This window comes from Phyllobates terribilis, unplaced genomic scaffold, assembly GCF_046119375.1.
Source record: "Phyllobates terribilis strain yellow unplaced genomic scaffold, ASM4611937v1 Scaffold_4__5_contigs__length_816908805, whole genome shotgun sequence".
Classification (NCBI taxonomy): Eukaryota; Metazoa; Chordata; class Amphibia; order Anura; family Dendrobatidae; genus Phyllobates; species Phyllobates terribilis.
This window is the reverse complement of record NW_027362764.1, coordinates 336714071-336786159: the sequence shown is the minus strand read 5'-3', so window position 1 is coordinate 336786159 and position 72089 is coordinate 336714071.

The following is a 72089-nucleotide window of genomic DNA, read 5'->3' as shown; positions in this document are numbered from 1 at the left end:
ATTTTGAGATATAGAATCTGTATTACGTGTTCATCAAGAACAATACGTCATGATGCGCTGCAAAGATTGGCATTAAGAATAACATAGTGAAACCAATGGATTTCTTTTTGAACTTACCTAATAGTGATTCATTGGTCATTACCCTTCTTGACAACCTTTTGCACTTGCGATGTTCCAGTGGCTTACTTGGTTATTGCGCTTGTCTTATAAACAGGAGTTCATGAGTTCTAATTCACAGAGAGTTTTTTCATTTACTTACTAATAAGCTTCCTATAGAGCCAATGGAAATTTGCATTGATTTTGTGCTTGAGATAGTGCAATTGTGAGATATAGAATCTGTATTACGTGTTCATCAAGAACAATACGTCATGATGCGGTGCAAAGATTTGCATTAAGAATAACATAGTGAAACCAATGGATTTCTTTTTGAACTTACCAATAGTGATTCAATGTTCACTGCCCTTCTTGACATCACTTTGCACTTGTGATGTTCCAATGGTTTAGTGGGTTAATGCCCCTGTGTATTAAACAGGAGTTCATGAGTTCTAGTCCTCAGAGAACTCTTTTTCATTTACTTACCAATAAGTTTCCTATAGAGCCAATGGAAATTTCCATTGATTTTGGGATTGAGATAGTGCAATTGTGAGATATAGAATCTGTATTACGTGTTCATCAAGAACAATACGTCATGATGCGCTGCAAAGATTGGCATTAAGAATAACATAGTGAAACCAATGGATTTCTTTTTGAACTTACCAATAGTGATTCAATGTTCACTGCCCTTCTTGACATCACTTTGCACTAGTGTTGTTCCAATGGCTTAGTGGGTTAATGCCCCTGTCTATTAAACAGGAGTTCATGAGTTCTAGTCCTCAGAGAGTTCTTTATCATTTACTTACCAATAAGTTTCCTATAGAGCCAATGGAAATTTCCATTGATTTTGGGATTGAGATAGTGCAATTGTGAGATAGAATCTGTACTAAGTGTTCATAAAGAACAATATGTCATTACAAGCTGTTTAGATTGGCATTAAGAATAGCATAGTAAAACCAATGGATTTCTTTTTGAACTTACCTAATAGTGATTCATTGGTCACTGCCCTTCTTGACATAAATTTGCACCTGTGATGTTGCTGTGGCTTACTGGGTTAATGCACCTGTCTTGTAAAAAGGATTTCATGAGTTCTAATCCTTGGAGAGTCTTTTTCATTTACTTACTGATAAGCTTCCTATGGAGCCAATGTAAATTTGCATTGCTTTTGGGATTGAGATAGTGCAATTGTGAGATATAGAATCTGTATTACATGTTCATCAAGAACAATACGTCATGATGCGCTGCAAAGATTGGCATTAAGAATAACATAGTGAAACCAATGGATTTCTTTTTGAACTTATCTAATAGTGATTCAATGTTCGCTGCCTTCTTGACATCACTTTGCACTTGTGATGTTCCAATGGCTTAGTGGGTTAATCCCCCTGTCTTTTAAACAGGAGTTCATGAATTCTAGTCCTCAGAGAGCTCTTTTTCATTTACTTACCAATAAGTTTCCTATAGAGCCAATGGAAATTTGCATTGATTTTTGGATTGAGATATTGCAATTGTGAGATAGAATCTGTACTAAGTGTTCATAAAGAACAATATGTCATTACAAGCTGTTTAGATTGGCATTAAGAATAACATAGTAAAACCAATGGATTTCTATTTGAACTTACCTAATAGTGATTCATTGGTCACAGCCCTTCTTGACATAAATTTGCATCTGTGATGTTGCTGTGGCTTACTGGGTTAATGCTCCTGTCTTGTTAAAAGGATCTCATGAGTTCTAATCCTTGGAGAGTCTTTTTCATTTACTTACTAATAAGCTTCCTATGGAGCAATGGAAATTTGCATTGATTTTGAGATATAGAATCTGTATTACGTGTTCATCAAGAACAATACGTCATGATGCGCTGCAAAGATTGGCATTAAGAATAACATAGTGAAACCAATGGATTTGTTTTTGAACTTACCTAATAGTGATTCATTGGTCATTGCCCTTCTTGGCAACCTTTTGCACTTGTGATGTTCCAGTGGCTTATTTGGTTATTGCGCCTGTCTTATAAACAGGAGTTCATGAGTTCTAATTCTCAGAGAGTTTTTTCATTTACTTACTAATAAGCTTCCTATAGAGCCAATGGAAATTTGCATTGATTTTGGGCTTGAGATAGTGCAATTGTGAGATATAGAATCTGTATTACGTGTTCATCAAGAACAATACGTCATGATGCGGTGCAAAGATTTGCATTAAGAATAACATAGTGAAACCAATGGATTTCTTTTTGAACTTACCAATAGTGATTCAATGTTCACTGCCCTTCTTGACATCACTTTGCACTTGTGATGTTCCAATGGTTTAGTGGGTTAATGCCCCTGTCTATTAAACAGGAGTTCATGAGTTCTAGTCCTCAGAGAGCTCTTTTTCATTTACTTACCAATAAGTTTCCTATAGAGCCAATGGAAATTTCCATTGATTTTGGGATTGAGATAGTGCAATTGTGAGATAGAATCTGTACTAAGTGTTCATAAAGAACAATATGTCATTACAAGCTGTTTAGATTGGCATTAAGAATAGCATAGTAAAACCAATGGATTTCTTTTTGAACTTACCTAATAGTGATTCATTGGTCACTGCCCTTCTTGACATAAATTTGCACCTGTGATGTTGCTGTGGCTTACTGGGTTAATGCACCTGTCTTGTAAAAAGTATTTCATGAGTTCTAATCCTTGGAGAGTCTTTTTTATTTACTTACTGATAAGCTTCCTATGGAGCCAATGTAAATTTGCGTTGCTTTTGGGATTGAGATAGTGCAATTGTGAGATATAGAATCTGTATTACGTGTTCATCAATAACAATACGTCATGATGCGCTGCAAAGATTGGCATTAAGAATAACATAGTGAAACCAATGGATTTCTTTTTGAACTTATCTAATAGTGATTCAATGTTCGCTGCCTTCTTGACATCACTTTGCACTTGTGATGTTCCAATGGCTTAGTGGGTTAATCCCCTTGTCTTTTAAACAGGAGTTCATGAATTCTAGTCCTCAGAGAGCTCTTTTTCATTTACTTACCAATAAGTTTCCTATAGAGCCAATGGAAATTTGCATTGATTTTTGGATTGAGATATTGCAATTGTGAGATAGAATCTGTACTAAGTGTTCATAAAGAACAATATGTCATTACAAGCTGTTTAGATTGGCATTAAGAATAACATAGTAAAACCAATGGATTTCTATTTGAACTTACCTAATAGTGATTCATTGGTCACTGCCCTTCTTGACATAAATTTGCATCTGTGATGTTGCTGTGGCTTACTGGGTTAATGCTTCTGTCTTGTAAAAAGGATCTCATGAGTTCTAATCCTTGGAGAGTCTTTTTCATTTACTTACTAATAAGCTTCCTATGGAGCAATGGAAATTTGCATTGATTTTGAGATATAGAATCTGTATTACGTGTTCATCAAGAACAATACGTCATGATGCGCTGCAAAGATTGGCATTAAGAATAACATAGTGAAACCAATGGATTTCTTTTTGAACTTACCTAATAGTGATTCATTGGTCATTGCCCTTCTTGGCAACCTTTTGCACTTGTGATGTTCCAGTGGCTTATTTGGTTATTGCGCCTGTCTTATAAACAGGAGTTCATGAGTTCTAATTCTCAGAGAGTTTTTTCATTTACTTACTAATAAGCTTCCTATAGAGCCAATGGAAATTTGCATTGATTTTGGGCTTGAGATAGTGCAATTGTGAGATATAGAATCTGTATTACGTGTTCATCAAGAACAATACGTCATGATGCGGTGCAAAGATTTGCATTAAGAATAACATAGTGAAACCAATGGATTTCTTTTTGAACTTACCAATAGTGATTCAATGTTCACTGCCCTTCTTGACATCACTTTGCACTTGTGATGTTCCAATGGTTTAGTGGGTTAATGCCCCTGTCTATTAAACAGGAGTTTATGAGTTCTAGTCCTCAGAGAGCTCTTTTTCATTTACTTACCAATAAGTTTCCTATAGAGCCAATGGAAATTTCCATTGATTTTGGGATTGAGATAGTGCAATTGTGAGATAGAATCTGTACTAAGTGTTCATAAAGAACAATATGTCATTACAAGCTGTTTAGATTGGCATTAAGAATAGCATAGTAAAACCAATGGATTTCTTTTTGAACTTACCTAATAGTGATTCATTGGTCACTGCCCTTCTTGACATAAATTTGCACCTGTGATGTTGCTGTGGCTTACTGGGTTAATGCACCTGTCTTGTAAAAAGTATTTCATGAGTTCTAATCCTTGGAGAGTCTTTTTTATTTACTTACTGATAAGCTTCCTATGGAGCCAATGTAAATTTGCGTTGCTTTTGGGATTGAGATAGTGCAATTGTGAGATATAGAATCTGTATTACGTGTTCATCAAGAACAATACGTCATGATGCGCTGCAAAGATTGGCATTAAGAATAACATAGTGAAACCAATGGATTTCTTTTTGAACTTATCTAATAGTGATTCAATGTTCGCTGCCTTCTTGACATCACTTTGCACTTGTGATGTTCCAATGGCTTAGTGGGTTAATCCCCTTGTCTTTTAAACAGGAGTTCATGAATTCTAGTCCTCAGAGAGCTCTTTTTCATTTACTTACCAATAAGTTTCCTATAGAGCCAATGGAAATTTGCATTGATTTTTGGACTGAGATATTGCAATTGTGAGATAGAATCTGTACTAAGTGTTCATAAAGAACAATATGTCATTACAAGCTGTTTAGATTGGCATTAAGAATAACATAGTAAAACCAATGGATTTCTATTTGAACTTACCTAATAGTGATTCATTGGTCACTGCCCTTCTTGACATAAATTTGCATCTGTGATGTTGCTGTGGCTTACTGGGTTAATGCTTCTGTCTTGTAAAAAGGATCTCATGAGTTCTAATCCTTGGAGAGTCTTTTTCATTTACTTACTAATAAGCTTCCTATGGAGCAATGGAAATTTGCATTGATTTTGAGATATAGAATCTGTATTACGTGTTCATCAAGAACAATACGTCATGATGCGCTGCAAAGATTGGCATTAAGAATAACATAGTGAAACCAATGGATTTCTTTTTGAACTTACCTAATAGTGATTCATTGGTCATTGCCCTTCTTGGCAACCTTTTGCACTTGTGATGTTCCAGTGGTTTATTTGGTTATTGCGCCTGTCTTATAAACATGAGTTCTAATTCTCAGATAGTTTTTTCATTTACTTACTAATAAGCTTCCTATAGAGCCAATGGAAATTTGCATTGATTTTGGGCTTGAGATAGTGCAATTGTGAGATATAGAATCTGTATTACGTGTTCATCAAGAACAATACGTCATGATGCGGTGCAAAGATTTGCATTAAGAATAACATAGTGAAACCAATGGATTTCTTTTTGAACTTACCAATAGTGATTCAATGTTCACTGCCCTTCTTAACATCACTTTGCACTTGTGATGTTCCAATGGTTTAGTGGGTTAATGCCCATGTCTATTAAACAGGAGTTCATGAGTTCTAGTCCTCAGAGAACTCTTTTTCATTTACTTACCAATAAGTTTCCTATAGAGCCAATGGAAATTTCCATTGATTTTGGGATTGAGATAGTGCAATTGTGAGATATAGAATCTGTATTACGTGTTCATCAAGAACAATACGTCATGATGCGCTGCAAAGATTGGCATTAAGAATAACATAGTGAAACCAATGGATTTCTTTTTGAACTTACCAATAGTGATTCAATGTTCACTGCCCTTCTTGACATCACTTTGCACTTGTGTTGTTCCAATGGCTTAGTGGGTTAATGCCCCTGTCTATTAAACAGGAGTTCATGAGTTCTAGTCCTCAGAGAGTTCTTTTTCATTTGCTTACCAATAAGTTTCCTATAGAGCCAATGGAAATTTCCATTGATTTTGGGATTGAGATAGTGCAATTGTGAGATAGAATCTGTACTAAGTGTTCATAAAGAACAATATGTCATTACAAGCTGTTTAGATTGGCATTAAGAATAGCATAGTAAAACCAATGGATTTCTTTTTGAACTTACCTAATAGTGATTCATTGGTCACTGCCCTTCTTGACATAAATTTGCACCTGTGATGTTGCTGTGGCATACTCGGTTAATGCACCTGTCTTGTAAAAAGGATTTCATGAGTTCTAATCCTTGGAGAGTCTTTTTCATTTACTTACTGATAAGCTTCCTATGGAGCCAATGTAAATTTGCATTGCTTTTGGGATTGAGATAGTGCAATTGTGAGATATAGAATCTGTATTACGTGTTCATCAAGAACAATACGTCATGATGCGCTGCAAAGATTGGCATTAAGAATAACATAGTGAAACCAATGGATTTCTTTTTGAACTTATCTAATAGTGATTCAATGTTCGCTGCCTTCTTGACATCACTTTGCACTTGTGATGTTCCAATGGCTTAGTGGGTTAATCCCCCTGTCTTTTAAACAGGAGTTCATGAATTCTAGTCCTCAGAGAGCTCTTTTTCATTTACTTACCAATAAGTTTCCTATAGAGCCAATGGAAATTTGCATTGATTTTTGGATTGAGATATTGCAATTGTGAGATAGATTCTGTACTAAGTGTTCATAAAGAACAATATGTCAATACAAGCTGTTTAGATTGGCATTAAGAATAACATAGTAAAACCAATGGATTTCTATTTGAACTTACCTAATAGTGATTCATTGGTCACTGCCCTTCTTGACATAAATTTGCATCTGTGATGTTGCTGTGGCTTACTGGGTTAATGATCCTGTCTTGTTAAAAGGATCTCATGAGTTCTAATCCTTGGAGAGTCTTTTTCATTTACTTACTAATAAGCTTCCTATGGAGCAATGGAAATTTGCATTGATTTTGAGATATAGAATCTCTATTACGTGTTCATCAAGAACAATACGTCATGATGCGCTGCAAAGATTGGCATTAAGAATAACATAGTGAAACCAATGGATTTCTTTTTGAACTTACCTAATAGTGATTCATTGGTCATTGCCCTTCTTGGCAACCTTTTGCACTTGTGATGTTCCAGTGGCTTATTTGGTTATTGCGCCTGTCTTATAAACAGGAGTTCATGAGTTCTAATTCTCAGAGAGTTTTTTCATTTACTTACTAATAAGCTTCCTATAGAGCCAATGGAAATTTGCATTGATTTTGGGCTTGAGATAGTGCAATTGTGAGATATAGAATCTGTATTACGTGTTCATCAAGAACAATACGTCATGATGCGGTGCAAAGATTTGCATTAAGAATAACATAGTGAAACCAATGGATTTCTTTTTGAACTTACCAATAGTGATTCAATGTTCACTGCCCTTCTTGACATCACTTTGCACTTGTGATGTTCCAATGGCTTAGTGTGTTAATGCCCCTATCTTTTAAACAGGAGTTCAAGAGTTCTAGTCCTCAGAGAGCTCTTTTTCATTTACTTACCAATAAGTTTCCTATAGAGCCAATGTAAATTTCCATTGATTTTGGGATTGAGATAGTGCAATTGTGAGATAGAATCTGTACTAAGTGTTCATAAAGAACAATATGTCATTACAAGCTGTTTAGATTGGCATTAAGAATAGCATAGTAAAACCAATGGATTTCTTTTTGAACTTACCTAATAGTGATTCATTGGTCACTGCCCTTCTTGACATAAATTTGCACCTGTGATGTTGCTGTGGCTTACTGGGTTAATGCACCTGTCTTGTAAAAAGTATTTCATGAGTTCTAATCCTTGGAGAGTCTTTTTTATTTACTTACTGATAAGCTTCCTATGGAGCCAATGTAAATTTGCGTTGCTTTTGGGATTGAGATAGTGCAATTGTGAGATATAGAATCTGTATTACGTGTTCATCAAGAACAATACGTCATGATGCGCTGCAAAGATTGGCATTAAGAATAACATAGTGAAACCAATGGATTTCTTTTTGAACTTATCTAATAGTGATTCAATGTTCGCTGCCTTCTTGACATCACTTTGCACTTGTGATGTTCCAATGGCTTAGTGGGTTAATCCCCTTGTCTTTTAAACAGGAGTTCATGAATTCTAGTCCTCAGAGACCTCTTTTTCATTTACTTACCAATAAGTTTCCTATAGAGCCAATGTAAATTTCCATTGATTTTGGGATTGAGATAGTGCAATTGTGAGATAGAATCTGTACTAAGTGTTCATAAAGAACAATATGTCATTACAAGCTGTTTAGATTGGCATTAAGAATAGCATAGTAAAACCAATGGATTTCTTTTTGAACTTACCTAATAGTGATTCATTGGTCACTGCCCTTCTTGACATAAATTTGCACCTGTGATGTTGCTGTGGCTTACTGGGTTAATGCACCTGTCTTGTAAAAAGTATTTCATGAGTTCTAATCCTTGGAGAGTCTTTTTTATTTACTTACTGATAAGCTTCCTATGGAGCCAATGTAAATTTGCGTTGCTTTTGGGATTGAGATAGTGCAATTGTGAGATATAGAATCTGTATTACGTGTTCATCAAGAACAATACGTCATGATGCGCTGCAAAGATTGGCATTAAGAATAACATAGTGAAACCAATGGATTTCTTTTTGAACTTATCTAATAGTGATTCAATGTTCGCTGCCTTCTTGACATCACTTTGCACTTGTGTTGTTCCAATGGCTTAGTGGGTTAATGCCCCTGTCTATTAAACAGGAGTTCATGAGTTCTAGTCCTCAGAGAGTTCTTTTTCATTTACTTACCAATAAGTTTCCTATAGAGCCAATGGAAATTTCCATTGATTTTGGGATTGAGATAGTGCAATTGTGAGATAGAATCTGTACTAAGTGTTCATAAAGAACAATATGTCATTACAAGCTGTTTAGATTGGCATTAAGAATAGCATAGTAAAACCAATGGATTTCTTTTTGAACTTACCTAATAGTGATTCATTGGTCACTGCCCTTCTTGACATAAATTTGCACCTGTGATGTTGCTGTGGCATACTCGGTTAATGCACCTGTCTTGTAAAAAGGATTTCATGAGTTCTAATCCTTGGAGAGTCTTTTTCATTTACTTACTGATAAGCTTCCTATGGAGCCAATGTAAATTTGCATTGCTTTTGGGATTGAGATAGTGCAATTGTGAGATATAGAATCTGTATTACGTGTTCATCAAGAACAATACGTCATGATGCGCTGCAAAGATTGGCATTAAGAATAACATAGTGAAACCAATGGATTTCTTTTTGAACTTATCTAATAGTGATTCAATGTTCGCTGCCTTCTTGACATCACTTTGCACTTGTGATGTTCCAATGGCTTAGTGGGTTAATCCCCCTGTCTTTTAAACAGGAGTTCATGAATTCTAGTCCTCAGAGAGCTCTTTTTCATTTACTTACCAATAAGTTTCCTATAGAGCCAATGGAAATTTGCATTGATTTTTGGATTGAGATATTGCAATTGTGAGATAGATTCTGTACTAAGTGTTCATAAAGTACAATATGTCAATACAAGCTGTTTAGATTGGCATTAAGAATAACATAGTAAAACCAATGGATTTCTATTTGAACTTACCTAATAGTGATTCATTGGTCACTGCCCTTCTTGACATAAATTTGCATCTGTGATGTTGCTGTGGCTTACTGGGTTAATGATCCTGTCTTGTTAAAAGGATCTCATGAGTTCTAATCCTTGGAGAGTCTTTTTCATTTACTTACTAATAAGCTTCCTATGGAGCAATGGAAATTTGCATTGATTTTGAGATATAGAATCTCTATTACGTGTTCATCAAGAACAATACGTCATGATGCGCTGCAAAGATTGGCATTAAGAATAACATAGTGAAACCAATGGATTTCTTTTTGAACTTACCTAATAGTGATTCATTGGTCATTGCCCTTCTTGGCAACCTTTTGCACTTGTGATGTTCCAGTGGCTTATTTGGTTATTGCGCCTGTCTTATAAACAGGAGTTCATGAGTTCTAATTCTCAGAGAGTTTTTTCATTTACTTACTAATAAGCTTCCTATAGAGCCAATGGAAATTTGCATTGATTTTGGGCTTGAGATAGTGCAATTGTGAGATATAGAATCTGTATTACGTGTTCATCAAGAACAATACGTCATGATGCGGTGCAAAGATTTGCATTAAGAATAACATAGTGAAACCAATGGATTTCTTTTTGAACTTACCAATAGTGATTCAATGTTCACTGCCCTTCTTGACATCACTTTGCACTTGTGATGTTCCAATGGCTTAGTGTGTTAATGCCCCTATCTTTTAAACAGGAGTTCAAGAGTTCTAGTCCTCAGAGAGCTCTTTTTCATTTACTTACCAATAAGTTTCCTATAGAGCCAATGTAAATTTCCATTGATTTTGGGATTGAGATAGTGCAATTGTGAGATAGAATCTGTACTAAGTGTTCATAAAGAACAATATGTCATTACAAGCTGTTTAGATTGGCATTAAGAATAGCATAGTAAAACCAATGGATTTCTTTTTGAACTTACCTAATAGTGATTCATTGGTCACTGCCCTTCTTGACATAAATTTGCACCTGTGATGTTGCTGTGGCTTACTGGGTTAATGCACCTGTCTTGTAAAAAGTATTTCATGAGTTCTAATCCTTGGAGAGTCTTTTTTATTTACTTACTGATAAGCTTCCTATGGAGCCAATGTAAATTTGCGTTGCTTTTGGGATTGAGATAGTGCAATTGTGAGATATAGAATCTGTATTACGTGTTCATCAAGAACAATACGTCATGATGCGCTGCAAAGATTGGCATTAAGAATAACATAGTGAAACCAATGGATTTCTTTTTGAACTTATCTAATAGTGATTCAATGTTCGCTGCCTTCTTGACATCACTTTGCACTTGTGATGTTCCAATGGCTTAGTGGGTTAATCCCCTTGTCTTTTAAACAGGAGTTCATGAATTCTAGTCCTCAGAGACCTCTTTTTCATTTACTTACCAATAAGTTTCCTATAGAGCCAATGTAAATTTCCATTGATTTTGGGATTGAGATAGTGCAATTGTGAGATAGAATCTGTACTAAGTGTTCATAAAGAACAATATGTCATTACAAGCTGTTTAGATTGGCATTAAGAATAGCATAGTAAAACCAATGGATTTCTTTTTGAACTTACCTAATAGTGATTCATTGGTCACTGCCCTTCTTGACATAAATTTGCACCTGTGATGTTGCTGTGGCTTACTGGGTTAATGCACCTGTCTTGTAAAAAGTATTTCATGAGTTCTAATCCTTGGAGAGTCTTTTTTATTTACTTACTGATAAGCTTCCTATGGAGCCAATGTAAATTTGCGTTGCTTTTGGGATTGAGATAGTGCAATTGTGAGATATAGAATCTGTATTACGTGTTCATCAAGAACAATACGTCATGATGCGCTGCAAAGATTGGCATTAAGAATAACATAGTGAAACCAATGGATTTCTTTTTGAACTTATCTAATAGTGATTCAATGTTCGCTGCCTTCTTGACATCACTTTGCACTTGTGATGTTCCAATGGCTTAGTGGGTTAATCCCCTTGTCTTTTAAACAGGAGTTCATGAATTCTAGTCCTCAGAGACCTCTTTTTCATTTACTTACCAATAAGTTTCCTATAGAGCCAATGGAAATTTGCATTGATTTTTGGATTGAGATATTGCAATTGTGAGATAGAATCTGTACTAAGTGTTCATAAAGAACAATATGTCATTACAAGCTGTTTAGATTGGCATTAAGAATAACATAGTAAAACCAATGGATTTCTATTTGAACTTACCTAATAGTGATTCATTGGTCACTGCCCTTCTTGACATAAATTTGCATCTGTGATGTTGCTGTGGCTTACTGGGTTAATGCTTCTGTCTTGTAAAAAGGATCTCATGAGTTCTAATCCTTGGAGAGTCTTTTTCATTTACTTACTAATAAGCTTCCTATGGAGCAATGGAAATTTGCATTGATTTTGAGATATAGAATCTGTATTACGTGTTCATCAAGAACAATACGTCATGATGCGCTGCAAAGATTGGCATTAAGAATAACATAGTGAAACCAATGGATTTCTTTTTGAACTTACCTAATAGTGATTCATTGGTCATTGCCCTTCTTGACAATCTTTTGCACTTGTGATGTTCCAGTGGCTTACTTGGTTATTGCGCTTGTCTTATAAACAGGAGTTCATGAGTTCTAATTCACAGAAAGTTTTTTCATTTACTTACTAATAAGCTTCCTATAGAGCCAATGGAAATTTGCATTGATTTTGTGCTTGAGATAGTGCAATTGTGAGATATAGAATCTGTATTACGTGTTCATCAAGAACAATACGTCATGATGCGGTGCAAAGATTTGCATTAAGAATAACATAGTGAAACTAATGGATTTCTTTTTGAACTTACCAATAGTGATTCAAGGTTCACTGCCCTTCTTGACATCACTTTGCACTTGTGATGTTCCAATGGTTTAGTGGCTTAATGCCCTTGTGTATTAAACAGGAGTTCATGAGTTCTAGTCCTCAGAGAACTCTTTTTCATTTACTTACCAATAAGTTTCCTATAGAGCCAATGGAAATTTCCATTGATTTTGGGATTGAGATAGTGCAATTGTGAGATATAGAATCTGTATTACGTGTTCATCAAGAACAATACGTCATGATGCGCTGCAAAGATTGGCATTAAGAATAACATAGTGAAACCAATGGATTTCTTTTTGAACTTACCAATAGTGATTCAATGTTCACTGCCCTTCTTGACATCACTTTGCACTTGTGTTGTTCCAATGGCTTAGTGGGTTAATGCCCCTGTCTATTAAACAGGAGTTCATGAGTTCTAGTCCTCAGAGAGTTCTTTTTCATTTACTTACCAATAAGTTTCCTATAGAGCCAATGGAAATTTCCATTGATTTTGGGATTGAGATAGTGCAATTGTGAGATAGAATCTGTACTAAGTGTTCATAAAGAACAATATGTCATTACAAGCTGTTTAGATTGGCATTAAGAATAGCATAGTAAAACCAATGGATTTCTTTTTGAACTTACCTAATAGTGATTCATTGGTCACTGCCCTTCTTGACATAAATTTGCACCTGTGATGTTGCTGTGGCTTACTCGGTTAATGCACCTGTCTTGTAAAAAGGATTTCATGAGTTCTAATCCTTGGAGAGTCTTTTTCATTTACTTACTGATAAGCTTCCTATGGAGCCAATGTAAATTTGCATTGCTTTAGTGATTGAGATAGTGCAATTGTGAGATATAGAATCTGTATTACGTGTTCATCAAGAACAATACGTCATGATGCGCTGCAAAGATTGGCATTAAGAATAACATAGTGAAACCAATGGATTTCTTTTTGAACTTATCTAATAGTGATTCAATGTTCGCTGCCTTCTTGACATCACTTTGCACTTGTGATGTTCCAATGGCTTAGTGGGTTAATCCCCCTGTCTTTTAAACAGGAGTTCATGAATTCTAGTCCTCAAAGAGCTCTTTTTCATTTACTTACCAATAAGTTTCCTATAGAGCCAATGGAAATTTGCATTGATTTTTGGATTGAGATATTGCAATTGTGAGATAGAATCTGTACTAAGTGTTCATAAAGAACAATATGTCATTACAAGCTGTTTAGATTGGCATTAAGAATAACATAGTAAAACCAATGGATTTCAATTTGAACTTACCTAATAGTGATTCATTGGTCACTGCCCTTCTTGACATAAATTTGCATCTGTGATGTTGCTGTGGCTTACTGGGTTAATGATCCTGTCTTGTTAAAAGGATCTCATGAGTTCTAATCCTTGGAGAGTCTTTTTCATTTACTTACTAATAAGCTTCCTATGGAGCAATGGAAATTTGCATTGATTTTGAGATATAGAATCTGTATTACGTGTTCATCAAGAACAATACGTCATGATGCGCTGCAAAGATTGGCATTAAGAATAACATAGTGAAACCAATGGATTTCTTTTTGAACTTACCTAATAGTGATTCATTGGTCATTGCCCTTCTTGGCAACCTTTTGCACTTGTGATGTTCCAGTGGCTTATTTGGTTATTGCGCCTGTCTTATAAACAGGAGTTCATGAGTTCTAATTCTCAGAGAGTTTTTTCATTTACTTACTAATAAGCTTCCTATAGAGCCAATGGAAATTTGCATTGATTTTGGGCTTGAGATAGTGCAATTGTGAGATATAGAATCTGTATTACGTGTTCATCAAGAACAATACGTCATGATGCGCTGCAAAGATTGGCATTAAGAATAACATAGTGAAACCAATGGATTTCTTTTTGAACTTATCTAATAGTGATTCAATGTTCGCTGCCTTCTTGACATCACTTTGCACTTGTGATGTTCCAATGGCTTAGTGGGTTAATCCCCTTGTCTTTTAAACAGGAGTTCATGAATTCTAGTCCTCAGAGACCTCTTTTTCATTTACTTACCAATAAGTTTCCTATAGAGCCAATGGAAATTTGCATTGATTTTTGGATTGAGATATTGCAATTGTGAGATAGAATCTGTACTAAGTGTTCATAAAGAACAATATGTCATTACAAGCTGTTTAGATTGGCATTAAGAATAACATAGTAAAACCAATGGATTTCTATTTGAACTTACCTAATAGTGATTCATTGGTCACTGCCCTTCTTGACATAAATTTGCATCTGTGATGTTGCTGTGGCTTACTGGGTTAATGCTTCTGTCTTGTAAAAAGGATCTCATGAGTTCTAATCCTTGGAGAGTCTTTTTCATTTACTTACTAATAAGCTTCCTATGGAGCAATGGAAATTTGCATTGATTTTGAGATATAGAATCTGTATTACGTGTTCATCAAGAACAATACGTCATGATGCGCTGCAAAGATTGGCATTAAGAATAACATAGTGAAACCAATGGATTTCTTTTTGAACTTACCTAATAGTGATTCATTGGTCATTGCCCTTCTTGACAATCTTTTGCACTTGTGATGTTCCAGTGGCTTACTTGGTTATTGCGCTTGTCTTATAAACAGGAGTTCATGAGTTCTAATTCACAGAAAGTTTTTTCATTTACTTACTAATAAGCTTCCTATAGAGCCAATGGAAATTTGCATTGATTTTGTGCTTGAGATAGTGCAATTGTGAGATATAGAATCTGTATTACGTGTTCATCAAGAACAATACGTCATGATGCGGTGCAAAGATTTGCATTAAGAATAACATAGTGAAACTAATGGATTTCTTTTTGAACTTACCAATAGTGATTCAAGGTTCACTGCCCTTCTTGACATCACTTTGCACTTGTGATGTTCCAATGGTTTAGTGGCTTAATGCCCTTGTGTATTAAACAGGAGTTCATGAGTTCTAGTCCTCAGAGAACTCTTTTTCATTTACTTACCAATAAGTTTCCTATAGAGCCAATGGAAATTTCCATTGATTTTGGGATTGAGATAGTGCAATTGTGAGATATAGAATCTGTATTACGTGTTCATCAAGAACAATACGTCATGATGCGCTGCAAAGATTGGCATTAAGAATAACATAGTGAAACCAATGGATTTCTTTTTGAACTTACCAATAGTGATTCAATGTTCACTGCCCTTCTTGACATCACTTTGCACTTGTGTTGTTCCAATGGCTTAGTGGGTTAATGCCCCTGTCTATTAAACAGGAGTTCATGAGTTCTAGTCCTCAGAGAGTTCTTTTTCATTTACTTACCAATAAGTTTCCTATAGAGCCAATGGAAATTTCCATTGATTTTGGGATTGAGATAGTGCAATTGTGAGATAGAATCTGTACTAAGTGTTCATAAAGAACAATATGTCATTACAAGCTGTTTAGATTGGCATTAAGAATAGCATAGTAAAACCAATGGATTTCTTTTTGAACTTACCTAATAGTGATTCATTGGTCACTGCCCTTCTTGACATAAATTTGCACCTGTGATGTTGCTGTGGCTTACTCGGTTAATGCACCTGTCTTGTAAAAAGGATTTCATGAGTTCTAATCCTTGGAGAGTCTTTTTCATTTACTTACTGATAAGCTTCCTATGGAGCCAATGTAAATTTGCATTGCTTTAGTGATTGAGATAGTGCAATTGTGAGATATAGAATCTGTATTACGTGTTCATCAAGAACAATACGTCATGATGCGCTGCAAAGATTGGCATTAAGAATAACATAGTGAAACCAATGGATTTCTTTTTGAACTTATCTAATAGTGATTCAATGTTCGCTGCCTTCTTGACATCACTTTGCACTTGTGATGTTCCAATGGCTTAGTGGGTTAATCCCCCTGTCTTTTAAACAGGAGTTCATGAATTCTAGTCCTCAAAGAGCTCTTTTTCATTTACTTACCAATAAGTTTCCTATAGAGCCAATGGAAATTTGCATTGATTTTTGGATTGAGATATTGCAATTGTGAGATAGAATCTGTACTAAGTGTTCATAAAGAACAATATGTCATTACAAGCTGTTTAGATTGGCATTAAGAATAACATAGTAGAACCAATGGATTTCAATTTGAACTTACCTAATAGTGATTCATTGGTCACTGCCCTTCTTGACATAAATTTGCATCTGTGATGTTGCTGTGGCTTACTGGGTTAATGATCCTGTCTTGTTAAAAGGATCTCATGAGTTCTAATCCTTGGAGAGTCTTTTTCATTTACTTACTAATAAGCTTCCTATGGAGCAATGGAAATTTGCATTGATTTTGAGATATAGAATCTGTATTACGTGTTCATCAAGAACAATACGTCATGATGCGCTGCAAAGATTGGCATTAAGAATAACATAGTGAAACCAATGGATTTCTTTTTGAACTTACCTAATAGTGATTCATTGGTCATTGCCCTTCTTGGCAACCTTTTGCACTTGTGATGTTCCAGTGGCTTATTTGGTTATTGCGCCTGTCTTATAAACAGGAGTTCATGAGTTCTAATTCTCAGAGAGTTTTTTCATTTACTTACTAATAAGCTTCCTATAGAGCCAATGGAAATTTGCATTGATTTTGGGCTTGAGATAGTGCAATTGTGAGATATAGAATCTGTATTACGTGTTCATCAAGAACAATACGTCATGATGCGGTGCAAAGATTGGCATTAAGAATAACATAGTGAAACCAATGGATTTCTTTTTGAACTTATCTAATAGTGATTCAATGTTCGCTGCCTTCTTGACATCACTTTGCACTTGTGATGTTCCAATGGCTTAGTGGGTTAATCCCCCTGTCTTTTAAACAGGAGTTCATGAATTCTAGTCCTCAGAGAGCTCTTTTTCATTTACTTACCAATAAGTTTCCTATAGAGCCAATGGAAATTTGCATTGATTTTTGGATTGAGATATTGCAATTGTGAGATAGAATCTGTACTAAGTGTTCATAAAGAACAATATGTCATTACAAGCTGTTTAGATTGGCATTAAGAATAACATAGTAAAACCAATGGATTTCTATTTGAACTTACCTAATAGTGATTCATTGGTCACTGCCCTTCTTGACATAAATTTGCATCTGTGATGTTGCTGTGGCTTACTGGGTTAATGATCCTGTCTTGTTAAAAGGATCTCATGAGTTCTAATCCTTGGAGAGTCTTTTTCATTTACTTACTAATAAGCTTCCTATGGAGCAATGGAAATTTGCATTGATTTTGAGATATAGAATCTGTATTACGTGTTCATCAAGAACAATACGTCATGATGCGCTGCAAAGATTGGCATTAAGAATAACATAGTGAAACCAATGGATTTCTTTTTGAACTTACCTAATAGTGATTCATTGGTCATTGCCCTTCTTGGCAACCTTTTGCACTTGTGATGTTCCAGTGGCTTATTTGGTTATTGCGCCTGTCTTATAAACAGGAGTTCATGAGTTCTAATTCTCAGAGAGTTTTTTCATTTACTTACTAATAAGCTTCCTAAAGAGCCAATGGAAATTTGCATTGATTTTGGGCTTGAGATAGTGCAATTGTGAGATATAGAATCTGTATTACGTGTTCATCAAGAACAATACGTCATGATGCGGTGCAAAGATTTGCATTAAAAATAACATAGTGAAACCAATGGATTTCTTTTTGAACTTACCAATAGTGATTCAATGTTCACTGCCCTTCTTGACATCACTTTGCACTTGTGATGTTCCAATGGTTTAGTGGGTTAATGCCCCTGTCTATTAAACAGGAGTTCATGAGTTCTAGTCCTCAGAGAGCTCTTTTTCATTTACTTACCAATAAGTTTCCTATAGAGCCAATGGAAATTTCCATTGATTTTGGGATTGAGATAGTGCAATTGTGAGATAGAATCTGTACTAAGTGTTCATAAAGAACAATATGTCATTACAAGCTGTTTAGATTGGCATTAAGAATAGCATAGTAAAACCAATGGATTTCTTTTTGAACTTACCTAATAGTGATTCATTGGTCACTGCCCTTCTTGACATAAATTTGCACCTGTGATGTTGCTGTGGCTTACTGGGTTAATGCACCTGTCTTGTAAAAAGTATTTCATGAGTTCTAATCCTTGGAGAGTATTTTTTATTTACTTACTGATAAGCTTCCTATGGAGCCAATGTAAATTTGCGTTGCTTTTGGGATTGAGATAGTGCAATTGTGAGATATAGAATCTGTATTACGTGTTCATCAAGAACAATACGTCATGATGCGCTGCAAAGATTGGCATTAAGAATAACATAGTGAAACCAATGGATTTCTTTTTGAACTTATCTAATAGTGATTCAATGTTCGCTGCCTTCTTGACATCACTTTGCACTTGTGATGTTCCAATGGCTTAGTGGGTTAATCCCCTTGTCTTTTAAACAGGAGTTCATGAATTCTAGTCCTCAGAGAGCTCTTTTTCATTTACTTACCAATAAGTTTCCTATAGAGCCAATGGAAATTTGCATTGATTTTTGGATTGAGATATTGCAATTGTGAGATAGAATCTGTACTAAGTGTTCATAAAGAACAATATGTCATTACAAGCTGTTTAGATTGGCATTAAGAATAACATAGTAAAACCAATGGATTTCTATTTGAACTTACCTAATAGTGATTCATTGGTCACTGCCCTTCTTGACATAAATTTGCATCTGTGATGTTGCTGTGGCTTACTGGGTTAATGCTTCTGTCTTGTAAAAAGGATCTCATGAGTTCTAATCCTTGGAGAGTCTTTTTCATTTACTTACTAATAAGCTTCCTATGGAGCAATGGAAATTTGCATTGATTTTGAGATATAGAATCTGTATTACGTGTTCATCAAGAACAATACGTCATGATGCGCTGCAAAGATTGGCATTAAGAATAACATAGTGAAACCAATGGATTTCTTTTTGAACTTACCTAATAGTGATTCATTGGTCATTGCCCTTCTTGACAACCTTTTGCACTTGTGATGTTCCAGTGGCTTACTTGGTTATTGCGCTTGTCTTATAAACAGGATTTCATGAGTTCTAATCCTTGGAGAGTCTTTTTCATTTACTTACTGATAAGCTTCCTTTGGAGCCAATGTAAATTTGCATTACTTTTGGGATTGAGATAGTGCAATTGTGAGATATAGAATCTGTATTACGTGTTCATCAAGAACAATACGTCATGATGCGCTGCAAAGATTGGCATTAAGAATAACATAGTGAAACCAATGGATTTCTTTTTGAACTTATCTAATAGTGATTCAATGTTCGCTGCCTTCTTGACATCACTGTGCACTTGTGATGTTCCAATGGCTTAGTGGGTTAATCCCCCTGTCTTTTAAACAGGAGTTCATGAATTCTAGTCCTCAGAGAGCTCTTTTTCATTTACTTACCAATAAGTTTCCTATAGAGCCAATGGAAATTTGCATTGATTTTTGGATTGAGATATTGCAATTGTGAGATAGAATCTGTACTAAGTGTTCATAAAGAACAATATGTCATTACAAGCTGTTTAGATTGGCATTAAGAATAACATAGTAAAACCAATGGATTTCTATTTGAACTTACCTAATAGTGATTCATTGGTCACTGCCCTTCTTGACATAAATTTGCATCTGTGATGTTGCTGTGGCTTACTGGGTTAATGCTCCTGTCTTGTTAAAAGGATCTCATGAGTTCTAATCCTTGGAGAGTCTTTTTCGTTTACTTACTAATAAGCTTCCTATGGAGCAATGGAAATTTGCATTGATTTTGAGATATAGAATCTGTATTACGTGTTCATCAAGAACAATACGTCATGATGTGCTGCAAAGATTGGCATTAAGAATAACATAGTGAAACCAATGGATTTCTTTTTGAACTTACCTAATAGTGATTCATTGGTCATTGCCCTTCTTGGCAACCTTTTGCACTTGTGATGTTCCAGTGGCTTATTTGGTTATTGCGCCTGTCTTATAAACAGGAGTTCATGAATTCTAATTCTCAGAGAGTTTTTTCATTTACTTACTAATAAGCTTCCTATAGAGCCAATGGAAATTTGCATTGATTTTGGGCTTGAGATAGTGCAATTGTGAGATATAGAATCTGTATTACGTGTTCATCAAGAACAATACGTCATGATGCGGTGCAAAGATTTGCATTAAGAATAACATAGTGAAACCAATGGATTTCTTTTTGAACTTACCAATAGTGATTCAATGTTCACTGCCCTTCTTGACATCACTTTGCACTTGTGATGTTCCAATGGTTTAGTGGGTTAATGCCCCTGTCTATTAAACAGGAGTTCATGAGTTCTAGTCCTCAGAGAGCTCTTTTTCATTTACTTACCAATAAGTTTCCTATAGATCCAATGGAAATTTCCATTGATTTTGGGATTGAGATAGTGCAATTGTGAGATATAGAATCTGTATTACGTGTTCATCAAGAACAATACGTCATGATGCGCTGCAAAGATTGGCATTAAGAATAACATAGTGAAACCAATGGATTTCTTTTTGAACTTACCAATAGTGATTCAATGTTCACTGCCCTTCTTGACATCACTTTGCACTTGTGATGTTCCAATGGCTTAGTGTGTTAATGCCCCTATCTTTTAAACAGGAGTTCAAGAGTTCTAGTCCTCAGAGAGCTCTTTTTCATTTACTTACCAATAAGTTTCCTATAGAGCCAATGTAAATTTCCATTGATTTTGGGATTGAGATAGTGCAATTGTGAGATAGAATCTGTACTAAGTGTTCATAAAGAACAATATGTCATTACAAGCTGTTTAGATTGGCATTAAGAATAGCATAGTAAAACCAATGGATTTCTTTTTGAACTTACCTAATAGTGATTCATTGGTCACTGCCCTTCTTGACATAAATTTGCACCTGTGATGTTGCTGTGGCTTACTGGGTTAATGCACCTGTCTTGTAAAAAGTATTTCATGAGTTCTAATCCTTGGAGAGTCTTTTTTATTTACTTACTGATAAGCTTCCTATGGAGCCAATGTAAATTTGCGTTGCTTTTGGGATTGAGATAGTGCAATTGTGAGATATAGAATCTGTATTACGTGTTCATCAAGAACAATACGTCATGATGCGCTGCAAAGATTGGCATTAAGAATAACATAGTGAAACCAATGGATTTCTTTTTGAACTTATCTAATAGTGATTCAATGTTCGCTGCCTTCTTGACATCACTTTGCACTTGTGATGTTCCAATGGCTTAGTGGGTTAATCCCCTTGTCTTTTAAACAGAAGTTCATGAATTCTAGTCCTCAGAGAGCTCTTTTTCATTTACTTACCAATAAGTTTCCTATAGAGCCAATGGAAATTTGCATTGATTTTTGGATTGAGATATTGCAATTGTGAGATAGAATCTGTACTAAGTGTTCATAAAGAACATTATGTCATTACAAGCTGTTTAGATTGGCATTAAGAATAACATAGTAAAACCAATGGATTTCTATTTGAACTTACCTAATAGTGATTCATTGGTCACTGCCCTTCTTGACATAAATTTGCATCTGTGATGTTGCTGTGGCTTACTGGGTTAATGCTTCTGTCTTGTAAAAAGGATCTCATGAGTTCTAATCCTTGGAGAGTCTTTTTCATTTACTTACTAATAAGCTTCCTATGGAGCAATGGAAATTTGCATTGATTTTGAGATATAGAATCTGTATTACGTGTTCATCAAGAACAATACGTCATGATGCGCTGCAAAGATTGGCATTAAGAATAACATAGTGAAACCAATGGATTTCTTTTTGAACTTACCTAATAGTGATTCATTGGTCATTGCCCTTCTTGACAACCTTTTGCACTTGTGATGTTCCAGTGGCTTACTTGGTTATTGCGCTTGTCTTATAAACAGGAGTTCATGAGTTCTAATTCTCAGAGAGTTTTTTCATTTACTTACTAATAAGCTTCCTATAGAGCCAATGGAAATTTGCATTGATTTTGTGCTTGAGATAGTGCAATTGTGAGATATAGAATCTGTATTACGTGTTCATCAAGAACAATACGTCATGATGCGGTGCAATGATTTGCATTAAGAATAACATAGTGAAACCAATGGATTTCTTTTTGAACTTACCAATAGTGATTCAATGTTCACTGCCCTTCTTGACATCACTTTGCACTTGTGATGTTCCAATGGTTTAGTGGGTTAATGCCCCTGTGTATTAAACAGGAGTTCATGAGTTCTAGTCTTCAGAGAATTCTTTTTCATTTACTTACCAATAAGTTTTCTATAGAGCCAATGGAAATTTCCATTGATTTTGGGATTGAGATAGTGCAATTGTGAGATATAGAATCTGTATTACGTGTTCATCAAGAACAATACGTCATGATGCGCTGCAAAGATTGGCATTAAGAATAACATAGTGAAACCAATGGATTTCTTTTTGAACTTACCAATAGTGATTCAATGTTCACTGCCCTTCTTGACATCACCTTGCACTTGTGTTGTTCCAATGGCTTAGTGGGTTAATGCCCCTGTCTATTAAACAGGAGTTCATGAGTTCTATTCCTCAGAGAGTTCTTTTTCATTTACTTACCAATAAGTTTCCTATAGAGCCAATGGAAATTTCCATTGATTTTGGGATTGAGATAGTGCAATTGTGAGATAGAATCTGTACTAAGTGTTCATAAAGAACAATATGTCATTACAAGCTGTTTAGATTGGCATTAAGAATAGCATAGTAAAACCAATGGATTTCTTTTTGAACTTACCTAATAGTGATTCATTGGTCACTGCCCTTCTTGACATAAATTTGCACCTGTGATGTTGCTGTGGCTTACTGGGTTAATGCACCTGTCTTGTAAAAAGGATTTCATGAGTTCTAATCTTTGGAGAGTCTTTTTCATTTACTTACTGATAAGCTTCCTATGGAGCCAATGTAAATTTGCATTGCTTTTGGGATTGAGATAGTGCAATTGTGAGATATAGAATCTGTATTACGTTTTCATCAAGAACAATACGTCATGATGCGCTGCAAAGATTGGCATTAAGAATAACATAGTGAAACCAATGGATTTCTTTTTGAACTTATCTAATAGTGATTCAATGTTCGCTGCCTTCTTGACATCACTTTGCACTTGTGATGTTCCAATGGCTTAGTGGGTTAATCCCCCTGTCTTTTAAACAGGAGTTCATGAATTCTAGTCCTCAGAGAGCTCTTTTTCATTTACTTATCAATAAGTTTCCTATAGAGCCAATGGAAATTTGCATTGATTTTTGGATTGAGATATTGCAATTGTGAGATAGAATCTGTACTAAGTGTTCATAAAGAACAATATGTCATTACAAGCTGTTTAGATTGGCATTAAGAATAACATAGTAAAACCAATGGATTTCTATTTGAACTTACCTAATAGTGATTCATTGGTCACTGCCCTTCTTGACATAAATTTGCATCTGTGATGTTGCTGTGGCTTACTGGGTTAATGCTCCTGTCTTGTTAAAAGTATCTCATGAGTTCTAATCCTTGGAGAGTCTTTTTCATTTACTTACTAATAAGCTTCCTATGGAGCAATGGAAATTTGCATTGATTTTGAGATATAGAATCTGTATTACGTGTTCATCAAGAACAATACGTCATGATGCGCTGCAAAGATTGGCATTAAGAATAACATAGTGAAACCAATGGATTTCTTTTTGAACTTACCTAATAGTGATTCATTGGTCATTGCCCTTCTTGGCAACCTTTTGCACTAGTGATGTTCCAGTGGCCTATTTGGTTATTGCGCCTGTCTTATAAACAGGAGTTCATGAGTTCTAATTCTCAGAGAGTTTTTTCATTTACTTACTAATAAGCTTCCTATAGAGCCAATGGAAATTTGCATTGATTTTGGGCTTGAGATAGTGCAATTGTGAGATATAGAATCTGTATTACGTGTTCATCAAGAACAATACGTCATGATGCGGTGCAAAGATTTGCATTAAGAATAACATAGTGAAACCAATGGATTTCTTTTTGAACTTACCAATAGTGACTCAATGTTCACTGCCCTTCTTGACATCACTTTGCACTTGTGATGTTCCAATGGTTTAGTGGGTTAATGCCCCTGTCTATTAAACAGGAGTTCATGAGTTCTAGTCCTCAGAGAGCTCTTTTTCATTTACTTACCAATAAGTTTCCTATAGAGCCAATGGAAATTTCCATTGATTTTGGGATTGAGATAGTGCAATTGTGAGATATAGAATCTGTATTACGTGTTCATCAAGAACAATACGTCATGATGCGCTGCAAAGATTGGCATTAAGAATAACATAGTGAAACCAATGGATTTCTTTTTGAACTTACCAATAGTGATTCAATGTTCACTGCCCTTCTTGACATCACTTTGCACTTGTTTTGTTCCAATGGCTTAGTGGGTTAATGCCACTGTCTATTAAATAGGAGTTCATGAGTTCTAGTCCTCAGAGAGCTCTTTTTCATTTACTTACCAATAAGTTTCCTATAGAGCCAATGGAAATTTCCATTGATTTTGGGATTGAGATAGTGCAATTGTGAGATAGAATCTGTACTAAGTGTTCATAAAGAACAATATGTCATTACAAGCTGTTTAGATTGGCATTAAGAATAGCATAGTAAAACCAATGGATTTCTTTTTGCACTTACCTAATAGTGATTCATTGGTCACTGCACTTCTTGACATAAATTTGCACCTGTGATGTTGCTGTGGCTTACTGGGTTAATGCAACTGTCTTGTAAAAAGGATTTCATGAGTTCTAATCCTTGGAGAGTCTTTTTCATTTACTTACTAATAAGCTTCCTATGGAGCCAATGTAAATTTGCATTGATTTTGGGATTGAGATAGTGCAATTGTGAGATATAGAATCTGTATTACGTGTTCATCAAGAACAATACGTCATGATGCGCTGCAAAGATTGGCATTAAGAATAACATAGTGAAACCATTGGATTTCTTTTTGAACTTACCAATAGTGATTCAATGTTCACTGCCCTTCTTGACATCACTTTGCACTTGTGATGCTCCAATGGCTTAGTGGGTTAATGCCCCTGTCTTTTAAACAGGAGTTCATGAATTCTAGTCCTCAGAGAGCTCTTTTTCATTTACTTACCAATAAGTTTCCTATAGAGCCAATGGAAATTTGCATTGATTTTTGGATTGAGATATTGCGATTGTGAGATAGAATCTGTACTAAGTGTTCATAAAGAACAATATGTCATTACAAGCTGTTTAGATTGGCATTAAGAATAACATAGTAAAACCAATGGATTTCTATTTGAACTTACCTAATAGTGATTCATTGGTCACTGCCCTTCTTGACATAAATTTGCACCTGTGATGTTGCTGTGGCTTACTGGGTTAATTCTCCTGTCTTGTAAAAAGGATTTCATGAGTTCTAATCCTTGGAGAGTCTTTTTCATTTACTTACTAATAAGCTTCCTATGGAGCAATGGAAATTTGCATTGATTTTGAGATATAGAATCTGTATTACGTATTCATCAAGAACAATACGTCATGATGCGCTGCAAAGATTGGCATTAAGAATAACATAGTGAAACCAATAGATATCTTTTTGAACTTACCTAATAGTGATTCATTGGTCATTGCCCTTCTTGACAACCTTTTGCTCTTGTGATGTTCCAGTGGCTTACTTGGTTATTGCGCCTGTCTTATAAACAGGAGTTCATGAGTTCTAATTCTCAGAGAGTTTTTTCATTTACTTACTAATAAGCTTCCTATAGAGCCAATGGAAATTTGCATTGATTTTGGGCTTGAGATAGTGCAATTGTGAGATATAGAATCTGTATTACGTGTTCATCAAGAACAATACGTCATGATGCGGTGCAAGGATTTGCATTAAGAATAACATAGTGAAACCAATGGATTTCTTTTTGAACTTACCAATAGTGATTCAATGTTCACTGCCCTTCTTGACATCACTTTGCACTTGTTTTGTTCCAATGGCTTAGTGGGTTAATGCCACTGTCTATTAAATAGGAGTTCATGAGTTCTAGTCCTCAGAGAGCTCTTTTTCATTTACTTACCAATAAGTTTCCTATAGAGCCAATGGAAATTTCCATTGATTTTGGGATTGAGATAGTGCAATTGTGAGATAGAATCTGTACTAAGTGTTCATAAAGAACAGTATGTCATTACAAGCTGTTTAGATTGGCATTAAGAATAGCATAGTAAAACCAATGGATTTCTTTTTGCACTTACCTAATAGTGATTCATTGGTCACTGCCCTTCTTGACATAAATTTGCACCTGTGATGTTGCTGTGGCTTACTGGGTTAATGCACCTGTCTTGTAAAAAGGATTTCATGAGTTCTAATCCTTAGAGAGTCTTTTTCATTTACTTACTAATAAGCTTCCTATGGAGCCAATGTAAATTTGCATTGATTTTGGGATTGAGATAGTGCAATTGTGAGATATAGAATCTGTATTACGTGTTCATCAAGAACAATACGTCATGATGCGCTGCAAAGATTGGCATTAAGAATAACATAGTGAAACCATTGGATTTCTTTTTGAACTTACCAATAGTGATTCAATGTTCACTGCCCTTCTTGACATCACTTTGCACTTGTGATGCTGCAATGGCTTAGTGGGTTAATGCCCCTGTCTTTTAAACAGGAGTTCATGAATTCTAGTCCTCAGAGAGCTCTTTTTCATTTACTTACCAATAAGTTTCCTATAGAGCCAATGGAAATTTGCATTGATTTTTGGATTGAGATATTGCGATTGTGAGATAGAATCTGTACTAAGTGTTCATAAAGAACAATATGTCATTACAAGCTGTTTAGATTGGCATTAAGAATAACATAGTAAAACCAATGGATTTCTATTTGAACTTACCTAATAGTGATTCATTGGTCACTGGCCTTCTTGACATAAACTTGCACCTGTGTTGTTGCTGTGGCTTACTGGGTTAATTCTCCTGTCTTGTAAAAAGGATTTCATGAGTTCTAATCCTTGGAGAGTCTTTTTCATTTACTTACTAATAAGCTTCCTATGGAGCAATGGAAATTTGCATTGATTTTGAGATATAGAATCTGTATTACGTATTCATCAAGAACAATACGTCATGATGCGCTGCAAAGATTGGCATTAAGAATAACATAGTGAAACCAATAGATTTCTTTTTGAACTTACCTAATAGTGATTCATTGGTCATTGCCCTTCTTGACAACCTTTTGCTCTTGTGATGTTCCAGTGGCTTACTTGGTTATTGCGCCTGTCTTATAAACAGGAGTTCATGAGTTCTAATTCTCAGAGAGTTTTTTCATTTACTTACTAATAAGCTTTCTATAGAGCCAATGGAAATTTGCATTGATTTTGGGCTTGAGATAGTGCAATTGTGAGATATAGAATCTGTATTACGTATTCATCAAGAACAATACGTCATGATGCGCTGCAAAGATTGGCATTAAGAATAACATAGTGAAACCAATGGATTTCTTTTTGAACTTACCAATAGTGATTCAATGTTCACTGCCCTTCTTGACATCACTTTGCACTTTGATGTTCCAATGGCTTAGTGGGTTAATGCCCCTGTCTATTAAACAGGAGTTCATGAGTTCTAGTCCTCAGAGAGCTCTTTTTCATTTACTTACCAATAAGTTTCCTATAGAGCCAATGGAAATTTCCATTGATTTTGGGATTGAGATAGTGCAATTGTGAGATATAGAATCTGTATTACGTGTTCATCAAGAACAATACGTCATGATGCACTGCAAAGATTGGCATTAAGAATAACATAGTGAAACCAATGGATTTCTTTTTGAACTTATCTAATAGTGATTCAATGTTCGCTGCCCTTCTTGACATCGCTTTGCATTTGTGATGTTCCAATGGCTTAGTGGGTTAATGCCCCTGTCTTTTAAACAGGAGTTCATGAATTCTAGTCCTCAGAGAGCTCTTTTTCATTTACTTACCAATAAGTTTCCTATAGAGCCAATGGAAATTTGCATTGATTTTGGGATTGAGATAGTGCAATTGTGAGATAGAATCTGTACTAAGTGTTCATAAAGAACAATATGTCATTACAAGCTGTTTAGATTGGCATTAAGAATAGCATAGCAAAACCAATGGATTTCTTTTTGCACTTACCTAATAGTGATTCATTGGTCACTGCCCTTCTTGACATAAATTTGCACCTGTGATGTTGCTGTGGCTTACTGGGTTAATGCACCTGTCTTGTAAAAAGGATTTCATGAGTTCTAATCCTTGGAGAGTCTTTTTCATTTACTTACTAATAAGCTTCCTATGGAGCCAATGTAAATTTGCATTGATTTTGGGATTGAGATAGTGCAATTGTGAGATATAGAATCTGTATTACGTGTTCATCAAGAACAATACGTCATGATGCGCTGCAAAGATTGGCATTAAGAATAACATAGTGAAACCAATGGATTTCTTTTTGAACTTACCAATAGTGATTCAATGTTCACTGCCCTTCTTGACATCACTTTGCACTTGTGATGCTCCAATGGCTTAGTGGGTTAATGCCCCTGTCTTTTAAACAGGAGTTCATGAATTCTAGTCCTCAGAGAGCTCTTTTTCATTTACTTATCAATAAGTTTCCTATAGAGCCAATGGAAATTTGCATTGATTTTTGGATTGAGATATTGCAATTGTGAGATAGAATCTGTACTAAGTGTTCATAAAGAACAATATGTCATTACAAGCTGTTTAGATTGGCATTAAGAATAACATAGTAAAACCAATGGATTTCTATTCGAACTTACCTAATAGTGATTCATTGGTCACTGCCCTTCTTGACATAAATTTGCATCTGTGATGTTGCTGTGGCTTACTGGGTTAATGCTCCTGTCTTGTTAAAAGTATCTCATGAGTTCTAATCCTTGGAGAGTCTTTTTCATTTACTTACTAATAAGCTTCCTATGGAGCAATGGAAATTTGCATTGATTTTGAGATATAGAATCTGTATTACGTGTTCATCAAGAACAATACGTCATGATGCGCTGCAAAGATTGGCATTAAGAATAACATAGTGAAACCAATGGATTTCTTTTTGAACTTACCTAATAGTGATTCATTGGTCATTGCCCTTCTTGGCAACCTTTTGCACTAGTGATGTTCCAGTGGCCTATTTGGTTATTGCGCCTGTCTTATAAACAGGAGTTCATGAGTTCTAATTCTCAGAGAGTTTTTTCATTTACTTACTAATAAGCTTCCTATAGAGCCAATGGAAATTTGCATTGATTTTGGGCTTGAGATAGTGCAATTGTGAGATATAGAATCTGTATTACGTGTTCATCAAGAACAATACGTCATGATGCGGTGCAAAGATTTGCATTAAGAATAACATAGTGAAACCAATGGATTTCTTTTTGAACTTACCAATAGTGACTCAATGTTCACTGCCCTTCTTGACATCACTTTGCACTTGTGATGTTCCAATGTTTTAGTGGGTTAATGCCCCTGTCTATTAAACAGGAGTTCATGAGTTCTAGTCCTCAGAGAGCTCTTTTTCATTTACTTACCAATAAGTTTCCTATAGAGCCAATGGAAATTTCCATTGATTTTGGGATTGAGATAGTGCAATTGTGAGATATAGAATCTGTATTACGTGTTCATCAAGAACAATACGTCATGATGCGCTGCAAAGATTGGCATTAAGAATAACATAGTGAAACCAATGGATTTCTTTTTGAACTTACCAATAGTGATTCAATGTTCACTGCCCTTCTTGACATCACTTTGCACTTGTTTTGTTCCAATGGCTTAGTGGGTTAATGCCACTGTCTATTAAATAGGAGTTCATGAGTTCTAGTCCTCAGAGAGCTCTTTTTCATTTACTTACCAATAAGTTTCCTATAGAGCCAATGGAAATTTCCATTGATTTTGGGATTGAGATAGTGCAATTGTGAGATAGAATCTGTACTAAGTGTTCATAAAGAACAATATGTCATTACAAGCTGTTTAGATTGGCATTAAGAATAGCATAGTAAAACCAATGGATTTCTTTTTGCACTTACCTAATAGTGATTCATTGGTCACTGCACTTCTTGACATAAATTTGCACCTGTGATGTTGCTGTGGCTTACTGGGTTAATGCACCTGTCTTGTAAAAAGGATTTCATGAGTTCTAATCCTTGGAGAGTCTTTTTCATTTACTTACTAATAAGCTTCCTATGGAGCCAATGTAAATTTGCATTGATTTTGGGATTGAGATAGTGCAATTGTGAGATATAGAATCTGTATTACGTGTTCATCAAGAACAATACGTCATGATGCGCTGCAAAGATTGGCATTAAGAATAACATAGTGAAACCATTGGATTTCTTTTTGAACTTACCAATAGTGATTCAATGTTCACTGCCCTTCTTGACATCACTTTGCACTTGTGATGCTCCAATGGCTTAGTGGGTTAATGCCCCTGTCTTTTAAACAGGAGTTCATGAACTCTAGTCCTCAGAGAGCTCTTTTTCATTTACTTACCAATAAGTTTCCTATAGAGCCAATGGAAATTTGCATTGATTTTTGGATTGAGATATTGCGATTGTGAGATAGAATCTGTACTAAGTGTTCATAAAGAACAATATGTCATTACAAGCTGTTTAGATTGGCATTAAGAATAACATAGTAAAACCAATGGATTTCTATTTGAACTTACCTAATAGTGATTCATTGGTCACTGCCCTTCTTGACATAAATTTGCACCTGTGATGTTGCTGTGGCTTACTGGGTTAATTCTCCTGTCTTGTAAAAAGGATTTCATGAGTTCTAATCCTTGGAGAGTCTTTTTCATTTACTTACTAATAAGCTTCCTATGGAGCAATGGAAATTTGCATTGATTTTGAGATATAGAATCTGTATTACGTATTCATCAAGAACAATACGTCATGATGCGCTGCAAAGATTGGCATTAAGAATAACATAGTGAAACCAATAGATATCTTTTTGAACTTACCTAATAGTGATTCATTGGTCATTGCCCTTCTTGACAACCTTTTGCTCTTGTGATGTTCCAGTGGCTTACTTGGTTATTGCGCCTGTCTTATAAACAGGAGTTCATGAGTTCTAATTCTCAGAGAGTTTTTTCATTTACTTACTAATAAGCTTCCTATAGAGCCAATGGAAATTTGCATTGATTTTGGGCTTGAGATAGTGCAATTGTGAGATATAGAATCTGTATTACGTGTTCATCAAGAACAATACGTCATGATGCGGTGCAAGGATTTGCATTAAGAATAACATAGTGAAACCAATGGATTTCTTTTTGAACTTACCAATAGTGATTCAATGTTCACTGCCCTTCTTGACATCACTTTGCACTTGTGATGTTCCAATGGTTTAGTGGGTTAATGCCCCTGTCTATTAAACAGGAGTTCATGAGTTCTAGTCCTCAGAGAGCTCTTTTTCATTTACTTACCAATAAGTTTCCTATAGAGCCAATGGAAATTTCCATTGATTTTGGGATTGAGATAGTGCAATTGTGAGATATAGAATCTGTATTACGTGTTCATCAAGAACAATACGTCATGATGCGCTGCAAAGATTGGCATTAAGAATAACATAGTGAAACCAATGGATTTCTTTATGAACTTACCAATAGTGATTCAATGTTCACTGCCCTTCTTGACATCACTTTGCACTTGTTTTGTTCCAATGGCTTAGTGGGTTAATGCCACTGTCTATTAAATAGGAGTTCATGAGTTCTAGTCCTCAGAGAGCTCTTTTTCATTTACTTACCAATAAGTTTCCTATAGAGCCAATGGAAATTTCCATTGATTTTGGGATTGAGATAGTGCAATTGTGAGATAGAATCTGTACTAAGTGTTCATAAAGAACAATATGTCATTACAAGCTGTTTAGATTGGCATTAAGAATAGCATAGTAAAACCAATGGATTTCTTTTTGCACTTACCTAATAGTGATTCATTGGTCACTGCCCTTCTTGACATAAATTTGCACCTGTGATGTTGCTGTGGCTTACTGGGTTAATGCACCTGTCTTGTAAAAAGGATTTCATGAGTTCTAATCCTTGGAGAGTCTTTTTCATTTACTTACTAATAAGCTTCCTATGGAGCCAATGTAAATTTGCATTGATTTTGGGATTGAGATAGTGCAATTGTGAGATATAGAATCTGTATTACGTGTTCATCAAGAACAATACGTCATGATGCGCTGCAAAGATTGGCATTAAGAATAACATAGTGAAACCATTGGATTTCTTTTTGAACTTACCAATAGTGATTCAATGTTCACTGCCCTTCTTGACATCACTTTGCACTTGTGATGCTCTAATGGCTTAGTGGGTTAATGCCCCTGTCTTTTAAACAGGAGTTCATGAATTCTAGTCCTCAGAGAGCTCTTTTTCATTTACTTACCAATAAGTTTCCTATAGAGCCAATGGAAATTTGCATTGATTTTTGGATTGAGATATTGCGATTGTGAGATAGAATCTGTACTAAGTGTTCATAAAGAACAATATGTCATTACAAGCTGGTTAGATTGGCATTAAGAATAACATAGTAAAACCAATGGATTTCTATTTGAACTTACCTAATAGTGATTCATTGGTCACTGCCCTTCTTGACATAAATTTGCACCTGTGATGTTGCTGTGGCTTACTGGGTTAATTCTCCTGTCTTGTAAAAAGGATTTCATGAGTTCTAATCCTTGGAGAGTCTTTTTCATTTACTTACTAATAAGCTTCCTATGGAGCAATGGAAATTTGCATTGATTTTGAGATATAGAATCTGTATTACGTATTCATCAAGAACAATACGTCATGATGCGCTGCAAAGATTGGCATTAAGAATAACATAGTGAAACCAATAGATTTCTTTTTGAACTTACCTAATAGTGATTCATTGGTCATTGCCCTTCTTGACAACCTTTTGCTCTTGTGATGTTCCAGTGGCTTACTTGGTTATTGCGCCTGTCTTATAAACAGGAGTTCATGAGTTCTAATTCTCAGAGAGTTTTTTCATTTACTTACTAATAAGCTTTCTATAGAGCCAATGGAAATTTGCATTGATTTTGGGCTTGAGATAGTGCAATTGTGAGATATAGAATCTGTATTACGTGTTCATCAAGAACAATACGTCATGATGCGCTGCAAAGATTGGCATTAAGAATAACATAGTGAAACCAATGGATTTCTTTTTGAACTTACCAATAGTGATTCAATGTTCACTGCCCTTCTTGACATCACTTTGCACTTGTGTTGTTCCAATGGCTTAGTGGGTTAATGCCACTGTCTATTAAATAGGAGTTCATGAGTTCTAGTCCTCAGAGAGCTCTTTTTCATTTACTTACCAATAAGTTTCCTATAGAGCCAATGGAAATTTCCATTGATTTTGGGATTGAGATAGTGCAATTGTGAGATAGAATCTGTACTAAGTGTTCATAAAGAACAATATGTCATTACAAGCTGTTTAGATTGGCATTAAGAATAGCATAGTAAAACCAATGGATTTCTTTTTGCACTTACCTAATAGTGATTCATTGGTCACTGCCCTTCTTGACATAAATTTGCACCTGTGATGTTGCTGTGGCTTACTGGGTTAATGCACCTGTCTTGTAAAAAGGATTTCATGAGTTCTAATCCTTGGAGAGTCTTTTTCATTTACTTAGTAATAAGCTTCCTATGGAGCCAATGTAAATTTGCATTGATTTTGGGCTTGAGATAGTGCAATTGTGAGATATAGAATCTGTATTACGTATTCATCAAGAACAATACGTCATGATGCGCTGCAAAGATTGGCATTAAGAATAACATAGTGAAACCAATGGATTTCTTTTTGAACTTACCAATAGTGATTCAATGTTCACTGCCCTTCTTGACATCACTTTGCACTTTGATGTTCCAATGGCTTAGTGGGTTAATGCCCCTGTCTATTAAACAGGAGTTCATGAGTTCTAGTCCTCAGAGAGCTCTTTTTCATTTACTTACCAATAAGTTTCCTATAGAGCCAATGGAAATTTCCATTGATTTTGGGATTGAGATAGTGCAATTGTGAGATATAGAATCTGTATTACGTGTTCATCAAGAACAATACGTCATGATGCACTGCAAAGATTGGCATTAAGAATAACATAGTGAAACCAATGGATTTCTTTTTGAACTTATCTAATAGTGATTCAATGTTCGCTGCCCTTCTTGACATCGCTTTGCATTTGTGATGTTCCAATGGCTTAGTGGGTTAATGCCCCTGTCTTTTAAACAGGAGTTCATGAATTCTAGTCCTCAGAGAGCTCTTTTTCATTTACTTACCAATAAGTTTCCTATAGAGCCAATGGAAATTTGCATTGATTTTGGGATTGAGATAGTGCAATTGTGAGATAGAATCTGTACTAAGTGTTCATAAAGAACAATATGTCATTACAAGCTGTTTAGATTGGCATTAAGAATAGCATAGCAAAACCAATGGATTTCTTTTTGCACTTACCTAATAGTGATTCATTGGTCACTGCCCTTCTTGACATAAATTTGCACCTGTGATGTTGCTGTGGCTTACTGGGTTAATGCACCTGTCTTGTAAAAAGGATTTCATGAGTTCTAATCCTTGGAGAGTCTTTTTCATTTACTTACTAATAAGCTTCCTATGGAGCCAATGTAAATTTGCATTGATTTTGGGATTGAGATAGTGCAATTGTGAGATATAGAATCTGTATTACGTGTTCATCAAGAACAATACGTCATGATGCGCTGCAAAGATTGGCATTAAGAATAACATAGTGAAACCAATGGATTTCTTTTTGAACTTACCAATAGTGATTCAATGTTCACTGCCCTTCTTGACATCACTTTGCACTTGTGATGCTCCAATGGCTTAGTGGGTTAATGCCCCTGTCTTTTAAACAGGAGTTCATGAATTCTAGTCCTCAGAGAGCTCTTTTTCATTTACTTACCAATAAGTTTCCTATAGAGCCAATGGAAATTTGCATTGATTTTTGGATTGAGATATTGCGATTGTGAGATAGAATCTGTACTAAGTGTTCATAAAGAACAATATGTCATTACAAGCTGTTTAGATTGGCATTAAGAATAACATAGTAAAACCAATGGATTTCTATTTGAACTTACCTAATAGTGATTCATTGGTCACTGCCCTTCTTGACATAAATTTGCACCTGTGATGTTGCTGTGGTTTACTGGGTTAATTCTCCTGTCTTGTAAAAAGGATTTCATGAGTTCTAATCCTTGGAGAGTCTTTTTCATTTACTTACTAATAAGCTTCCTATGGAGCAATGGAAATTTGCATTGATTTTGAGATATAGAATCTGTATTACGTATTCATCAAGAACAATACGTCATGATGCGCTGCAAAGATTGGCATTAAGAATAACATAGTGAAACCAATAGATTTCTTTTTGAACTTACCTAATAGTGATTCATTGGTCATTGCCCTTCTTGACAACCTTTTGCTCTTGTGATGTTCCAGTGGCTTACTTGGTTATTGCGCCTGTCTTATAAACAGGAGTTGATGAGTTCTAATTCTCAGAGAGTTTTTTCATTTACTTACTAATAAGCTTCCTATAGAGCCAATGGAAATTTGCATTGATTTTGGGCTTGAGATAGTGCAATTGTGAGATATAGAATCTGTATTACGTGTTCATCAAGAACAATACGTCATGATGCGCTGCAAAGATAGGCATTAAGAATAACATAGTGAAACCAATGGATTTCTTTTTGAACTTACCAATAGTGATTCAATGTTCACTGCCCTTCTTGACATCACTTTGCACTTGTGATGTTCCAATGGCTTAGTGGGTTAATGCCTCTGTCTATTAAACAGGAGTTCATGAGTTCTAGTCCTCAGAGAGCTCTTTTTCATTTACTTACCTATAAGTTTCCTATAGAGCCAATCGAAATTTCCATTGATTTTGGGATTGAGATAGTGCAATTGTGAGATAGAATCTGTACTAAGTGTTCATAAAGAACAATATGTCATTACAAGCTGTTTAGATTGGCATTAAGAATAGCATAGTAAAACCAATGGATTTCTTTTTGAACTTACCTAATAGTGATTCATTGGTCACTGCCCTTCTTGACATAAATTTGCACCTGTGATGTTGCTGTGGCTTACTGGGTTAATGCACCTGTCTTGCAAAAAGGATTTCTTGAGTTCTAATCCTTGGAGAGTCTTTTTCATTTACTTACTGATAAGCTTCCTATGGAGCCAATGTAAATTTGCATTGATTTTGGGATTGAGATAGTGCAATTGTGAGATATAGAATCTGTATTACGTGTTCATCAAGAACAATACGTCAAGATGCGCTGCAAAGATTGGCATTAAGAATAACATAGTGAAACCAATGGATTTCTTTTTGAACTTACCAATAGTGATTCAATGTTCACTGCCCTTCTTGACATCACTTTGCACTTTGATGTTCCAATGGCTTAGTGGGTTAATGCCCCTGCCTATTAAACAGGAGTTCATGAGTTCTAGTCCTCAGAGAGCTCTTTTTCATTTACTTACCAATAAGTTTCCTATAGAGCCAATGGAAATTTCCATTGATTTTGGGATTGAGATAGTGCAATTGTGAGATATAGAATCTGTATTACGTGTTCATCAAGAACAATACGTCATGATGCACTGCAAAGATTGGCATTAAGAATAACATAGTGAAACCAATGGATTTCTTTTTGAACTTATCTAATAGTGATTCAATGTTCGCTGCCCTTCTTGACATCGCTTTGCACTTGTGATGTTCCAATGGCTTAGTGGGTTAATGCCCCTGTCTTTTAAACAGGAGTTCATGAATTCTAGTCCTCAGAGAGCTCTTTTTCATTTACTTACCAATAAGTTTCCTATAGAGCCAATGGAAATTTGTATTGATTTTGGGATTGAGATAGTGCAATTGTGAGATAGAATCTGTACTAAGTGTTCATAAAGAACAATATGTCATTACAAGCTGTTTAGATTGGCATTAAGAATAGCATAGTAAAACCAATGGATTTCTTTTTGCACTTACCTAATAGTGATTCATTGGTCACTGCCCTTCTTGACATAAATTTGCACCTGTGATGTTGCTGTGGCTTACTGGGTTAATGCACCTGTCTTGTAAAAAGGATTTCATGAGTTCTAATCCTTGGAGAGTCTTTTTCATTTACTTACTAATAAGCTTCCTATGGAGCCAATGTAAATTTGCATTGATTTTGGGATTGAGATAGTGCAATTGTGAGATATAGAATCTGTATTACGTGTTCATCAAGAACAATACGTCATGATGCGCTGCAAAGATTGGTATTAAGAATAACATAGTGAAACCAATGGATTTCTTTTTGAACTTACCAATAGTGATTCAATGTTCACTGCCCTTCTTGACATCACTTTGCACTTGTGATGCTCCAATGGCTTAGTGGGTTAATGCCCCTGTCTTTTAAACAGGAGTTCATGAATTCTAGTCCTCAGAGAGCTCTTTTTCATTTACTTACCAATAAGTTTCCTATAGAGCCAATGGAAATTTGCATTGATTTTTGGATTGAGATATTGCGATTGTGAGATAGAATCTGTACTAAGTGTTCATAAAGAACAATATGTCATTACAAGCTGTTTAGATTGGCATTAAGAATAACATAGTAAAACCAATGGATTTCTATTTGAACTTACCTAATAGTGATTCATTGGTCACTGCCCTTCTTGACATAAATTTGCACCTGTGATGTTGCTGTGGCTTACTGGGTTAATTCTCCTGTCTTGTAAAAAGGATTTCATGAGTTCTAATCCTTGGAGAGTCTTTTTCATTTACTTACTAATAAGCTTCCTATGGAGCAATGGAAATTTGCATTGATTTTGAGATATAGAATCTGTATTACGTATTCATCAAGAACAATACGTCATGATGCGCTGCAAAGATTGGCATTAAGAATAACATAGTGAAACCAATAGATTTCTTTTTGAACTTACCTAATAGTGATTCATTGGTCATTGCCCTTCCTGACAACCTTTTTCTCTTGTGATGTTCCAGTGGCTTACTTGGTTATTGCGCCTGTCTTATAAACAGGAGTTCATGAGTTCTAATTCTCAGAGAGTTTTTTCATTTACTTACTAATAAGCTTCCTATAGAGCCAATGGAAATTTGCATTGATTTTGGGCTTGAGATAGTGCAATTGTGAGATATAGAATCTGTATTACGTGTTCATCAAGAACAATACGTCATGATGCGCTGCAAAGATTGGCATTAAGAATAACATAGTGAAACCAATGGATTTCTTTTTGAACTTACCTAATAGTGATTCATTGGTCATTGCCCTTCTTGACAACCTTTTGCACTTGTGATGTTCCAGTGGCTTACTTGGTTATTGCGCCTGTCTTATAAACAGGAGTTCATGAGTTCTAATTCTCAGAGAGTTTTTTCATTTACTTACTAATAAGCTTCCTATAGAGCCAATGGAAATTTGCATTGATTTTGGGCTTGAGATAGTGCAATTGTGAGATATAGAATCTGTATTACGTGTTCATCAAGAACAATACGTCATGATGCGGTGCAAAGATTTGCATTAAGAATAACATATTGAAACCAATGGATTTCTTTTTGAACTTGCCAATAGTGATTCAATGTTCACTGCCCTTCTTGACATCACTTTGCACTTGTGATGTTCCAATGGCTTAGTGGGTTAATGCCCCTGTCTATTAAACAGGAGTTCATGAGTTCTAGTCCTCAGAGACCTCTTTTTCATTTACTTACCAATAAGTTTCCTATAGAGCCAATGGAAATTTGCATTGATTTTGGGATTGAGATAGTGCAATTGTGAGATATAGAATCTGCATTACGTGTTCATCAAGAACAATACGTCATGATGCGCTGCAAAGATTGGCATTAAGAATAACATAGTGAAACCAATGGATTTCTTTTTGAACTTACCAATAGTGATTCAATGTTCACTGCCCTTCTTGACATCGCTTTGCAATTGTGATGTTCCAATGGCTTAGTGGGTTAATGCCCCTGTCTTTTAAACAGGAGTTCATGAATTCTAGTCCTCAGAGAGCTCTTTTTCATTTACTTACCAATAAGTTTCCTATAGAGCCAATGGAAATTTGCATTGATTTTTGGATTGAGATATTGCGATTGTGAGATAGAATCTGTACTAAGTGTTCATAAAGAACAATATGTCATTACAAGCTGTTTAGATTGGCATTAAGAATAACATAGTAAAACCAATGGATTTCTATTTGAACTTACCTAATAGTGATTCATTGGTCACTGCCCTTCTTGACATAAATTTGCACCTGTGATGTTGCTGTGGCTTACTGGGTTAATTCTCCTGTCTTGTAAAAAGGATTTCATGAGTTCTAATCCTTGCAGAGTCTTTTTCATTTACTTACTAATAAGCTTCCTATGGAGCAATGGAAATTTGCATTGATTTTGAGATATAGAATCTGTATTACGTATTCATCAAGAACAATACGTCATGATGCGCTGCAAAGATTGGCATTAAGAATAACATAGTGAAACCAATAGATTTCTTTTTGAACTTACGTAATAGTGATTCATTGGTCATTGCCCTTCTTGACAACCTTTTGCTCTTGTGATGTTCCAGTGGCTTACTTGGTTATTGCGCCTGTCTTATAAACATGAGTTCTAATTCTCAGAGAGTTTTTTCATTTACTTACTAATAAGCTTCCTATAGAGCCAATGGAAATTTGCATTGATTTTGGGCTTGAGATAGTGCAATTGTGAGATATAGAATCTGTATTACGTGTTCATCAAGAACAATACGTCATGATGCGCTGCAAAGATTGGCATTAAGAATAACATAGTGAAACCAATGGATTTCTTTTTGAACTTACCAATAGTGATTCAATGTTCACTGCCCTTCTTGACATCACTTTGCACTTGTGATGTTCCAATGGCTTAGTGGGTTAATGCCTGTGTCTATTAAACAGGAGTTCATGAGTTCTAGTCCTCAGAGAGCTCTTTTTCATTTACTTACCAATAAGTTTCCTATAGAGCCAATGGAAATTTCCATTGATTTTGGGATTGAGATAGTGCAATTGTGAGATATAGAATCTGTATTACGTGTTCATCAAGAACAATACGTCATGATGCCCTGCAAAGATTGGCTTTAAGAATAACATAGTGAAACCAATGGATTTCTTTTTGAACTTATCTAATAGTGATTCAATGTTCGCTGCCATTCTTGACATCGCTTTGCACTTGTCATGTTCCAATGGCTTAGTGGGTTAATGCCCCTGTCTTTTAAACAGGAGTTCATGAATTCTAGTCCTCAGAGAGCTCTTTTTCATTTACTTACCAATAAGTTTCCTATAGAGCCAATGGAAATTTGCATTGATTTTGGGATTGAGATAGTGCAATTGTGAGATAGAATCTGTACTAAGTGTTCATAAAGAACAATATGTCATTACAAGCTGTTTAGATTGGCATTAAGAATAGCATAGTAAAACCAATGGATTTCTTTTGCACTTACCTAATAGTGATTCATTGGTCACTGCCCTTCTTGACATAAATTTGCACCTGTGATGTTTCTGTGGCTTACTGGGTTAATGCACCTGTCTTGTAAAAAGGATTTCATGAGTTCTAATCCTTGGAGAGTCTTTTTCATTTACTTACTAATAAGCTTCCTATGGAGCCAATGTAAATTTGCATTGATTTTGGGATTGAGATAGTGCAATTGTGAGATATAGAATCTGTATTACGTGTTCATCAAGAACAATACGTCATGATGCGCTGCAAAGATTGGCATTAATAATAACATAGTGAAACCAATGGATTTCTTTTTGAACTTACCAATAGTGATTCAATGTTCACTGCCCTTCTTGACATCACTTTGCACTTGTGATGTTCCAATGGCTTAGTGGGTTAATGCCCCTGTCTTTTAAACAGGAGTTCATGAATTCTAGTCCTCAGAGAGCTCTTTTTCATTTACTTACCAATAAGTTTCCTATAGAGCCAATGGAAATTTGCATTGATTTTTGGATTGAGATATTGCGATTGTGAGATAGAATCTGTACTAAGTGTTCATAAAGAACAATATGTCATTACAAGCTGTTTAGATTGGCATTAAGAATAACATAGTAAAACCAATGGATTTGTATTTGAACTTACCTAATAGTGATTCATTGGTCACTGCCCTTCTTGACATAAATTTGCACCTGTGATGTTGCTGTGGCTTACTGGGTTAATTCTCCTGTCTTGTAAAAAGGATTTCATGAGTTCTAATCCTTGGAGAGTCTTTTTCATTTACTTACTAATAAGCTTCCTATGGAGCCAATGTAAATTTGCATTGATTTTGGGATTGAGATAGTGCAATTGTGAGATATAGAATCTGTATTACGTGTTCATCAAGAACAATACGTCATGATGCGCTGCAAAGATTGGCATTAATAATAACATAGTGAAACCAATGGATTTCTTTTTGAACTTACCAATAGTGATTCAATGTTCACTGCCCTTCTTGACATCACTTTGCACTTGTGATGTTCCAATGGCTTAGTGGGTTAATGCCCCTGTCTTTTAAACAGGAGTTCATGAATTCTAGTCCTCAGAGAGCTCTTTTTCATTTACTTACCAATAAGTTTCCTATAGAGCCAATGGAAATTTGCATTGATTTTTGGATTGAGATATTGCGATTGTGAGATAGAATCTGTACTAAGTGTTCATAAAGAACAATATGTCATTACAAGCTGTTTAGATTGGCATTAAGAATAACATAGTAAAACCAATGGATTTGTATTTGAACTTACCTAATAGTGATTCATTGGTCACTGCCCTTCTTGACATAAATTTGCACCTGTGATGTTGCTGTGGCTTACTGGGTTAATTCTCCTGTCTTGTAAAAAGGATTTCATGAGTTCTAATCCTTGGAGAGTCTTTTTCATTTACTTACTAATAAGCTTCCTATGGAGCAATGGAAATTTGCATTGATTTTGAGATATAGAATCTGTATTACGTATTCATCAAGAACAATACGTCATGATGCGCTGCAAAGATTGGCATTAAGAATAACATAGTGAAACCAATAGATTTCTTTTTGAACTTACCTAATAGTGATTCATTGGTCATTGCCCTTCTTGACAACCTTTTGCTCTTGTGATGTTCCAGTGGCTTACTTGGTTATTGCGCCTGTCTTATAAACAGGAGTTCATGAGTTCTAATTCTCAGAGAGTTTTTTCATTTACTTACTAATAAGCTTCCTATAGAGCCAATGGAAATTTGCATTGATTTTAGGCTTGAGATAGTGCAATTGTGAGATATAGAATCTGTATTACGTGTTCATCAAGAACAATACATCATGATGCGCTGCAAAGATTGGCATTAAGAATAACATAGTGAAACCAATGGATTTCTTTTTGAACTTACCTAATAGTGATTCATTGGTCATTGCCCTTCTTGACAACCTTTTGCACTTGTGATGTTCCAGTGGCTTACTTGGTTATTGCGCCTGTCTTATAAACAGGAGTTCATGAGTTCTAATTCTCAGAGAGTTTTTTCATTTACTTACTAATAAGCTTCCTATAGAGCCAATGGAAATTTGCATTGATTTTGGGCTTGAGATAGTGCAATTGTGAGATATAGAATCTGTATTACGTGTTCATCAAGAACAATACGTCATGATGCGCTGCAAAGATTGGCATTAAGAATAACATATTGAAACCAATGGATTTCTTTTTGAACTTGCCAATAGTGATTCAATGTTCACTGCCCTTCTTGACATCACTTTGCACTTGTGATGTTCCAATGGCTTAGTGGGTTAATGCCCCTGTCTTTTAAACAGGAGCTCATGAGTTCTAGTCCTCAGAGAGCACTTTTTCATTTACTTACCAATAAGTTTCCTATAGAGCCAATTTAAATTTCCATTGATTTTGGGATTGAGATAGTGCAATTGTGAGATAGAATCTGTACTAAGTGTTCATAAAGAACAATATGTCTTTACAAGCTGTTTAGATTGGCATTAAGAATAGCATAGTAAAACCAATGGATTTCTTTTTGAACTTACCTAATAGTGATTCATTGGTCACTGCCCTTCTTGACATAAATTTGCACCTGTGATGTTGCTGTGGCTTACTGGCTTAATGCACCTGTCTTGTAAAAAGTATTTCATGAGTTCTAATCCTTGGAGAGTCTTTTTCATTTACTTACTGATAAGCTTCCTATGGAGCCAATGTAAATTTGCATTCATTTTGGGATTGAGATAGTGCAATTGTGAGATATAGAATCTGTATTACGTGTTCATCAAGAACAATACGTCATGATGCGCTGCAAAGATTGGCATTAAGAATAACATAGTGAAACCAATGGATACCTTTTTGAACTTACCTAATAGTGATTCAATGTTCGCTGCCCTTCTTGACATCACTTTGCACTTGTGATGTTCAAATGGCTTAGTGGGTTAATGCCCTTGTCTTTTAAACAGGAGTTCATGAATTCTAGTCCTCAGAGAGCTGTTTTTCATTTACTTACCAATAAGTTTCCTATAGAGCCAATGGAAATTTCCATTGATTTTGGGATTGAGATAGTGCAATTGTGAGATAGAATCTGTACTAAGTGTTCATAAAGAACAATATGTCATTACAAGCTGTTTAGATTGGCATTAAGAATAACATAGTAAAACCAATGGATTTCTATTTGAACTTACCTAATAGTGATTCATTGGTCACTGCCCTTCTTGACATAAATTTGCACCTGTGATGTTGCTGTGGCTTACTGGGTTAATGCACCTGTCTTGTAAAAATGATTTCATGAGTTCTAATCCTTGGAGAGTCTTTTTCATTTACTTACTAATAAGCTTCCTATGGAGCAATGGAAATTTGCATTGATTTTGAGATATAGAATCTGTATTACGTGTTCATCAAGAACAATACGTCATTATGCGCTTCAAAGATTGGCATTAAGACTAACATACTGAAACCAATGGATTTGTTTTTGAACTTACGTAATAGTGATTCATTGGTCACTGCCCTTCTTGACATAAGTTTGCACCTGTGATGTTGCTGTGGCTTACTGTGTTAATGCACCTGTCTTGTAAAAAGGATTTCATGAGTTCTAATCCTTGGAGAGTCTTTTTCATTTACTTACTAATAAGCTTCCTATAGAGCCAATGGAAATTTGCATTGATTTTGTGCTTGAGATAGTGCAATTATGAGATAGAATCTGTATTACGTGTTCATCAAGAACAATACGTCATGATGCGCTGCAAAAATTGGCATTAAGAAAAACATAGTAAAACCAATGGATTTCTTTTTGAACTTACCTAATAGTGATTCATTGGACACTGCCCTTCTTGACATCACTTTGCACCTGTGATGTTCCAGTGGCTTACTGGGTTAATGCACCTGTCTTGTAAATAGAATTTCATGAGTTCTAGTCCTCAGAGAGCTCTTTTTCATTTACTTACCAATAAGTTTCCTATAGAGCAAATGGAAATTTGCATTGATTTTGGGATTTAGATTGTGCAATTGTGAGATAGAATTTGTACTACAGTACGTGTTCATAAAGTACAATATGTCATTATACGCTCAAAGATTGGCATTAAGAATAACATAGTGAAACCAATGGATTTCTTTTTGAACTTTCCTTATAGTGATTCATTACTCACTGCCCTTCTTGACATCTCTTTACACCTGTGATGTTCCAGTGGCTTACTGGGTTAATGCACCTGTCTTGTAAAAAGAATTTCATGAGTTCTAATCCTTGGAGAGTCTTTTTCATTTACTTACTAATAAGCTTCCTATGGAGCCAATGTAAATTTGCATTGATTTTGGGATTGAGATAGTGCAATTGTGAGATATAGAATCTGTATTACGTGTTCATCAAGAACAATACGTCATGATGCGCTGCAAAGATTGGCATTAAGAATAACATAGTGAAACCAATGGATTTCTTTTTGAACTTAACTAATAGTGATTCAATGTTCGCTGCCCTTCTTGACATCACTTTGCACTTGTGATGTTCCAATGGCTTAGTGGGTTAATGCCCCTGTCTTTTAAACAGGAGTTCATGAATTCTAGTCCTCAGAGAGCTCTTTTTCATTTACTTACCAATAAGTTTCCTATAGAGCCAATGGAAATTTGCATTGATTTTGGGATTAAGATTGTGCAATTGTGAGATAGAATCTGTACTAAGTGTTCATAAAGAACAATATGTCATTACAAGCTGTTAAGATTGGCATTAAGAATAGCATAGTAAAACCAATGGATTTCTTTTTGAACTTAGCTAATAGTGATTCATTGGTCACTGCCCTTCTTGACATAACTTTGCACCTGTGATGTTCCAGTGGCTTACTGGGTTTATGCAACTGTCTTGTAAACAGGAGTTCGTGAGTTCTAATTCTTGCAGAGCCTTTTTCATTTACTTACTAATAAGCTTCCTATGGAGCCAATGTAATTTTCCATTGATTTTGGGCTTGAGATAGTGCAATTGTGAGATATAGAATCTGTATTACGTGTTCATCAAGAACAATACGTCATGATGCGCTGCAAAGATTGGCATTAAGAATAACATAGTGAAACCAATGGATTTCTTTTTGAACTTAATTAATAGTGATTCAATGTTCGCTGCCCTTCTTGACATCACTTTGCACTTGTGATGTTCCAATGGCTTAGTGGGTTAATGCCCCTGTCTTTTAAACAAGAGTTCATGAGTTCTAGTCCTCAGAGAGCTATTTTTCATTTACTTACCAATAAGTTTCCTATAGAGCCAATGGAAATTTGCATTGATTTTGGGATTGAGATAGTGCAATTGTGAGATAGAATCTGTACTAAGTGTTCATAAAGAACAATATGTCATTACAAGCTGTTTAGATTGGCATTAAGAAGAACATAGTAAAACCAATGGATTTCTTTTTGAACTTACCTAATAGTGATTCGTTGTTCACTGCCCTTCTTGACATCGCTTGTCAGCTGTGTTGTTCCAGTGGCTTACTGCCTTAATTAACCTGTTTTATAAACATGAGTTCAAATTCTCAGAGAGTTTATTCATTTACTTACTAATAAGCTTGCTTTAGAGCCAATGGAAATTTGCATTGATATTGGGCTTGAGATTGTGCAATTGTGAGATAGAATTTGAACTTCAGTAAGTGTTCATAAAGTACAATATGTCGTTATACGCTCAAAGATTGGCATTAAGAATAACATAGTGAAACCAATGGATTTCTTTTTGAACTTACCTAATAGTGATTCATTGGCCACTGCCCTTTTTGACATCACTTTGCACCTGTGATGTTCCAGTGGCTTACTGGGTTAATGCACATGTCTTGTAAACATGAGTTCTAATTCTCAGAGAGTTTTATTATTTACTTACTAATAATCTTCCTATAGAGCCAATAGAAATTTGCATTGATTTTGGGCTTGAGATAGTGCAATTGTGAGATAGAATCTGTAGTAAGTGTTCATAAAGAACAATATGTTATCTTACGATCAAAGATTGGCATTAAGAATAACATAGTGAAACCAATGGATGTCTTTTTGAACTTTCCTAATAGTGATTCATTACTCACTGCCCTTCTTGACATAACTTTGCACCTGTGATGTTCCAGTGGCTTACTGGGTTTATGCACCTGTCTTGTAAACAGCAGTTCATGAGTTCTAATCCTTGGAGAGCCTTTTTCATTTAGTTACTAATAAGCTTCCTATAGAGTCAAAGTAAATTTGCATTGATTTTGGGATTGAGATAGTGCAATTGTGAGATAGAATCTGTAGTAAGTGTTCATAAAGAACAATATGTCATCACAAGCTGTTTTGATTGGCTTTAAAAATAACATAGTAAAACCAATGGATTTCTTTTTGAACTTACCTAATAGTGATTCATTGTTCACTGCCATTTTTGACATCACTTGGCATCTGTGTTGTTCCAGTGGCTTATTGCCTTAATTAACCTGTTTTATAAACATGAGTTCTAATTCTCACAGAGTTTTTTCATTTACTTACTAATAAGCTTCCTTTAGAGCCAATGGAAATTTGCATTGATATTGGGCTTGAGATTGTGCAATTGTGAGATAGAATCTGTATTAAGTGTTCATAAAGAACAATATGTCATCTTACGATCAAAGATTGGCATTAAGAATAACATAGTGAAACCAATGGATGTCTTTTTGAACTTTCCTAATAGTGATTCATTACTCACTGCCCTTCTTGACATCAATTTGCACCTGTGATATTCCTGTGGCTTACTGGGTTGATGCACCTGTTTTGTAAAAAGGATTTCATGAGTTCTTATCCTTGGAGAGTCTTTTTCATTTACTTACTAATATTCTTCCTATGGAGTCAGTGGAAATTGCATTGGTTTTGGGCTTGAGATTGTGCAATTGTGAGATAGAATTTGAACTACAGTAAGTGTTCATAAAGAACAATATGTCATTACAAGCTGTTTAGATTGGCATTAAGAATAACACAGTAAAACCAAAGGATTTCTTTTTGAACTTACCTAATAGTGATTCATTGTTCACTGCCCTTCTTGACATAACTTTGCACCTGTGATGTTCCAGTGGCTTACTGGGTTTATGCACCTGTCTTGTAAACAGCAGTTCATGAGTTCTAATCCTTGTGGAGTCTTTTTCATTTAGTTACTAATAATCTTCCTATAGAGTCAAAGTAAATTTGCATTGATATTGTGCTTGAGATAGTGCAATTGTGAGATAGAATCTGTAGTAAATGTTCATAAAGAACAATATGTCATCACAAGCTGTTTACATTGGCTTTAAGAATAACATAGTAAAACCAATGGATTTCTTTTTGAACTTACCTAATAGTGATTCATTGTTCACTGCCCTTCTTGACATCACTTGGCAGCTGTGTTGTTCCAGTATCTTACTGCCTTAATTAACCTGTTTTATAAACATGAGTTCTAATTCTCAGAGAGTTTTTTCATTTACTTACTAATAAGCTTCCTTTAGAGCCAATGAAAATTTGCATTGATATTGGGCTTGAGATTGTGCAATTGTGAGATAGAATCTGTATTAAGTGTTCATAAAGAACAATATGTCATCTTACGATCAAAGATTGGCATTAAGAATAACATAGTGAAACCAATGGATGTCTTTTTGAACTTTCCTAATAGTGATTCATTACTCACTGCCCTTCTTGACATCACTTTGCACATGTGATATTCCTGTGGCTTACTGGGTTAATGCACCTGTTTTGTAAAAAGGATTTCATGAGTTCTAATCCTTGGAGAGTCTTTTTCATTTACTTACTAATATTCTTCCTATGGAGTCAATGGAAATTTGCATTGGTTTTGGGCTTGAGATAGTGCAATTGTGAGATATAGAATCTGTATTACGTGTTCATCAAGAACAATATGTCATGATGCGATGCAAAGATTGGCATTAAGAATAACATAATGAAACCAATGGATTTCTTTTTGAACTTACCTAATAGTGATTCATTGTTCACTGCCCTTCTTTACAAAGCTTTGCACCTGTGATATTCCTGTGGTTTACTTGGTTAATGCACGTGTTTTGTAAAAAGGATTTCATGAGTTCTAATCCTTGGAGAGTCTTTTTCATTTACTTACTAATATTCTTCCTATGGAGCCAATGGAAATTTGCATTGATTTTGGGCTTGAGATTGTGCAATTGTGAGATAGAATTTGTACTACAGTAAGTGTTCATAAAGAACAATATGTCATTACAAGCTGTTTAGATTGGCATTAAGAATAACATAGTAAAACCAATGGATTTCTTTTTGAACTTACCTAATAGTGATTCATTGTTCACTGCCCTTCTTGACATGACTTGGCAGCTGTGTTGTTCCAGTGGCTTACTGCCTTAATTAACCTGTTTTATAAACATGAGTTCTAATTCTCGGAGAGTTTTTTCATTTACTTTCTAATAAGCTTCCTTTAGAGCCAATGGAAATTTGCTTTGATATTGGGCTTGAGATTGTGCAATTGTGAGATAGAATTTGTACTACAGTAAGTGTTCATAAAGAACAATATGTCATCACAAGCTGTTTAGATTGGCTTTAAGAATAACATAGTAAAACCAATGGATTTCTTTTTGAACTTACCTAATAGTGATTCATTGTTCACTGCCCTTCTTGACATCACTTGGCAGCTGTGTTGTTCCAGTGGCTTACTGCCTTAATTAACCTGTTTTATAAACATGAGTTCTAATTCTCGGAGAGTTTTTTCATTTACTTTCTAATAAGCTTCCTTTAGAGCCAATGAAAATTTGCATTGATATTGGGCTTGAGATTGTGCAATTGTGAGATAGAATCTGTATTAAGTGTTCATAAAGAACAATATGTCATCTTACGATCAAAGATTGGCATTAAGAATAACATAGTGAAACCAATGGATGTCTTTTTGAACTTTCCTAATAGTGATTCATTACTCACTGCCCTTCTTGACATCATTTTGCACCTGTGATATTCCTGTGGCTTACTGGGTTAATGCACCTGTTTTGTAAAAAGGATTTCATGAGTTCTAATCCTTGGAGTGTCTTTTTCATTTACTTACTAACATTCTTCCTATGGAGCCAATGGAAATTTGCATTGATTTTGGGCTTGAGATAGTGCAATTGTGAGATATAGAATCTGTATTACGTGTTCATCAAGAACAATATGTCATGATGCGATGCAAAGATTGGCATTAAGAATAACATAATGAAACCAATGGATTTCTTTTTGAACTTACCTAATAGTGATTCATTGTTCACTGCCCTTCTTGACAAAGCTTTGCACCTGTGATATTCCTGTGGCTTACTTGGTTAATGCACCTGTTTTGTAAAAAGGATTTCATGAGTTCTAATCCTTGGAGAGTCTTTTTCATTTACTTACTAATATTCTTCCTATGGAGCCAATGGAAATTTGCATTGATTTTGGGCTTGAGATTGTGCAATTGTGAGATAGAATTTGTACTACAGTAAGTGTTCATAAAGAACAATATGTCATTACAAGCTGTTTAGATTGGCATTAAGAATAACATAGTAAAACCAATGGATTTCTTTTTGAACTTACCTAATAGTGATTCATTGTTCACTGCCCTTCTTGACATGACTTGGCAGCTGTGTTGTTCCAGTGGCTTACTGCCTTAATTAACCTGTTTTATAAACATGAGTTCTAATTCTCGGAGAGTTTTTTCATTTACTTTCTAATAAGCTTCCTTTAGAGCCAATGGAAATTTGCTTTGATATTGGGCTTGAGATTGTGCAATTGTGAGATAGAATTTGTACTACAGTAAGTGTTCATAAAGAACAATATGTCATTACAAGCTGTTTAGATTGGCATTAAGAATAACATAGTAAAACCAATGGATTTCTTTTTGAACTTACCTTATAGTGATTCATTGTTCACTGCCCTTCTTGACATAACTTTGCACCTGTGATGTTCCAGTGGCTTACTGGGTTTATGCACCTGTCTTGTAAACAGCAGTTCATGAGTTCTAATCCTTAGAGAGCCTTTTTCATTTACTTACTAATAAGCTTCCTATAGAGTCAATGTAATTTGCATTGATTTTGGGATTGAGATAGTGCAATTATGAGATAGAATCTGTATTAAGTGCTCATAAAGAACAATATGTCATCTTACGATCAAAGATTGGCATTAAGAATAACATAGTGAAACCAATGGATGTCTTTTTGAACTTTCCTAATAGTGATTCATTACTCACTGCCCTTCTTGACATCACTTTGCACATGTGATATTCCTGTGGCTTACTGGGTTAATGCACCTGTTTTGTAAAAAGGATTTCATGAGTTCTAATCCTTCAAGAGTCTTTTTCATTTACTTACTAATAAGCTTCCTATGGAGCCAATGGAAATTTGCATTGATTTTGGGCTTGAGATTGTGCAATTGTGAGATAGAATTTGTACTACAGTAAGTGTTCATAAAGTACAATATGTCATTATACGCTCAAAGATTGGCATTAAGAATAAGATAGTGAAACCAATGGATTTCTTTTTGAACTTACCTAATAGTGATTCATTGGTCACTGAACTTCTTGACAACCTTTTGCACTTGTGATGTTCCAGTGGCTAACTGGGTTAATGTGCCTGTCTTATAAAGAGTAGTTCATGAGTTCTAATTCTCAGAGAGTTTTTTCATTTACTTACTAATAAGCTTCCTATAGAGCCAATAGACATTTGCATTGATTTTGGGCTTGAGATTGTGCAATTGTGAGATATAGAATCTGTATTACGTGTTCATCAAGAACAATACGTCATGATGCGCTGCAAAGATTAGCGGCATGCATTTGGGGCCTCCATGACATGCGGCATGCATGTGGGTCCCCATGACATGCGGCATGCACGTGGGGCCACCTTGACATGCGACATTCATTTGGGGCCCCCATGACATGTTGCATGCATGTGGGGCTCCCATGATATGCGGCATGCATTTGGGGCCTCCATGACATGCGGCATGCATGTGGGGCCCCCATGGCATGAGCTATGCATGTGGGGTCCCTATGACATGCGGCATGCATTTGGGGCCCCGATGACATGCGGCATGCATGTGGGGCACCCATGACTTGTGCCATGCACGTGGGGCCGCTATGACATGCGGCATGAATTTGGGAACCCATGACATGCGGCATGCATTTGGGGCCCCCATAACATTCTGCATGCATCTGGGGTGCCCGAGACATGCGGCATGCACGTGGGGCCCCTAGGACATGCCACACGCATTTGGGGCCCCCATTACATGTGGAATGCACATGGGGCCCCCATGACATGCGGCATACGCTTGGGGCCTCAATGACATGCGGCATGAGTTTGGATCTTCCATGACATGCGGCATGCACGTGGGGCCCCCATGACATGAGTCATGATTTGGGGTCACCATGACATGCGGCATGCATTTGGGGCCCCCATGACATGCGGCATGCATTTGGGTCCCCCATGAAATGCGGCATGCATGTGGGGCCCCCAGGACATGTGGCATGCATGTGGGGCCCCCATGACATGCGGCATGCATTTGGGGCCCCCATGACATGCTCCATGCATGTGGGGCCCCTATGACATGCGGCATGCATTTGGGGGCCAAATGACATGCGGCATGCACGTGGGGCCCCCATGACATGCGGCATACATTTGTGGCCCCCGTGACATGAGGCATGCACGTGGGACCCCCATGACATGCGGCATGCATGTGGGGCCCCCAGGACATGCGGCATGCATTTGGGGCCCCCATGACATGAGGCATGCACGTGGGACCCCCATGAAATGCGCCATGCATGTGGGGCCCCATATGACATGCGGCATGCATTTGTGGGCCCAAGACATGCTGCATGCATTTGGGGGGACCCATGACATGCGGCATGCACGTGGGGACCCCATGAAATGCGGCATGCATTTGGGGCCCCCATGACATGCGGAATGCATTTGTGGCCCCCATGACATGCGGAATGCCTGCGGGGCCCCCATGACATGCGGCATGCATGCGGCGCCCTCATGACATGCGGCATGCATTTTGGGCCCCCAATACATGCGGCATGCACGTGGGGCCCCCATGATATGCGGCATGCATTTGGGGCCCCCATGACTTGAGGCATGCATTTTGGGCCCCCATGACATGCGGCAAGCATGTGGGGCCCTCATGAAATGCGGCATTTATTTGGGGCCCCCATGACATGCGGCATGCATGTGGGGCACCATGACATGCGCCATGCAAGTGGAGCCCCCATGACATGCGGCATGCATTTGGGCCCCCATGACATGCAGCATGCATTTGGGGTACCTGAGACATGCGGCATGCACGTGGGCCCCCCATAACATGCTGCATGCATTTGGGGTGCCCGAGACATGCGGAATGCATGTGGGGCCCCAATAACATGCCGCATGCATTTGGGGCCCCCATTACATGCGTCATACGCTTGGGGCCCCAATGACATGCGGCATGAGTTTGGATCCCCCATGACATGCGGCATGCACATGGGGCCCCAATGACATGCAGCATGCACGTGGGGCCCCCATGACATGCGGAATGCAAGTGAGGCCCCCATGACATGCGGCATGCATTTGGGGCCCACAATATATGCGGCATGCACGTGGGCCCCCATGATATGTTGCATGCATTTGGGGCCCCCATGACATGAGCCATGCATTTGGGGCCCCCATGACATGCGGCATGCACGTGGGGCCCTCATGACATGCAGCATGCATTTGGGACCACTATGACATGCGGCATGCATTTGGGGCCCCCATTACATGCGGCATGCATTTGGGGCCCCCATGACATGCGGAATGCCTGTGGGGCACCCATGACATGCGCCATGCATTTGGGGTGCCCGAGACATGCGGCATGCACGTGGGCCCCCATAACATGCTGCATGCATTTGGGGTGCCCATGACTTGCGCCATGCACGTGGGGCCGCTATGACATGCGGCATGAATTTGGGAACCCATGACATGCGGCATGCATTTGGGGCCCCCATAACATTCTGCATGCATCTGGGGTGCCCGAGACATGCGGCATGCACGTGGGGCCCCTAGGACATGCCACACGCATTTGGGGCCCCCATTACATGTGGAATGCACATGGGGCCCCCATGACATGCGGCATACGCTTGGGGCCTCAATGACATGCGGCATGAGTTTGGATCTTCCATGACATGCGGCATGCACGTGGGGCCCCCATGACATGAGTCATGATTTGGGGTCACCATGACATGCGGCATGCATTTGGGGCCCCCATGACATGCGGCATGCATTTGGGTCCCCCATGAAATGCGGCATGCATGTGGGGCCCCCAGGACATGTGGCATGCATGTGGGGCCCCCATGACATGCGGCATGCATTTGGGGCCCCCATGACATGCTCCATGCATGTGGGGCCCCTATGACATGCGGCATGCATTTGGGGGCCAAATGACATGCGGCATGCACGTGGGGCCCCCATGACATGCGGCATACATTTGTGGCCCCCGTGACATGAGGCATGCACGTGGGACCCCCATGACATGCGGCATGCATGTGGGGCCCCCAGGACATGCGGCATGCATTTGGGGCCCCCATGACATGAGGCATGCACGTGGGACCCCCATGAAATGCGCCATGCATGTGGGGCCCCATATGACATGCGGCATGCATTTGTGGGCCCAAGACATGCTGCATGCATTTGGGGGGACCCATGACATGCGGCATGCACGTGGGGACCCCATGAAATGCGGCATGCATTTGGGGCCCCCATGACATGCGGAATGCATTTGTGGCCCCCATGACATGCGGAATGCCTGCGGGGCCCCCATGACATGCGGCATGCATGCGGCGCCCTCATGACATGCGGCATGCATTTTGGGCCCCCAATACATGCGGCATGCACGTGGGGCCCCCATGATATGCGGCATGCATTTGGGGCCCCCATGACTTGAGGCATGCATTTTGGGCCCCCATGACATGCGGCAAGCATGTGGGGCCCTCATGAAATGCGGCATTTATTTGGGGCCCCCATGACATGCGGCATGCATGTGGGGCACCATGACATGCGCCATGCAAGTGGAGCCCCCATGACATGCGGCATGCATTTGGGCCCCCATGACATGCAGCATGCATTTGGGGTACCTGAGACATGCGGCATGCACGTGGGCCCCCCATAACATGCTGCATGCATTTGGGGTGCCCGAGACATGCGGAATGCATGTGGGGCCCCAATAACATGCCGCATGCATTTGGGGCCCCCATTACATGCGTCATACGCTTGGGGCCCCAATGACATGCGGCATGAGTTTGGATCCCCCATGACATGCGGCATGCACATGGGGCCCCAATGACATGCAGCATGCACGTGGGGCCCCCATGACATGCGGAATGCAAGTGAGGCCCCCATGACATGCGGCATGCATTTGGGGCCCACAATATATGCGGCATGCACGTGGGCCCCCATGATATGTTGCATGCATTTGGGGCCCCCATGACATGAGCCATGCATTTGGGGCCCCCATGACATGCGGCATGCACGTGGGGCCCTCATGACATGCAGCATGCATTTGGGACCACTATGACATGCGGCATGCATTTGGGGCCCCCATTACATGCGGCATGCATTTGGGGCCCCCATGACATGCGGAATGCCTGTGGGGCACCCATGACATGCGCCATGCATTTGGGGTGCCCGAGACATGCGGCATGCACGTGGGCCCCCATAACATGCTGCATGCATTTGGGGTGCCCGAGACATGCGGCATGCACGTGGGGCCCCTATGACATGCCGCATGCATTTGGGGCCCCCATTACATGTGGCATGCACATGGGGCCCTCATGACATGCGGCATATGCTTGGGGCCCCAATGACATGCGGCATGAGTTTGGATCCCCCATTACATGTGGCATGCACGTGGGAACCCCATGACATGAGTCATGCATTTGGGGCCGCCATGACATCAGGCATGCATTTGGGCCCCCCATGAAATGCGGTATGCATGTGGGGCCCCCATGACATGTGGTATGCATGTGGGGCCCCATGATATGCGGCATGCAGTTGGGGCCCCCAATACATGCGGCATGCACGTTGGGCACCCATGACATGCGGCATGCATTTATGGCCCTCATGACATGCGGCATGCATTTGGGCCCCCATGACATGCGGCATGCATGTGGGGCCCCCATGACATGCGGCCCATGACATGCGGCATGCATTTGCGGGCCCCATGACATGTGTTATGCACGTGGGGCCCCTATGACATGCCGCATGCATTTGGACCCCCATGACATGCGGCATGCATGTGGGACCCCCATGACATGCGTCATGCATTTGGATCCCCCACTACATGCTGCATGCAAGTGGGGCCCCCATGACATGCGGCACGCATGTGGGCCCCCCATGACATGCGCCATGCATGTGGGGCCCCTATGACATGCGGCATGCATGTGGGACCCCCATGACATGCGGCATGCACGTGGGGTCCCCATGACATGCGGCATGCATGTGGGGCCCCCATGACATGCCGCATACATTTGTGGCCCCCGTGACATGAGGCATGCACGTGGGGCCCCCATGACATGCGGCAAGCACGTGGAGCCCCAATGACATGCAGCATGTACATTGGGCACCCATGTCATGCGGCATGCATTTATGGCCCTCATGACATGCGGCATGCACGTGGGGCCCCCATGACATGCTGCATGCATTTGTGGCCTCCATGATATGCGGCACGCATTTGGGGCCCCCATGACATGCGGCATACATGTGGGGCCCCCATGAAATAAGCCATGCATGTGGGGCCCCTATGACATTCGGCATGCATTTGTGGGCCCCAAGACATGCTGCATGCATTTGGGGGGCCCATGACATGCGGCATGCACCTGGGGCCCCCATGATATGTGACATGCATTTGGGGCCCCCATGATTGAGGCATGCATTTTGGGCCCCCAAGACATGCGGCATGCACATGGGGCCCCCAAGACATGCGGCATGCACGTGGGGCCCCCATTAAATGCGGCATGCATTTAGGGCCCCCATGACATGCGGCATGCATTTGGGGCCCCCATGACATGCTGCATGCATGTGGGGCACCATGACATGTGCCATGCATGTGGGGCCCCTATGACATGCGGCATGCAATTGGTGCCCCGATGACATGCGGCATGCATTTGGGGCCCCCATGACATGCGGAATGCATTTGTGGCCCCCATGACATGCGGAATGCCTGCGGGGCCCCCATGACATGCGGCATGCATGCGGCGCCCTCATGACATGCGGCATGCATTTTGGGCCCCCAATACATGCGGCATGCACGTGGGGCCCCCATGATATGCGGCATGCATTTGGGGCCCCCATGACTTGAGGCATGCATTTTGGGCCCCCATGACATGCGGCATGCATGTGGGGCCCTCATGAAATGCGGCATTTATTTGGGGCCCCCATGACATGCGGCATGCATGTGGGGCACCATGACATGCGCCATGCAAGTGGAGCCCCCATGACATGCGGCATGCATTTGGGCCCCCATGACATGCGGCATGCATTTGGGGTACCTGAGACATGCGGCATGCACGTGGGCCCCCCATAACATGCTGCATGCATTTGGGGTGCCCGAGACATGCGGAATGCATGTGGGGCCCCAATAACATGCCGCATGCATTTGGGGCCCCCATTACATGCGTCATACGCTTGGGGCCCCAATGACATGCGGCATGAGTTTGGATCCCCCATGACATGCGGCATGCACATGGGGCCCCAATGACATGCAGCATGCACGTGGGGCCCCCATGACATGCGGAATGCAAGTGAGGCCCCCATGACATGCGGCATGCATTTGGGGCCCACAATATATGCGGCATGCACGTGGGCCCCCATGATATGTTGCATGCATTTGGGGCCCCCATGACATGAGCCATGCATTTGGGGCCCCCATGACATGCGGCATGCACGTGGGGCCCTCATGACATGCAGCATGCATTTGGGACCACTATGACATGCGGCATGCATTTGGGGCCCCCATTACATGCGGCATGCATTTGGGGCCCCCATGACATGCGGAATGCCTGTGGGGCACCCATGACATGCGCCATGCATTTGGGGTGCCCGAGACATGCGGCATGCACGTGGGCCCCCATAACATGCTGCATGCATTTGGGGTGCCCGAGACATGCGGCATGCACGTGGGGCCCCTATGACATGCCGCATGCATTTGGGGCCCCCATTACATGTGGCATGCACATGGGGCCCTCATGACATGCGGCATATGCTTGGGGCCCCAATGACATGCGGCATGAGTTTGGATCCCCCATTACATGTGGCATGCACGTGGGACCCCCATGACATGAGTCATGCATTTGGGGCCGCCATGACATCAGGCATGCATTTGGGCCCCCCATGAAATGCGGTATGCATGTGGGGCCCCCATGACATGTGGTATGCATGTGGGGCCCCATGATATGCGGCATGCAGTTGGGGCCCCCAATACATGCGGCATGCACGTTGGGCACCCATGACATGCGGCATGCATTTATGGCCCTCATGACATGCGGCATGCATTTGGGCCCCCATGACATGCGGCATGCATGTGGGGCCCCCATGACATGCGGCATGCATTTGCGGGCCCCATGACATGTGTTATGCACGTGGGGCCCCTATGACATGCCGCATGCATTTGGACCCCCATGACATGCGGCATTCATGTGGGACCCCCATGACATGCGTCATGCATTTGGATCCCCCACTACATGCTGCATGCAAGTGGGGCCCCCATGACATGCGGCACGCATGTGGGCCCCCCATGACATGCGCCATGCATGTGGGGCCCCTATGACATGCGGCATGCATGTGGGACCCCCATGACATGCGGCATGCACGTGGGGTCCCCATGACATGCGGCATGCATGTGGGGCCCCCATGACATGCCGCATACATTTGTGGCCCCCGTGACATGAGGCATGCACGTGGGGCCCCCATGACATGCGGCAAGCACGTGGAGCCCCAATGACATGCAGCATGTACATTGGGCACCCATGTCATGCGGCATGCATTTATGGCCCTCATGACATGCGGCATGCACGTGGGGCCCCCATGACATGCTGCATGCATTTGTGGCCTCCATGATATGCGGCACGCATTTGGGGCCCCCATGACATGCGGCATACATGTGGGGCCCCCATGAAATAAGCCATGCATGTGGGGCCCCTATGACATTCGGCATGCATTTGTGGGCCCCAAGACATGCTGCATGCATTTGGGGGGCCCATGACATGCGGCATGCACCTGGGGCCCCCATGATATGTGACATGCATTTGGGGCCCCCATGATTGAGGCATGCATTTTGGGCCCCCAAGACATGCGGCATGCACATGGGGCCCCAAGACATGCGGCATGCACGTGGGGCCCCCATTAAATGCGGCATGCATTTAGGGCCCCCATGACATGCGGCATGCATTTGGGGCCCCCATGACATGCTGCATGCATGTGGGGCACCATGACATGTGCCATGCATGTGGGGCCCCTATGACATGCAGCATGCAATTGGTGCCCCGATGACATGCGGCATGCATGTGGGGCACTCATGACATGCGCCATGTACGTGGTGCCCCTATGACATGCGGCATGCACGTGGGGCCCCAATGACATGCAGCATACATTTGGGGCCCCCGTGACATGCGGCATGCACGTGGGGCCCCCATGACATGCAGCATGCATTTGAATCCCCCTTACATGACGGATGCACGTGGGGCCCCCATGACATGCGGAATGCCTGTGGGGCCCCCATGACATGCGGCATGCATGCGGGGCCCTCATGACATGCCGCATGAATTTGAGGCCCCCATGACATGCGGCATGCATTTGGGTCCCCATGACATGTGGCATGCATTGGGGGCCCCCATGACATGCGGCATGAATGTGGGTCCCATGACATGCGGCATGCATTTGGGCCCCCATGACATGCGGCATGCATTTGGGGCCTGCATTACATGCTGCATGCATTTGGGGTACCTGAGAGATGCGGCATGCATGTGGGGCCCCTATGACATGCCACATGCATTTGGGGCCCCCATTACATGCGGCATGCACATGGGGCACCCGTGACACGCGGAATACGCTTGGGGCCCCAATGACATGCGGCATGCGTTTGGGTCCCCCATGACATGCGGCATGCAGGTGGGGCCCCTGTGACATGCGGCATGCACGTGGCGCCCCCATGACATGCGGCATGCATGTGGGGCCCCGATGACATGCGGCATGCATTTGGGGCACCCATGACTTGCACCATGCACGTGGGGCCCCTTTGACATGCGGCATGAATTTGGGGGCCCCATTACATGCGGCATGCACGTGGAGCCCCCATGACATGCGCATGCATTTGGGGCCCCATGACATGCGGCATGCACGTGGGCCCCTTTGACATGTGGCATGCATTTGGGGGCCCCATGACATGCGGCATGCACGTGGGGCCCTCATGACATGCAGCATGCATTTGGGGCCACTATGACATGCGGCATGCATTTGGGCCCCCATTACATGCGGCATGCATGTGGGGCCCCCATGACATGCGGCATGCAATTGGGGCCCCAATGACATTCGACCTGCATGTGGGGCACCCATGACATGCGCCATGTACGTGGGGCCCCTATGACATGCGGCATGCATGTGGGGCCCTCATGACATGCATCATGCATTTGGGGCCACTATGACATGCGGCATGCATTTGGGGCCCCCATGACATGCGGCATGCATGTGGGACCCCCATGATATGCGGCATGCATGTTGGACCCCCATGATCTGCGGCATGCATTTGGGGCCTCCATGACTTGAGGCATGCATTTGGGGCCCCCATGAAATGCGCCATGCATGTGGGGCCCCTATGACATGCGGCATGCATTTGTGGGCCCCAAGACATGCGGCATGCACGTGGGGCCCACATGACTTGCAGCATGCACGTGGAGCCCCCATGACATGTGACATGCATTTAGGGCCCCCATGACATGTGGCATGCAACTTGGGCCTCCATGACATGCGGGATGCACGTGGGCCCCCATTATATGCAGCATGCATGTGTGCCCCCATGACATCCAGCATGCATTTGGGGTACCCTTGAAATGCGGCATGCAAGTGGGGCCTCCATGACATTTGGCATGCAGTTGGTGCTCCCCATGACATGCTTCATGCATTTGGGGCCCCCATGAATAGCTGCATGCATTTTGGGCCCCCATGATATGCAGCATGCATGTGTGCCCCCATGACATGCAGCATGCATTTGGGGGTACCATTGACATGTGTCATGCACTTGGGGTCGCCTTGAAATGCGGCATGCACGTGGGGCCCTCATGACTTGCCGCATGCACTTGGAGCCCCGATGACATGCGGCATGCATTTGGGGCCCCAAAGACATGCAGCATGCATTTGTGGCCCCCATGACATGCGGAATGCACGTGAGGCCCCTATATCATGCGGCATTCATTTGGGGACCTCATGACATGCCGCATGCACTAGGGAATCCCCAGACTTGCGACATGCATTTGGGACCCCTATGACATGCGGCATGGATGTGGGGCCCCCCATGACATGTGGCATGCACAATGGGCCCCCATGACATCCAGCATACATTTGGGGCCCCCGTGACATGCGGCATGCATTTGGGGCCCCCATGACATTCGTCATGCATTTGGGGCCCACATGACATGCGGCATGCATTTGGGGCCCCCATGACATGTGATATGCATATGGGGCCCCCATGACATGTGGCTTGCATGTGGCACCCCCATGACATGCGGCATGCATTTGGGGCCCCCAAGTCATGCGGTATGCACGTGGGGCCTACATGACATTTGGCATGCATTTGGGGCCCCCATGACATGCTTCATGCATTTGGGGCACCCATGACATGCTGCATGCACATGGGACCACCATGACAAGCGGCATGCACGTGGGGCACCCATGACTTTCGGCATGTATTTGTGGCCCCCATGAATAGCTGCATGTATTTGAGGCCACCAAGACATGCGGCATGCATTTGGGGTCCCCATGACATGTGGCATGCACGTGTGCCCCCATGACATGCAGCATGCATTTGGGGGTACCCTTGACATGCGCCATGCACTTGGGGTCGCCTTGAAATGCGGCATGCACGTGGGGCCCTCATGACTTGCCGCATACACTTGGAGCCCCGATGACATGCGGCATGCATTTGGGGCCTCAAAGACATGCAGCATGCATTTGTGGCCCCCATGACATGCGGCATGCACGCGGGGCCCCTATATCATGCGGCATTCATTTGGGGACCTCATGACATGCCGCATGCACTTGGGAATCCCATGACTTGCGACATTCATTTGGGACCCCTATGACATGCGGCATGCATGTGGGGCCCCCCATGACATGTGGCATGCACAATGGGCCCCCATGACATCCAGCATACATTTGGGGCCCCCGTGACATGCGGCATGCATTTGGGGCACCCATGACATTCGTCATGCATTTGGGGCCCACATGACATGCGGCATGCATTTGGAGCCCCCATGACATGCGTCTTGCACGTGGGGCCCCCATGACATGCGGCATGCATTTGGGGCCCACATGACATGCGACATGCAAGTGGACCCCCATGAAATGCGGTATGCATGTGGGGCCCCCATGTCTTGCGGCATGCAAGTGGGGCCCCCATGACATGCCGCATGCCGTTGGGACTCCCATGAAATGCGGTATGCATGTGGGGCCTTCTTGACATGTGGCTTGCACGTGGGGCCCCCATGACATGCCGCATGCATTTGGGGCCCTCATGGCATGCGGCATGCTCATGGGGCCCCCATGACATGCGGAATTCATTTGGGGACCTCAAAACAGGTGGCATGCACGTGGGATCCCCAAGACATGCGACATGCATTTGGGACCCCCAATGCATGTGGCGTGTATGGGGGGCCCCCATCACATGTGGCAAGCATGTTGGGCCCCCATGACATGCGGCATGCATTTGGGGCCTCCATGAAATGCGGCATGCGTTCGGGGCCCCATGACATGCGGCATGCACTTGGGGCCGCCATGACATGTGGCATGCAGTTGGGGCCCCCATGACTTGCGGCATGCACGTGTGGCCCCCAATGACATTTGTTATGCATTCAAGGCCCCCATGACATGCGGCATGCATGTGGGTCCCCCATGACATGCGGCACGTATTTGGGGCCCCCATGTCATGCGGCATGCATGTGGTTCCCAAATGACATGTGGCATGCATGTGGGGCCCCCATGACATGTGGCATGCATTTCGGGTAGCAATGACATGCGGCATGCACGTGGGGCAACCAACACATGAGGCATGCACAAATTCATTTGGGGACCTCAAGACATGCGGCACGCATTTAGGGCCCACATGACATGCGGCAGGCATTTGGGGACCTCATGACATGCCGCATGCATTTGGGACCCCCATGACATGTGGCATGCATGTGGGGCCCCCCATGACATGTGGCATGCACGTTGGGCCCCCATGACATCCAGCATACATTTGGGGCCCCCGTGACATGCGGCATGCATTTGGGGCCCCCATGACATTCGTCATGCATTTGGGGCCCACATGACATACGGCATGCATTTGGAGCCCCCATGACATGCATCTTGCACGTGGGGCCCCCATGACATGCGGCATGCATTTGGGGCCCACATGACATGCGACATGCAAATGGGCCCCCCATGAAATGCGGCATGCATGTGGGCCCCCATGTCTTGCGGCATGCACGTGGGGCCCCCATGACATGCGGCATGCCATTGGGACTCCCATGAAATGCGGTATGCATGTGGGGCCCCATGACATTCGGCATGCATTTGGGGCCCCCATGACATTTGGAATGCATTTGGGGCCTCATGACATGCACCATGCATTTGGGGCACCCCATGACATGCGGCATACGTTTGGGCTCCCCATGACATGTGGCATGCACGTGGGGCCCCCATGACATGCGACATGCATTTGTGGCCCCCACGACATGCGGCATGCACGTGGGGCCCCCATGACATGCGGCATGCACGTGGGGCTCCCATGACATGCGGCATGCACGTGGGGCACTCATGACATGCGGCACGTCTTTGGGGCCCCATGACATGCTGCATGCATTTCGGTTCCCCATGACATGCGGCATGCACGTGGGGCCCCAATGACATGCCGCATGCATTTGGGGCCCCCATTACATGTGGCATGCACGTGGGGCCCCCTTAACATGCTGCATGCATTTGGGGTGCCCGAGACATGCGGCATGAGTTTGGATCCCCCATGACATGCGGCATGCACGTGGGGCCCCCATGACATGCGGAATGCACGTGAGGCCCCCATGACATGCGGCATGCACGTGGGGCCTGCATAACATGCTGCATGCATATGGGGTACCTGAGACATTCGGCATGCACGTGGAGCCCCCATGACATGCGGCATGCATTTGGGGCCCCTATGACATGCGGCATGCATTTGTGGGCCCCAAGACATGCAGCATGCATTTGGGGCCCCCATGACTTGAGGATGCATTTGGGCCCCCATGACATGTGGCATGCATGTGGGGCCCCCATGAAATGCGCCATGCATGTGGGGCCCCTATGACATGCGGCAGGCATTTGTGGGCCCCAAGACATGCTGCATGCATTTGGGGGCCCCATTACATGCGGCATGCACGTGGAGCCCCATGACATGCGGCATGCATTTAGGGCACCCATGACATGCGGCATGCATGTGGGGCCCCCATGACAGGCGGCATGCATTTGGGCCCCCATGACATGCGGCATGTATTTGGGGCCTGCATAACATGCTGCATGCATTTGGGGTACCTGAGACATGCGGCATGCACGTGGGGCCCCCATAAAATGCTGCATGCATTTGGGATGCCCGAGACATGCGGCATGCACGTGGGGCCCCTATGACATGCCGCATGCATTTGGGCCCCCTATGACATGCGGCATGCATGTGGGACCCCCATGAGATGCGGCATGCATTTGGATCCCTCATAACATGCTGCATGCAAGTGGGCCCCCCCATGACATGCGCCATGCATGTGGGGCCTCTATAACATGCGGCATGCTTGTGGGGCCCCCATGACATGCAGCATACATTTGGGGCCCCCGTGACATGCGGCATGCAAGTGGGGCCCCCATGACATGCAGCATGCATGTGAATCCCCCATTACATGCCGGATGCACGTGGGGCCCCATGACATGCGGCATGCATTTGGGGCCCCCATGACATGCGGAATGCCTGCGGGGCCCCCATGACATGCGGCATGCATGTGGGTCCCATGACATGCGGCATGCATTTGGTCCCCCATGACATGCGGCATGCATTTGGGGCCTGCATAACATGCTGCATGCATTTGGGGTACCTGAGACAGGCGGCATGCATGTGGGGCCCCCATCACATGCTGCATGCATTTGGGGTGCCCGAGACATGCGGCATGCACGTGGGTCCCCTATGACATGCCGCATGCATTTGGGGCCCCCATTACATGCGGCATGCACATGGGGCCCCCATGACATGCGGCATACTCTTGGGGCCCCAATGACATGCGGCATGAGTTTGGATTCTCCATGACATGCGGCATGCACGTGGGGCCCCCATGACATGAGTCATGCATTTGGGGCCCCTGTGACACGCGGCATGCACGTGGGGCCCCCATGACATGCAACATGCATTTGGGGACCCCATGTCATGCGGAATGCACATGAGGCCCCCTTGACATGTGGAATGCATGTTGTGCCCTCATGACATGCGGCATGCATTTGGGGCCCCCATGACATGTGGAATGCCTGCGGGGCCCCTATGACATGCGGCATGCATTTGTGGGCCCCAAGACATGCGGCATGCATGTGGGGAACCCATGACATGCACCAGGCAAGCGGGGCCCCTATGACATGCGGCATGAATTTTGGACCCCCAATAAATGCGGCATGCACGTGGGGCCCCCCTGATATGCGGCATGCATTTGGGGCCCCCATGACTTGATGCATGCATTTGGGGCCCCCATGACATGCGGCATGCATGTGGGGCCCCTTGAAATGCACCATGCACGTGGGGCCCCTATGACATGTGGCATGAATTTGGGGCCCCCAATAAATGCGGCATGCACGTGAGGCCCCCATGATATGCGGCATGCATTTGGGGCCCCCATGACTTGAGGCATGCATTTGGGGCCCCCATGACATGCGGCATGAACATGGAGCCCCATGAAAAGCGGCATGCACGTGGGACCCCCATGATATGCAGCATGCATGTGAGGCACCCATGACAGGCGGCATGCATTTGGGGCCCCCATGACATGTGGCATGCATGTGGGACCCCCATGACATGCGGCATGCATGCGGGGCCCCCATAACATGCGGCATGCACATGGAGCCCCATGACAAGCGGCATGCACGTGGGGCTCCCATGATATGCAGCATGCATGTGAGGACCCAATGACATGCGGCTTGCATTTATGGAACCCATGACATGTGGCAAGCATTTGGGCCCCCATGAAATGCGGCATGCATGTTGGGCCCCCATGACTTGCGCCATGCACGTGGGGCCCCTTTGACATGCGGCATGAATTTGGGGGCCCCATTACATGCGGCATGCATGTGGGCCCCCCATGACATGCGTCATGCATTTGGGCCCCCATGACATGCGGCATGCATTTGGGGCCTGCATAACATGCTTCATGCATTTGGGGTACCTGAGACATGCGGCATGCACGTGGGGCCACGATGACATGCGGCATGCATTTGGGGCCTCCATGACATGCGGCATGCATTTGGGGGGCCCCATGACATGCGGCATGCACGTGTTGCCCCTTTGACATGCGTCATGCATTTGGGCCCCCATGACATGCGGCATGCATTTGGGGCCTGCATAACATGCTGCATGCATTTGGGGTACCTGAGACATGCGGCATGCACGTGGGGCCCCATTACATGCGTCATATGCTTTGGGCCCCAATGACATGCGGCATGAGTTTGGATCCCCCATGACATGCGGCATGCACATGGGGCCCCAATGACATGCAGCATGCACGTGGGCCCCCATGACATGCGGAATGCAAGTGAGGCCCCCATGACATGCGGCATGCATTTGGGGCCCCCAATATATGCGGCATGCACGTGGGGCCACCATGATATGTGGCATGCATTTGGGGCCCCATGACATGAGCCATGCATTTGAGGCCCCCATGACATGCGGCATGCACGTGGGGCCCTCATGACATGCAGCATGCATTTGGGGCCACTATGACATGCGGCATGCATTTGGGGCCCCCATTACATGCGGCATGCATTTGGGGCCCCCATGACATGCGGAATGCCTCTGGGGCCCCCATGACATGCGCCATGCATTTGGGGTGCCCGAGACATGCGGCATGCACGTGGGGCCCCCATAACATGCTGCATGCATTTGGGGTGCCCGAGACATGCGGCATGCACGTGGGGCCCCTATGACATGCCGCATGCATTAGGGGCCCCCATTACATGTGGCATGCACATGGGGCCCTCATGACATGCGGCATATGCTTGGGGCCCCAATGACATGCGACATGAGTTTGGATCCCCCATGACATGTGGCATGCACGTGGGACCCCCATGACATGAGTCAGGCATTTGGGGCAGCCATGACATCAGGCATGCATTTGGGCCCCCCATGAAATGCGGCATGCATGTGGGGCCCCCATGACATATGGCATGCATGTGGGGCCCCATGATATGCGGCATACAGTTGGGGCCCCCAATACATGCGACATGCACGTTGGGCACCCATGACATGCGGCATGCATTTATGGCCCTCATGACATGTGGCATGCATGTGGGGCCCCCATGACATGCGGCATGCATGTGGGGCCCCCATGACATGCGGCATGCATATGCGGGCCCCATGACATGCGTCATGCATTTGGATCCCCCATTACATGCTGCATGCAAGTGGGGCCCCCATGACATGCGGCACGCATGTGGGCCCCCCATGACATGCGCCATGCATGTGGGGCCCCCATGACATGAGGCATGCATGTGGGACCCCCATGGCATGCGGCATGCACGTGGGGCCCCCATGACATGCCGCATACATTTGTGGCCCCCATGACATGAGGCATGCACGTGGGGCCCCCATGACATGCGGCAAGCACGTGGGGCCCCAATGACATGCAGCATGCATTTGGGGCCCCTATGACATGCTGCATGCATTTGGGGCCCCCATGACTTGAGGCATGCATTTGGGGCCCCCCAGACATGCGGCATGTATATATGGCCCCCATGACATGCGGCATGCATTTTGGGGCCCCCATGACTTGAGGCATGCAAGTGGGGCCCCCATGACATGCACCATGCATGTGGGGCCCCTATGACATGCTGCATGCATTTGGGGCCCACATGACATGCGGCATGCATTTGGGGCCCCCATGACATGTGATATGCATATGGGGCCCCCATGACATGTGGCTTGCATGTGGCGCCCCCATGACATGCGGCATGCATTTGGGGCCCCCAAGTCATGCGGTATGCACGTGGGGCCTACATGACATTTGGCATGCATTTGGGGCCCCCATGACATGCTTCATGCATTTGGGGCACCCATGACATGCTGCATGCACATGCGACCACCATGACAAGCGGCATGCACGTGGGGCACCCATGACTTTCGGCATGCATTTGTGGCCCCCATGAATAGCTGCATGTATTTGAGGCCACCAAGACATGCGGCATGCATTTGGGGCCCCCATGACATGTGGCATGCACGTGGGCCCCCATGATATGCAGCATGCATGTGTGCCCCCATGACATTCAGCATGCATTTGGGGGTACCCTTGACATGCGCCATGCACTTGGGGTCGCCTTGAAATGCGGCATGCACGTGGGGCCCTCATGACTTGCCGCATACACTTGGAGCCCCGATGACATGCGGCATGCATTTGGGGCCTCAAAGACATGCAGCATGCATTTGTGGCCCCCATGACATGCGGCATGCACGCGGGGCCCCTATATCATGCGGCATTCATTTGGGGACCTCATGACATGCCGCATGCACTTGGGAATCCCATGACTTGCGACATTCATTTGGGACCCCTATGACATGCGGCATGCATGTGGGGCCCCCCATGACATTCGTCATGCATTTGGGGCCCACATGACATGCGGCATGCATTTGGAGCCCCCATGACATGCGTCTTGCACGTGGGGCCCCCATGACATGCGGCATGCATTTGGGGCCCACATGACATGCGACATGCAAGTGGACCCCCATGAAATGCAGTATGCATGTGGGGCCCCCATGTCTTGCGGCATGCAAGTGGGGCCCCCATGACATGCCGCATGCCGTTGGGACTCCCATGAAATGCGGTATGCATGTGGGGCCTCCTTGACATGTGGCTTGCACGTGGGGCCCCCATGACATGCCGCATGCATTTGGGGCCCTCATGACATGCGGCATGCTCATGGGGCCCCCATGACATGCGGAATTCATTTGGGGACCTCAAAACATGTGGCATGCACGTGGGATCCCCAAGACATGCGACATGCATTTGGGACCCCCAATGCATGTGGCGTGTATGGGGGGCCCCCATCACATGTGGCAAGCATGTTGGGCCCCCATGACATGCGGCATGCATTTGGGGCCTCCATGAAATGCGGCATGCGTTCGGGGCCCCATGACATGCGGCATGCACTTGGGGCCGCCATGACATGTGGCATGCAGTTGGGGCCCCCATGACTTGCGGCATGCACGTGTGGCCCCCAATGACATTTGTTATGCATTCAAGGCCCCCATGACATGCGGCATGCATGTGGGTCCCCCATGACATGCGGCACGTATTTGGGGCCCCCATGTCATGCGGCATGCACATGGAGCCCCATGACAAGCGGCATGCACGTGGGGCTCCCATGATATGCAGCATGCATGTGAGGACCCAATGACATGCGGCTTGCATTTATGGAACCCATGACATGTGGCAAGCATTTGGGCCCCCATGAAATGCGGCATGCATGTTGGGCCCCCATGACTTGCGCCATGCACGTGGGGCCCCTTTGACATGCGGCATGAATTTGGGGGGCCCATTACATGCGGCATGCATGTGGGGCCCCCATGACATGCGTCATGCATTTGGGCCCCCATGACATGCGGCATGCATTTGGGGCCTGCATAACATGCTTCATGCATTTGGGGTACCTGAGACATGCGGCATGCACGTGGGGCCACGATGACATGCGGCATGCATTTGGGGGCCCCATGACATGCGGCATGCATGTGGGGCCCCTATGACATGCGGCATGCATTTGGGGCCTCCATGACATGCGGCATGCATTTGGGGGGCCCCATGACATGCGGCATGCACGTGTTGCCCCTTTGACATGCGTCATGCATTTGGGCCCCCATGACATGCGGCATGCATTTGGGGCCTGCATAACATGCTGCATGCATTTGGGGTACCTGAGACATGCGGCATGCACGTGGGGCCCCATTACATGCGTCATATGCTTTGGGCCCCAATGACATGCGGCATGAGTTTGGATCCCCCATGACATGCGGCATGCACATGGGGCCCCAATGACATGCAGCATGCACGTGGGCCCCCATGACATGCGGAATGCAAGTGAGGCCCCCATGACATGCGGCATGCATTTGGGGCCCCCAATATATGCGGCATGCACGTGGGGCCACCATGATATGTGGCATGCATTTTGGGCCCCATGACATGAGCCATGCATTTGAGGCCCCCATGACATGCGGCATGCACGTGGGGCCCTCATGACATGCAGCATGCATTTGGGGCCACTATGACATGCGGCATGCATTTGGGGCCCCCATTACATGCGGCATGCATTTGGGGCCCCCATGACATGCGGAATGCCTGTGGGGCCCCCATGACATGCGCCATGCATTTGGGGTGCCCGAGACATGCGGCATGCACGTGGGGCCCCCATAACATCCTGCATGCATTTGGGGTGCCCGAGACATGCGGCATGCACGTGGGACCCCCATGACATGAGTCATGCATTTGGGGCAGCCATGACATCAGGCATGCATTTGGGCCCCCCATGAAATGCGGCATGCATGTGGGGCCCCCATGATATGCGGCATACAGTTGGGGCCCCCAATACATGCGACATGCACGTTGGGCACCCATGACATGCGGCATGCATTTATGGCCCTCATGACATGTGGCATGCATGTGGGGCCCCCATGACATGCGGCATGCATGTGGGGCCCCCATGACATGCGGCATGCATATGCGGGCCCCATGACATGCGTCATGCATTTGGATCCCCCATTACATGCTGCATGCAAGTGGGGCCCCCATGACATGCGGCACGCATGTGGGCCCCCCATGACATGCGCCATGCATGTGGGGCCCCCATGACATGAGGCATGCATGTGGGACCCCCATGGCATGCGGCATGCACGTGGGGCCCCCATGACATGCGGCATGCATGTGGGGCCCCCATGACATGCCGCATACATTTGTGGCCCCCATGACATGAGGCATGCACGTGGGGCCCCCATGACATGCGGCAAGCACGTGGGGCCCCAATGACATGCAGCATGCATTTGGGGCCCCTATGACATGCTGCATGCATTTGGGGCCCCCATGACTTGAGGCATGCATTTGGGCCCCCCAGACATGCGGCATGTATATATGGCCCCCATGACATGCGGCATGCATTTTGGGGCCCCCATGACATGTGATATGCATATGGGGCCCCCATGACATGTGGCTTGCATGTGGCGCCCCCATGACATGCGGCATGCATTTGGGGCCCCCAAGTCATGCGGTATGCACTTGGGGCCTACATGACATTTGGCATGCATTTGGGGCCCCCATGACATGCTTCATGCATTTGGGGCACCCATGACATGCTGCATGCACATGCGACCACCATGACAAGCGGCATGCACGTGGGGCACCCATGACTTTCGGCATGCATTTGTGGCCCCCATGAATAGCTGCATGTATTTGAGGCCACCAAGACATGCGGCATGCATTTGGGGTCCCCATGACATGTGGCATGCACGTGGGCCCCCATGATATGCAGCATGCATGTGTGCCCCCATGAAATTCAGCATGCATTTGGGGGTACCCTTGACATGCGCCATGCACTTGGGGTCGCCTTGAAATGCGGCATGCACGTGGGGCCCTCATGACTTGCCGCATACACTTGGAGCCCCGCTGACATGCGGCATGCATTTGGGGCCTCAAAGACATGCAGCATGCATTTGTGGCCCCCATGACATGCGGCATGCACGCGGGGCCCCTATATCATGCGGCATTCATTTGGGGCCCTCATGACATGCCGCATGCACTTGGGAATCCCATGACTTGCGACATTCATTTGGGACCCCTATGACATGCGGCATGCATGTGGGGCCCCCCATGACATGTGGCATGCACAATGGGCCCCCATGACATCCAGCATACATTTGGGGCCCCCGTGACATGCGGCATG